General features: G+C 51.2%; 5 non-coding genes across 5 annotated transcripts; 2 read left to right on the forward strand and 3 right to left on the reverse strand.

The window, feature by feature from the left end:
* Positions 1 to 10,514: 10,514 nt before the first annotated feature.
* On the reverse strand, positions 10,515 to 10,587 carry TRNAF-GAA (transfer RNA phenylalanine (anticodon GAA)). The gene has a single exon. It is a non-coding gene; the product is annotated as a tRNA-Phe (tRNA).
* A 10,443-nt stretch (positions 10,588 to 21,030) lies between these two features.
* TRNAI-UAU (transfer RNA isoleucine (anticodon UAU)) lies at positions 21,031 to 21,124 on the forward strand. Its single transcript has 2 exons — positions 21,031 to 21,068; positions 21,089 to 21,124. It is a non-coding gene; the product is annotated as a tRNA-Ile (tRNA).
* Positions 21,125 to 23,765: 2,641 nt separating this feature from the next.
* Positions 23,766 to 23,847, reverse strand: TRNAS-AGA (transfer RNA serine (anticodon AGA)). The gene has a single exon. It is a non-coding gene; the product is annotated as a tRNA-Ser (tRNA).
* Positions 23,848 to 32,557: 8,710 nt separating this feature from the next.
* On the forward strand, positions 32,558 to 32,630 carry TRNAF-GAA (transfer RNA phenylalanine (anticodon GAA)). Its single transcript has one exon. It is a non-coding gene; the product is annotated as a tRNA-Phe (tRNA).
* A 6,867-nt stretch (positions 32,631 to 39,497) lies between these two features.
* On the reverse strand, positions 39,498 to 39,571 carry TRNAN-GUU (transfer RNA asparagine (anticodon GUU)). The gene has a single exon. It is a non-coding gene; the product is annotated as a tRNA-Asn (tRNA).
* Between the last annotated feature and the right edge of the window lie 31,469 nt (positions 39,572 to 71,040).

Here is a 71,040-nt window from a genome sequence, read left to right on the forward strand (position 1 = left end):
AGTTTAACAAAAAGCATATGTCCCTCACTTCTCACATTTATCTCCAGACTTGTTTTCCTTGTCCAGATCTATTCTGCCCCCAACAATCTTCTATTCATTGAACTTTTTGAAACTTTTCATTTTTCAAGAGAGGTAAGGGGTTGACCCTGTGTCCACATATTTGCAGAGGGACAATAGAGTTGAGGTCTGTTATTTCTCACCTCTCTATATTATTTATGTATTTGAAACATTTTTGCTGTTAACAAGCACGTTACCTCTGGAGACACAAATCCACAGTTTGAGAATGGCAAAACTAGGCATCTCTGATGTACCTTAATTAAAACAATCTTTAGATATTTTTTCCTCAAAAATCCAATTTAAATTAAAAAAAATCAGATTATTAGATTTTTTTTAAAAAGTCATTGATTTTTATCCACCCTCAAAGTTGGGCATGGGGGGCAGGGGGAAGGATTGGTCCCCATCTGGAGTGAGGCAGGCGACAGGGGCAAGATGAGCACAGCGGGGGATGGGGGAGGATTAGTCCCTGTTGACTGGAGCAAGGCAGGGGCTGAGGGCAAAAACACAGTGGGGCAGGAGCTAGGGTTAGTCCTTGGAGCAAGAGAGGGGCTGGGGGTAAACTGCAAGCACAGCAGGTCTGGGGAGGGGGTAATTAGGATCCCCCCCACTCCTGCCCACATAGAGTGGGAACCTACCTTCTCCCTGGTTCTAGCCCATTCTCTTCGTCTCGCTCTGCACTGAGCTGAGGGTGGGGGTGCACTGAGCACAGGGCTGGGTGTGAAGGAGAAGGCTGGGAGTTGGGGTGCAGGGTCTGAACAGAAGGTAGAATGAGGGAGGGGGCTCAGGGTTGGGGCAGGAGATTGGGGGTGTGGAGTGCTTACTTGGGGCAGCTCCCATTCAGTGCGAGGGGTGAAGGTTGGTATGTGGGGGGGAGGGTGCAGGAGCTCCCATTTGGTGCTCAGGGTAGGGGTGAGGATGTGGGGAGGGGTGCAGGAGTCAGGACTAGAGACTGGGTGTGTGTGAGGGGGTGCAGGAGTCAGGGCTGGGGTTGTGGGGGGTACAGGAGTCAGGGCAGAGGGCTGAGGGTGTTCGTGGGGGGTGCGGGAGTCAAGGCAGGGGGCTGGGTGTGTGTGTGGAGTGCAGGAGTCAGGGCAGGGGGATTGGGGTTGTGGGGGTGCAGGAGTCAGGGCAGAGGGCTGGGGGGGTGCGCTGGGGTCGTGGAGGTGCCCTCAGCTCTCCTGAGCGGCTCATGGCAGGGGACACAGTCCACAGTCCACACCCCTCTTCAAATGAGAGTTTTGGGGAGGTTGCAGAGAGGTTCCCTGTGCCTCTCTGGTGACTTGGCTTCTGGATTCTCCTGGTCTTTACCTTCTCCTGCTCCTGCAGTGTTGATTTTCTCTCCTTCACCATCCTGCAGCCTCCTCCTTCTCTTCCTGTTGAAATAGCAGCAGCAGTTGCTCTGGTATCTTAGCCCTTGTCTACTTCCTGGAACAGTGGGGGGCCTATCCCCATTGGCCTATATACAGCCCCCCTGTGTAACCCAGATGTGGCTGCATCTTCGTACCAAGACACCAGGGGTCACGGTGCCAGTGGAGATGTACACACAGGCCACTGCCCTACGTGGCCACCAGACTGTGCCCTGTTTTAGCTGGCTACCACACTTCACTGCCCCAAGACGTGCGGTACACGCAGGCTACACATGAGGTTCACAAAACCTGTTCTCAAACTGGGCACCAGGGGTCACTGCAGCACTGGCCGGGGGGACACATGCAGGGCACTGCCTCACGTGGCCACCAGGCGTCACCGCTGCAATGGTGGGGGGGGGGATGATAAACAGGCCACGGCCTGAAGTGGCCGCTACCACAACGGTGTGTGTCTGTCTGTTGTGGGAGGGAGATACCAGTAGGGCACTGCCACACCAGGCCACCACGGGGAGGTCACGGCTCCAATTAGTAGATACACGCATCCGGCAGTGCCTCAACTGGCCAACAGGGGGCACTACCTCAGATGTGGGAGTGCGGGGAGAGAAGAGGAAATCAAAGGCCACTGCCTCACTTAGCCACCAGCAGTCACTACCCAAATAGGGGATGTCATAAAAATACAGGGAAGGGTAAAACCCCTTTAAAATCCCTCCTGGCCAGAGGAAAAATCCTCTTACCTGTAAAGGGTTAAGAAGCTGAAGGTAACCTCGCTGGCACCTGACCAAAATGACCAATGAGGAGACAAGAGACTTTCAAAAGCTGAGAGGACGGGGAAAAAACAAAGGGTCTGGGTCTGTCTGTATGCTGCTTTTGCCAGGGACAGAACAGGAATGGAGTCTTAGAACTTTTAGTAAGTAATCTAGCTAGATATGTGTTAGATTATGATTTCTTTAAATGGCTGAGAAAAGAACTGTGCTGAATAGAATGACTATTCCTGTCTGTGTGGGTTTTTTTGTAACTTAAGGTTTTGCCGAGAGGGATTCTCTATGTTTTGAATCTAATTACCCTGTAAGGTATCTACCATCCTGATTTTACAGAGGGGATTCCTTTACTTCTATTAAAAGTCTTCTTTTAAGAAAACGGAATGCTTTTTCATTGTTCTAAGATCCAAGAGTTTGGGTCTGTAGTCACCTATGCAAATTGGTGAGGATTTTTACCAAACCTTCCCCAGGAAGTGCGGTGCAAGGGTTGGGATGACTTTGCGGGGAAAGAAGTGTCCAAACTACGTTTCCCAGTAAACCCAGATAAAGTTTGGTGGTGGCAGTGGAAATTGCAAGGGCAAAGGGTAAAATTAATTTGTACCTTGGGGAAGTTTTAACCTAAGCTAGTAAAAGTAAGCTAAGGAGGTTTTCATGCAGGTCCCCATATCTGTACCCTAGAGTTCAGAGTGGGGAAGGAACCTTGACAGGGGAGACGAACACAGAAGCACAGAGCACTGCCCCAATTGGGGGATATATAGAGGGTATTGTCCCATGTGGATGCCAGGGATTAGTGCCTGCCATAGCTGGCCATAGAGGGGGTGGGGGGCTACACAGAGGGAGCTGCCCCATTTGGCCACCAGTGCACATCCCTAGTGGGGGAGTGATGTGCACCCGGAACAGGGCTCACTGCCACAAGGGGGTTGGAAGATACCTAACACGACCACCCAGGCACCCTGCCACCTTGGGGGAGGTGAAGAACACACCTAGAGCACTGACTCATCTGGCTACCAGTGGTGCCTGGCCAGCAGGGGTCACTATCACAGTGCTGGGGGGGAGATACACATAGGGCACTATCCCACCTGGGCAGCAGTTGTCATTGCCCCAACAAGAGAGATATTCACCATGCACTGCCTCACCTGGGCACCAGGGGGCCCTGCATCCTGACACCGACCCACACATACCCCGGTGAGCAGGCGTGTGCCTGTGTGTTACTCTGAACCTTAAGGAATGAGGCAAAGGCTAATTTTATTTAAATTTCTGATGAAGAAAGCTCTGAGTTACAACCCTCACCTTGCTGAGCACCTGCCCATAGCCAGAGCAGTGTCCTTGATGACAGCAGAGACCCCAGAACACAGAGACCCAAAGGGGAAGCAGCTTTTAGGTGAAGCAATGACAGACTCTGGGGAGGGGTTCTGGGGATGCAGAGAAAGACCAACTAACCAGTGGCACTGTCGGAAACCTAGTACTGGGCGTTTACCCCGAGCGAGGCTTTTGGGTGATGCAGTAATGGAGCCAGGGATGATAAGGGGGGTTCTAGACATCTCTAATCCCAGCCCCACTTCTCCTGTGCCCAAAGCCATGACCACAAATCCACCCCTCTCCATCTCAGACCCCACAGCCCCAAAGACATGACTGGCCACTCACGCTGTGACCCAGTTACACCAATGAAGTCTCCCCAAACTCTCTAGGAAGATATAGGTTGGGAGGGGCAAGGCACTTAGCCCAGTAGGGCAGAGACCATGGCCATAGGCAGATAGAACCAGCCTAGCCCAGAGGAGACTGGGGAAGGGGGAGCAGAGGAAGAGGATGCAGGCAACTGAACATAACAAGTGTCCATGAAAGGAGAGAGAGAGTTTGAGTGTGAGTTGGCCAACACAGTAGAGAAGACAGAGAGAGAGAGAAACCTGGGAAGAAGGAAAGAAACTCAGAACCGGGAGTCACCCTCATGGATTCAACCTTCTGCTAGGGAGCACACCCCACTCCTGGCCAGAGAGATGACCAGCCCCCACAAATGGCAACATCATCTCCCTTGAAGCCACAGCTAGTCAGGAAACCCACACACAGCTAATGGGAAGTCCCTGCTTGGAGCCAGGGGGGGCAGTGACCAGAGCCCTCCCCAAACCAGACACTTACCTCACTGACAGCGACAGCTGCTTCGCTCCCAGCTGGACAGCTCTTGCCTGGCAACAACAGGATTCACGCTGTCACTGCTCTCCCTCACTTTCCATCTCACCTCGGGGCTGGACTCCGTCCTCACAACTTCTTTCCTCTTGGTATTAAACACAACACAAGAGGGAAAGAAAAAACAATGGTGGCGAGGCTCCTCTTCTCGCTCCTACCGCACCCCAGGGCTCTGGCTTCAACCCTCCTCCCGTTATGCCATGACAGAAACAATTAAAAATCCCCCCTCTGCACCTGCACCCAAAGGAGTCACTCTGTACAGGAGACGATTGTCTCTTCCCCTGCCCTTAATACCATGTGCAGCTCATGGCCTCTGAAGGAATCTAACCTGGGAAGAGCTGAGGAAGAGAGTGCCGTCACCGCTGACTCACACCCAGTGTGGGAAAGGCAGAAAGCTCAGGACTGTTCATCTCTGCTTCCCGGGATGTCCAGCCTGCTCAGCTCCACTTCTTCCAGCTTCTCCTCTGCCTGGGGCTCCTGGGCGACTCATCTGCAAGTTCAGGAAATAACCGATGAGGGAGACAGCCCTGCCCACAGCTCTACTGGTGCGCGACAGCTCGGCTTCCCTCCGTCTCCCACATGATCTAGAGCAGCCCCACGTGAAGGAAAGAGACAGAGCCAACGGGCTGCGTGGCCAGTCACCCCACCTCCCCCATTGTCGCCTCCAGGACCTGCTATGATTCTCTTCCCTCCTGCCAGATGGTGCAGGCTCTCGAGACCAAGCCTGTGGGGATCAATGCGCACTTCTCCTGCCCATGGCCTGCGGTAGGAGGCACGACAAAGAGAGAGAGAAGGGGCGTTGTCCAGCACAGAAGACAAGACAGAGAGAGAGGGGGAATAGGAGAAATTAAAGTAACTCAGCACCTGGAGTCACCCTCCTGGATCCAACCTCCTGCTGGGCTTGGACACACCACTCCCACCAAGAGAGATGAGCAGTCCCCAAACCAAGCACTCCTCTCACAGACAGAGACAGCTGCTCCACTCCCAGCTGAACAGGTCTTGCCTGGCATTAACAGTGTTTGCGCTCTCGCTTGCTTTCCATCTCTCCACCAGGACGGACTCTGTCCCCGCCCCCCTCACCCTCCAACATACACACACACACTTACACACTTCTTTTCCCTTGGTGCCAAACACAACGCAAGAAGGAAAAACAAAAGTTATTGTCACACTCTGCCGTGATGGCGAGGCTCTGCTTCTTGCATCTCCCACACCCCAGGGCTCTACCCTGAACCCCCTTCCCATGATGTTCTGGGAGCTACAATTAGAAGCACCCCAGTGCACCTGCACCCAAAATCGTCACTGTGCACAGGAGACTCTTGTCACTTCCACTGCTCTTAACCCCGCAGAGCCCTGGGCCCAGCTAGGATGCACCTTATTATTCTTGAGTACTGGGGTGCTCGTCCTCTCCTTCCTATCCCTCTTGGACTCCATCTGTGAGAGAGGACAGGGAAGTGTTACAGACACAGACACTTTCCCCCAGCTCTCTTTGCGCCCTGGGCTCACACCTGGTTGTCTCCGCAATCCTTGGCATTGTCCAGCATGTCTCCCTCCACAGAGTCACCTGGCCTCATCTTAGATGCCATCTTCATATTGCTCTTCTCCTTCCCAGAACTCCTGCTCTGCTTCTCAGACCCATCTGTCCTCAGCTCTGCAAGCAGAGGGGAAGGGGCACGGTGGGATCACACACACCCCATTCCAGACACCCCATTGCATCCACAGGGCTCCCAAACGGTGTCACCTTCGGCCAAAAACCACACCCCACCCTGAGGGATCAAAGAGTCTTTGTGAGCCCAGCACACACCAGACAGGAAAAGATTCACACCCACACCTAGCCCAGCCACATTGGGAGCTTGCTCCCCCGCCCGGCCACAGAGCCACAGGGCTCATGGATGGAGAAGTTTGGTGGGCTGTGGGGGCCCCTGAAGGAGTAGCTCAGCATGTGAATGAGTGTGGGGGAGGACTGTGGGGTTGAGGCATTCAGGAGGACCGAAGGGAAGGGAATAGGGGGATTCGAGGTAGAGGAGGGAAGGGTTACCAAGGTGTACTGTGGGAATAGGGGATTTAGAGACCCCAGAGGGGACAGGTTGGGGGCGTGTTTGAGGGCCCCACGGTGGCTGAAAAGGGGAACCCGGCAGGTTGGGGAGTAGCAGAGATTGGAGATGAGGAACCTGGCACACTGTGGATGGACTGGGGGAGGGGTGACGAGAAAGTGGGGGCCAGCAATGGGGAAAGGGGTGGGAGTCCTTTGGGGGTGGGGTGCTGAGGACGGGGGGAGGAGGTTGGGGGCGGCAGCACATTTCGGGGGACGCTCGGGGCCGAGAGATGAGGAAAAGGGTTGGGGTGAACTAGGGATCTTAAACATAAAAAAGAAGCTTACAAGAAGTGGAAGGTTGGACATATGACCAGGGAAGAGTATAAAAATATTGCTCGGGCATGTAGGAATGAAATCAGGAGGGCTAAATCGCACCTGGAGCTGCAGCTAGCGAGAGATGTCAAGAGTAACAAGAAGGGGAGGGATAGCTCAGTGGTTTGAGCATTGGCCTGCTAAACCCAAGGTTGTGAGTTCAATCCTTGAGGGGGCTATTTAGGGGGTTCTGAAGCAAAATTGGGGATTGGTCCTGCTTTGAGCAGGGGGTTGGACTAGATGACCTCCTGAGGTCCCTTCCAGCTCTGATATTCTATGAATCTAAGAGTTTCTTCAGGTATGTTGGCAACAAGAAGAAAGCCAAGGAAAGTGTGGGCCCCTTATGAATGAGGGAGGCAACCTAGTGACAGAGGATGTGGAAAAAGCTAATGTACTCAATGCTTTTTTTGCCTCTGTCTTCACTAACAAGGTCAACCTCCCAGACTACTGCTCTGGGCATCACAACATGGGGAAGAGATGGCCAGCCCTCTGTGGAGAAAGAGGTGGTTAGGGACTATTTAGAAAAGCTGGACGTGCACAAGTCCATGGGACTGGACGAGTTGCATCCGAGAGTGCTAAAGGAATTGGTGGCTGTGATTGCAGAGCCATTGGCCATTATCTTTGAAAACTCGCGGTGAACAGGGGAAGTCCCAGATGACTGGAAAAAGGCTAATGTAGTGCCAATCTTTAAAAAAGGGAAGAAGGAGGATCCTGGGAACTACAGGCCAGTCAGCCTCACCTCAGTCCCCGGAAAAATCATGGAGCAGGTCCTCAAAGAATCAATCCTGAAGCACTTACATGAGAGGAAAGTGATCAGGAACAGTCAGCATGGATTCACCAAGGGAAGGTCATGCCTGACTAATCTAATCGCCTTCTATGATGAGATTACTGGTTCTGTGGATGAAGGGAAAGCAGTGGATGTATTGTTTCTTGACTTTAGCAAAGCTTTTGACACGGTCTCCCACAGTATACTTGTCAGCAAGTTAAAGAAGTATGGGCTGGACGAATGCACTATAAGGTGGGTAGAAAGTTGGCTAGATTGTCGGGCTCAACGGGTAGTGATCAATGGCTCCATGTCTAGTTGGCAGTTGGTGTCAGGTGGAGTGCCCCAAGAGTCGGTCCTGGGGCCAGTTTTGTTCAATATCTTCATAAATGATCTGGAGGATGGTGTGGATTGCACTCTCAGCAAATTTGCGGATGATATTAAACTGGGAGGAGTTGTAGATATGCTGGAGGGCAGGGATAGGATACAGAGGGACCTAGACAAATTGGAGGATTGGGCCAAAAGAAATCGGATGAGGTTCAATAAGGACAAGTGCAGAGTCCTGCACTTAGGACGGAAGAATCCCATGCACTGCTACAGACTAGGGACCGAATGGCTCGGCAGCAGTTCTGCAGAAAAGGACCGAGGGGTTACAGTGGACAAGAACTGGATATGAGTCAGTAGTGTGCCCTTGTTGCCAAGAAGGCCAATGGCATTTTGGGATGTATAAGTAGGGGCATAGCGAGCAGATCGAGGGACGTGATTGTTCCCCTCTATTCGACATTGGTGAGGCCTCATCTGTAATACTGTGTCCAGTTTTGGGCCCCACACTACAAGAAGGATGTGGATAAATTGGAAAGAGTCCAGTGAAGGGCAACAAAAATGATTAGGGGTCTGGAACACATGACTTATGAGGAGAGGCTGAGGGAACTGGGATTGTTTAGTCTGCAGAAGAGAAGAATGAGGGGGGATTTGATAGCTGCTTTCAACTACCTGAGAGGTGGTTCCAGAGAGGATGGTTCTAGACTATTCTCAGTGGTGGAAGAGGACAGGACAAGGAGTAATGGTCTCAAGTTGCAGTGGGGAGGTTTAGATTGGATATTAGGAAAAACTTTTTCACTAGGAGGGTGATGAAACACTGGAATGCGTTACCTAGGGAGGTGGTAGAATCTCCTTCCTTAGAAGTTTTTAAGGTCAGGCTTGACAAAGCCCTGGCTGGGATGATTTAATTGGGGATTGGTCCTGCTTTGAGCAGGGGGTTTGACTAGATGACCTCCTGAGGTCCCTTCCAACCCTGATATTCTATGATTCTATGATTCTAGGGGGGAGTTTGGGGAGTGGGGTCTGAGGGATCCCCTGGATGGAGGGCGGGGGTGGGGTGGATGGGGGGATGGAGGCACCCATGTGGGGGCTGGAGGAGTGTCAGGGGCCAATGCTGCGGAGGGTGTGGGAGGGACTATAGGAGGTGTTGGGGAGGGTGGGCTGAGGGAGCACATGGGTGGGGGAGGGATCAGGGGGCGCAGAGTCGGACCGGGGCTGGGTGGGGTCGGGGCTGGGCTGCTTGTGGCTCGCGCGCGACACGTGGCTGAGGACTGGAGAGAGGCACGCTCCTCCCACGTCACCCTCCGCCCCCCCCTTGGGCACCTCTGACCTTCTCCTAATGGCATCCTGAGAGCAGCACTCACTTCCTGTGTCCGCAACTTCCGGACATGTCACATGTCCTGTGAGCCCCCTTGTCTCCATTCCTCCAGGGCTAGTCCGCACCAAGTGAACAGAGCCATTTACAACCAATTGTCCCAGTCAGTGGGAGCCATCAAGCTTCCAAACCATCATCAACAGCCCACACTTTCCATAATTACAACAGGACTTCAGATTCATACTTCATATTTCTAGCTTCAGACACAGGAATGACACGTGTACAAGAATGATACAGATAGGATGACCACACTCAGGAGATGATAAGCCTTGTAATGAGACCTTACCAGAGGCTTTTTTGCATAAAGCATAATCCAGTTACACCATATTCACACTTATAAGCATATTTCCATAAAACATATAGATTGCAGAGGTGTGGGGGGAGCCCAGGGCTGAGATAGCAGGTCATGCGGGTCGGGAATGAGGGGCACCAGCAGAGCAGCGAGTGGGGAGCTCAGGGCTGGGAGAGCAGGGGCTGCAGGTAGAGGTGGATTTACAATGAAACTCACAGTTCCCTGTCTCATTATTAAGGATCCTTGACCATCAGGGAGGTTGTGGAAGTGACGGATTCTGTGACTTCCTGTGACCTCCATGACTTCTGCAGCGGCCAGTGTGGCTGACTCCAGGGCCACCCAAGCAGCTGGCCCCAGGGACCACCAGAGCAGCGGCCAATGCAGCTGGCCCTGGGGATCATTTGAGCAGTGGTCCTGGGGGCAGTGAGAACAGCCGCAGCTCAGTGGCTCCCGGCAGCTGTCCTGGGAGCAGTGGGAGCAGCTGCTCAGTCCCTGGGGCTCCCCCCCTGCGGTGGCAGCCTACCCCAGGGCTTCTCCCCTGGTAGCTGGTGCTATGGGCGACCCAGACTCCCTCCCCCCACAGCTGGTGCTGCAGACTCCCAGGGATCCCCTCCCTGCAAGATTCAATGAGAGGTATCTATGGTTTAAATCATGGACAGGTCACGGGCAATGATTTTTTGTTTCTTGCCTGTGACCTGCTCATGACTTTTATGAAAAATACCTGTGATTAAATCATTGCCTTACTCATTGTCAATGAAATAAATTGAAACACTTCCACCTGCAAGTGGATTTAGCCCAGGACCCTCAGTGTCAGCAGCTGTTACACCCCCCACTGAGCTCCCTGTCAGGCGTCCCAGTGCTGGAAGCCTCCTGTTTACACCCTAACATAGCGTTTTTGCACCGGGGGGCTGATATTTTGGACTGGACACTGTAGCAGGGAAAGGTGCTGCTGTGCTCCAGAAAACAAGCCACCCCTCCACAAAGAGGGATGAAAGGACCTGCCAAAGCCCGGGATTGAACCAGGGACCTTTAGATCTTCAGTCTAACGCTCTCCCAACTGAGCTACTTCGGCAGCTGCGTAGCACTCCTTTCACCTGCTGCTGCTCTGTCCGGGATGTTTTTGTCAGCCTTGGCACACAAAAAGGACGCTGTTGTGAAAGGCCCATGAAGGCAAGACTTGCTTTTGCCTGCCTTGCTCAGCTTGACTTGCTTCCTCACCCCATTCCTCCCTTAGTTCTTAGGTTGACCTGGTGGCCGAAGCAGACTGGGGGCCAGTCGCCCATGGAGGAAGTTGAGCTTGACCCTGAGCAAGACTAGACCCTGGTGGTGAGAGTCTGGCCACCACTTGCCACCCCACCCTGTTGTCCTGGCTTCCCCTACTGCACGTCATTTAGGGAGGGAAGTGGGGCTTTCCCCCCCCCCCCGATTCTCATACCACAGAGGAGTGTGAAAAGGCAAACGAACGGCTGCTCCACACTCCCACTGGAGGAACCCGACGCCCTTAGCTGCTGGCTGACAGGCCTGTCCCCGAGGAGTGGGAACAGCAGCTGCTGCCTCCCCCTCGGCTCCAGGCTGCCTTTCCCGTCTCCAAAGGGCCAGGCTCTCTGCCATGGAAACAGCTGCCACTGCTCTCCATGGGTCTGTGTTCCACACAGCAACATACAAACCTGCTCCCAACTGAAGCGGGGTCAGAGGGTGACAGGGCTGGTGACACAAACACTTCAGACTATGAACCCTAGGGCCCTTTCTTTCTTTAACCCAGGACGTGCCAGTCAACTGCTAACCAGGGTGTTGTCTTCATCTTGAAATACCTCTCAGGACATTTGACAGGGGAAGGGAAACCCCCTCCCACCAATGGCTCCCTGTGAAGGAGTTCTACCATACCTGCCCCTGGAGACTGGCTGTTTTTATACTCTTGGAGCTTTTTCTTTTCAGACCCATTCTTATCCCAGTCTAGGGGCCAACCTCCGCAGTTCAGAGTTGAGAATTTACTGCCATCACCCTCGTATGACACTTTCTAGGTGAATGAGAGAAAGTCAGTGGGGGAAGTGACATGGCTCATGGACACTGATGCTGTGGGTGAGGACTGGACTCACAACCCCAGCAGTGCTTCCCCCCTGCCCTTGCCAGTTGCACCCCTGTAGGTGCTGCTGAAACAAACCTGGGAAGTGGGCAGTTACCTGAGTCTGTGGTTATCAACTTTGGCTGGTAGCTGAAAGGCTGATGATCCAACCCACCTGAAGATGGCATAGGCGCTGACTTCTGCTGGCGCCAGTGGGTGCTCGACCCCCCTCTGTCCCTGGCCATGCCCCGATTCCCCCCTGTCCCAACCCCTGTCACTGCAGGAGGGGAAGGTCATGCCAGGAATCCTGGTTCTCAGGCTCCCTGATGGGACTGCCCTGGGATGGGGGGTGCCGTGGCCGGATCCATTAGGTAACCAGACTGAGCCAACTCATACCCTTGGCATGCTGCCCACTGGAACGATGGGGCTTTTTAACACACACATCCTGGCCTGGGGTGGGATCCGGCTGCCACAGCTGGTATCTATGCCCCAAGCACTGGTCGTCACGCAGAAGTTGTTGGTTTCCCTGATGAACGCTTGGTAGGGGGAAGGCGGCAGCCCAGCTGGCTGGAGAAGAGGGATCCATTCTGCCCCCCGAAGAGAGAGGGAAAAGGTCCATCTGACTGTCCTGGTAGCAGCACAGCGAGGATCCCTCTGGCCTCCCCCAGCCACGTCCATCCAGCCTCTCCACAGGACGGGGGCACCCAGCTCTCGGCAGCCCCAGCTTTCGCTCCTGAGCTCTCCCGGCAGACATGCAGCAAGCACAGTTAGGGTGACCAGCTCACAAGAGTGAAATATCAGGACACATTGGGCGACCGGATCGGGAGGGACAGAGACAGACATAGGTGCACAGCCCCGACTGGAGCCAGAGCACACCATGGGGCGGCTCCCGTCCTGGGAACCATCTGGCAGGCTGTTCCCTCTGGCACCAAGGGTCACGGGTCAGGTCAGGTGGGGTCGGGTGGGGGGGCGGAGGGCTCTCTGCCCACTCCCGGCCCCTGCATGCCCCGCTCCTGCAGCACGCGGCACTCCTGCTGGCGGGCGGGCACCGAGAGCTGCCCCAGGAAGCAGTGAGCAACGGCGCCATGACTGTGGTCCGGACGGTCCCGATAGTGGGACAAAGGGCGTCGCAACCCATGTAGGGTTACCCTATGTGCACGGGGGGCACGGCGCACACATGGGCCCGAGAGAACTAACCGACGGACTCCTGGGAGAGACGGCCTGGCCAGCCTCCCCAAAGGAGCATTGCAGCTCTGAACAGGGGTTTCCTGGCAAAACCGGCTTTGGCTCCAGGCTGGAAATGGGGACAATGGCTGGTGCTGGTGATGCAAGTGAAGCCGACACACACACTATGTCTCCCTCACACGTCCAAACCCGCCCGCAGCCCACAGGGCAGCCCCTGCTTCCGGCGCTCCAGTCCTTAGAGCAGTCGGAGGTGAGCCGAGAGTGGGAGCCTGCCTAGCAGCCTGGCAGCTGCCTATTTGGGTTCAGCTGGAAGCCCGACAAGCCGGGATCCCCAGAGGCCTCAGCCGGAGATACAGCTATGGCAGAGATGGGGTGGGGCCCCCAATTCCTCCTCCTCCGCATATGAACTCTTCTGGAGGGACAGGCCTGGCAGTGCTCATGCCGCACCATTGATTGGGGCAGTGGAAGTGGATTTAGCCCATGTCAATAGGACCCATCAACATTTTTCTGTAGAAGCTATTTTTGATGGAAAAGTTCGTTTTCCGTTAAATGCTTTCCACACAAACGTTCGGTTTTTACAGAAAAAAATGGAAAACCCCAAATTGAAAACTTTCCACCCAAAACCTTTTGGGTTTGCAATGAAAATGTTCAGTGTGACAACCAAAAGTCACCGTTTGCCCTGGAAACACATCACTGTCGTACCCGCTCCACACGGCAGGGGAAGAGGTGGCCCAGCAAGACCAGTGGCTCCCAAGTGACCTCGTTCCAGGCTCCGCACAAAGGGGACTGGCTGCTTGGGCCCCAGGTGGGAATCCCCTCTTTTTAGACCAATGCAAAGTGGGCAGGGGGCAGCTCTGGGCCTCTTCTCACCCATGGCATAGCGTTGCCTTGGTGGAAAATAAAAAGTGCTGTTGGCCTGGAGCAGGAAGGTAACAAGAGAGGCAGTCTCTAGGAGAGAAAAGTTCTCCAGCCGCGTATTGCCCGGCACGCTTTGGCCAGCCTCCTAGGTAGGGTCTGCTCCTTGAGCTGCACTGGATAGAATTTATTTAGCGTGTGCAACTGGATATATAATGAGCCAACTTCAAAGCACTCTCCCCACCCCCCTTGCAGGCACAGCATGCTGCTGTCAGTTCCTGCGCTGCAGTGCTCCTGTTGGAAGCAAACCATCTTCTCCGTGCCTGGGCACAACAATTCCTCTCTACTGCCAATTCTGCCAGGTCTGGGCAGGTAGCACAGGCCTCCCAGGCTGCTGGAGAGTTCAGGCAGCTCATGGTTGCACATGGTTGTATGTAAGACTGAACAGTCCCCTGGGGTCCCTAGAATGGGCTGCAGCAGCACACGGAGTAACTTTGGGGACTCTCAGCAAAAGGGGCTAAGAACCATGCTGTTGTCCTTGTAGGACTCACAAGAGATTCTTTCCATACATGGTATTTTGCAAGTTCCCCCCGGCGTGACCAAATCTGCATTTGGAGTTTGAAATGAAGGAATCAAAGCAGAACTCCCAAGCCTGGAAGTCTGGCTCTACACCAGGCAGAAACGTTCCTCAGCTGGGTTTTTTTAGTTTCTGACCTCTTTGCCTATGTGCAGCAAGTGGATGGACAAGCAGACCCCCGGGGCTCCCAGCATCATGACTGGAGAAGTGAAGAGGATTGTCCCAGTGGGCTTTGAAGACTTCAAAAAAGCTGGGATCATCTGTTCTACTCAAAAGCCTTTCTATTGGCAGTGCCTAGCTGGGGGGTCACATCACGGACAGAACCTGCTCTCGGGAAAGTAACAGTGACTCCAAAGCGACAGGGGGTCCTCTTGGCGTATCATTTATTCAAAGAGACCAACATCCTACGGGCCTGGCTATGCTATGGGTGCGACAACAACACAGCGACATATCGCAGCATCTGTAGCGCTGGAGTGTAGACACTTCCTGCATTGAGAGATGGGGGTTACCGCGATGGTGGGAATCCACTTCTCCAAGTGGCGGTAGCTAGGTTGATAGAAGAATTCTGCTGTCACCCCTCACCATGTCTACACCAGGGGCTAGGTCGGCTTAGCTATGGCGCTCGGGTGGGTAAATTCCCCCCGCCCCGCCCCCCAAGACATAGCTAGGTCAATCTAAATTTTAAGTGTAGACCAGCCCTAAAACAGACAAATAAATGCACATGGCCATAAAACAATCAGATTAGATAGATAGATAGATAGATAGATAGATAGATAGATAGATAGATAGATAGATAGATAGATAGATAGATAGATAGATGAGTGAGTTTTGGTTTGCTCACATCTAATTTTCAGTTGCTGATCTGTGGGGTCCAGAGGCACCATTTCTTTCATGCTCCATGTGTTTTAAGATACAGCTTCAATGTCTTTCTTTCATTTTTATAACTAGGGGGATGCCATTTGAGGGCTGTGAAACCTTCCCCACTTCAGCTTGGAAATTGTGAATACTTTGCCGGACACTTTAGTTCTGAGGTAACTAAATATTAATACAATAATGTTACATGATTAAACATTTAATTCTTTCCCCCCAATATTTCTACCCATATAGATGCCCGTATAGCTGCTACACTTTGTCCTGCTTTCCCTCCAGCTGCATAACTCCTTCTAATGGAGGAAATTGGGTATCCAGAAAATGAACACAGTGGCCACTTCTGAAAATTTTGGTTTACATGACTTGCCAAATGTAACACAAGAACTCTGGGGCAGAGGCAGGGAGAAAATCCAGTTTACCAGGGCAGCATTCATCTGTCTAAACCATGGGACCAGCCTTTCTCCTTCTGAAATTCTCTGCCTCCTTCACTGCGCACTTTCCAACTTCTGCAGCACATGAGGCTGGGGTCCTACAGCCGACAGCCTCCTTCAGTCCACAGCTTGATTTGTCCCCGCAGCACTAGCCATTCTGTGCACTGGATGAGGCCAGGATCCCGTGGGAAAGTGTGTGACCGTGCAACTAACGCATATGCTTCCTGGCAGGTGCCATCCACAGATGCTCCTTACAACCTGCCTGAGCAGCGTCTACTCAGCCTGAGTTGCGAGCGGGTGTACAAGGCACCAGCCATGTTTTCAATCTGTTTTATGCACGTTTAAAAGAAGACAGGTGCCCACACGGATGGCCACATTTTAGCAGTGTCAGGCGAAGGACTGAATGTCTCTTTCACCCCCACGGGTGACCCTCCAAGTTCAGTTCTGGTGAAGAGCCAGAGGCCCTGGGACTTGGTGCCCCAGCTGATGGCAGGACCCAAAGCTCCCAGCAGAGAGGGGAGCTTTTGGTGACCCGAACCTCCATCTTATTGAGCCTTTTGGCTCTGTAGCTGCTTCTGCACTCGGGGGTGGTTTGCCAAATTCTGCCGTGGAATCAGTTGGCCTCGGTATCATTTGCTGCACTGCCCCCTGCTCAGAACTGCTCTCTTCAGCCCTGGTGAGAGGGACTGCGTCTAGTCGTTTCATTCCACCCCAACACAGGGAAATAAACTCCCCCTTTCCCCCGGGGCCTTAGGCCAACCCCTGTCACTGGCTACATGTGAAACAAGAGCTGATGGAGATTATTCGAAATATTTCATGTTGCCAGGTGTTGTAAAGCATGAGAAAAATCTTTGCCACCACCTGGCATATCTCTCATTACCATGGAATTTGGCTTCTACAGGAGACAGGTATAAAAGCTGGGATTGATCACACGTGGCACAGAATGCCTGCTTTCCTCCTTTCATGTACGCAGGGAACCCCAAACAGTCCAGCATGGCTGACCTGCCACATCCGAGCCAAGGGATAGCAGGGGAATCTCACTGGCCCACTTTGGAGAAGCCCCGGTATTAGAGAGTTGGAATCACAACTGGTTTAGAAATCGAACCATGCACTGATGTCCCATTCTGGTTGTCAGGGGCTCCCAGGAACACATGGGAATGGGCGATGTAAATAGAGGAAAAGTGAATGAGTGCTGGTGTAAGGAAATCTGCAGGAGCCTCCGGGAGTTCACTGTCCACATCCAGAGGGACTTTGGATCCATTTAGCCAAATTGCCTTTGAAAATCTCAGCCTAGATCATCAACACTTTAAGCATAGCAGTCTTAGAATCATAGAATCATAGAATATCAGGGTTGGAAGGGACCTCAGGAGGTCATCTAGTCCAACCCGCTGCTCAAAGCAGGACCAATCCCCAACTAAATCATCCCAGCCAGGGCTTTGTCAAGCCTGACCTTAAAAGCTTCGAAAGAAGGAGATTCCACCACCTCCCTAGGTAACGCATTCCAGTGTTTCACCACCCTCCTAGTGAAAAAGTTTTTCCTAATATCCAACCTAAACCTCCCCCACAGCAACTTGAGACCATTACTCCTTGTTCTGTCATCTGCTACCACTGGGAACAGTATAGATCCATCCTCTTTGGAACCCCCCTTCAGGTAGTTGAAAGCAGCTATCTAATCCCCCCTCATTCTTCTCTTCTGTAGAATAAACAATCCCAGTTCCCTCAGCCTCTCCTCATAACTCAGGTGTTCCAGTCCCCTAATCATTTTTGTTGTCCTCCGCTGGACTCCTTCCAATTTTTCCACATCCTTCTTGTAGTGTGGGGCCCAAAACTGGACACAGTGCTCCAGATGAGGCCTCACCAATGTCAAATAGAGGGGAATGATCACGTCCCTCAATCTGCTGGCAATGCCCCTACTTATACATCCCAAAATGCCATTGGCCTTCTTGGCAACAAGGGCACACTGTTGACTCATATCCAGCTTCTCGTCCACTGTAACCCCTCGGTCCTTTTCTGCAGAACTGCTGCCTAGCCATTCGGTCCCTCGTCTGTAGCGGTGCGTGGGATTCTTCCGTCCTAAGTGCAGGACTCTACTCTTGTCCTTGTTGAACCTCATCAGATTTCTTTTGGCCCAATCCTCCAATTTGTCTAGGGCCCTCTGTATACTATCCCTACCCTAGAGGATATCTACCTCTCCTCCCAGTTTAGTGTCATCTGCAAACTTGCTAAAGGTGCAATCCACACCATCCTCCAGATCATTTATGAAGATATTGAACAAAACTGGCCCCAGGACCGACCCTTGGGGCACTCCACTTGATACCGGCTGCCAACTAGACATGGAGCCATTGATCACTACTCGTTGAGCCTGTCAATCTAGCCAACTTTCTATCCACCTTATCGTCCATTCATCCATCCCATACTTCTTTCACTTGCTGGCAAGAATACTGTGGGAGACCGTGTCAAAAGCTTTGCTCAAGGAACAACACGTCCACTGCTTTCTCCTCATCCTCAGAGCCAGTTATCTCGTCATAGAAGGCAATTAGACGAGTCAGGCATGACTTGCCCTTGGTGAATCCATGCTGACTGTTCCTGATCACTTTCCTCTCATGTAAGTGCTTCAGAATTGATTCCTTGAGGACCTGCTCCATGATTTTTCCGGGGACTGAGGTGAGGCGGACTGGCCTGTAGTTCCCAGGATCCTCCTTCTTCCCTTTTTTAAAGATGGGCACTACATTCACCTTTTTCTAGTTGTCTGGGACTTCCCCCGATCACCACGAGTTTTCAAAAATAATGGCCAATGGCTCTGCAATCATATCCGCCAAATCCTTTAGCACTCTCGGATGCAGCGCATCCGGCCCCATGGACTTGTACTCATCCAGCTTTTCTAAATAGTCCCGAACCACGTCTGTCTTCACAGGGGTCTGGTGACCTCCTCTCCATGCTGTGCTGCCCAGTGCAGTAGTCTGGGAGCTGACCTTGTTCGTGAAGACAGAGGCAAAAAAAGCATTGAGTACATTCGCTTTTTCCACATCCTCTGTCACTAGGTTGCCTCCCTCATTCAGTAAGGAGCCCACACTTTCCTTGACTTTCTTCTTGTTGCTAACATACCTGAAGAAACCCTTCTTGTTACTCTTAACATCTCTTGCTAGCTGCAACTCCAGGTGTGATATGGCCTTCCTGATTTCAGTCCTGCATGCCCGAGCAATATCTTTATACTCTTCCCCTGTCATTTGTCCAATCTTTCACTTCTTATAAGATTCTTTTCTGAGTTTAAGATCAGCAAGGATTTCACTGTTAAGCCAAGCTGGTCGCCTGCCATATTTACTATTCTTTCTGCACATCGGGATGATTTGTCCCTGTAACCTCCATAAGGATTCTTTAAAATACAGCCAACTCTCCTGGACTCCTTTCCCCCTCATGTTATTCTCCCAGGGGATCCTGCCCATCAGTTCCCTGAGGGAGTCAAAGTCTGCTTTTCTGAAGTCCAGGGTCCGTATTCTGCTTCTCTCCTTTCTTCCCTGTGTCAGGATCCTAAACTTGACCATCTCTTGGTCACTGCCTCCCAGGTTCCCATCCACCTTTGCTTTCCCTACTAATTCTTCCTGGTTTGTGAGCAGCAGGTCAAGAAGAGCTCTGCCCCTAGTTGGTTCCTCCAACACTTGCACCAGGAAATTGTCCCCTACACTTTCCAAAAACTTCCTGGATTTTCTGTGCACTGCTGTATTGCTCTCCCAGCAGATATCAGGGTGATTGAAGTCTCCCATGAGAACCAGGGCCTGCGATCTAGTAACTTCCGTGAGTTGCCCAAAGAAAGCCTCATCCACCTCATCCCCCTGGTCTGATGGTCTATAGCAGACTCCCGCCACCACATCACCCTTGGTTGCTCACACATCTAAACTTAATCCAGAGACTCTCAGGTTTTTCTGCAGTTTCATACTTGTGCTCTGAGCAGTCATACTGCTCCCTTACATACAGTGCAACTCCCCCACCTTTTCTGCCCTGCCTGTCCTTCCTCAACAGTTTATATCCATCCATGACAGTACTCCAGTCATGTGAGTTATCCCACCAAGTCTCTGTTATTCCAATCACATCCTAATTCCTTGATGGTGCCAGGTCTTCCAGTTCTCCCTGCTTCTTTCCCAGGCTTCTTGTATTTGTGTATAGGCACTTGAGATAACTCGCTGATCATCCCTCTTTCTCAGTATGAGGCAGGAGCCCTCCCCTCTCGTGCGCTCCTGCTTATGCTTCTTCCCGGTATCCCACTTCCCCACTTACCTCAGGGCTTTGGTCTCCTTCCCCTGGTGAACCTAGTTTAAAGCCCTCCTCACTAGGTTAGCCAGCCTGCTCGTGAAGACGCTCTTCCCCCATCTGGCTCTTAATCTGAAGGCTGAAGTTACAATTCCCTGTTTGGGTGCTTCAACACTACAGCACACAATCCGCTTAAGCCCCCACCCAGTAATCTGGGGAAACTAACCAGGGCCACTGGCTGCCTCTAAGAGGCAATACTTTCCCCACTCACCAGCACTGAGTGGAGAAAAGAAACTTTAATAAAAAGGAGGAAAATCACCTTGTCTTAACTTTGGAAAACACCACAATCAGGATTCATAACATGACACTGTGAGCAAAACACCCGCCCACAGTATGCTGGGCAGTGTCCTTTTGCCTCGGGCTCTGAAATCCAGAGACCAAAAGCTCTTTGGAAGTGCCCCTCCCTTCACTGCACCTCACTCCCAGCTGCTGTCCTGGGTCAATGAAAACCCAGAGATCACCTCTCACCTCCTGGGGGGAAAGCCCCTTTCTCCCTCCCCTGTCTGCCCACATTGCTGGTCACTTGCCGTTCCACCCTGTCACTGCTCTGCTGGCCACCCTCTCTCCTCTGGGATGTCTTGCGGTCCCACTAAGAGCGGTGCAGGCTCCCTAAAAGTAGTGGCCACCAGAGCCCGAAGAGTAGCCCCATCCCTTCCTCTTGAAGCCACGCACCTGCATCACCCCTTCTCCCCGAGGCCCCACTCCTGCGCTGACTCTTCCCCCCAAGACCCCACCTCCCGATCACTGCTCTCCGCCCCCTCCCCACCCTCCCTCACCCTTACGGTCATTACAAAGTGGTAAGGCAGAGCCCTCCCATTTCTAAAAGTCCTGGGGCATTGTGCCCCCCTGTTCACGCGCCCCTGGGTCCCGGCGCTTCACACAGCTCTCACTGATCTCAGCTGTTAGCGAGGGAGCCTCATGGCTCGTGCAGACTCGGCAGTTTCCTGCCTGAGAGACTCTGTCCCAAAGCAGGACTAATGCTTAGACTTGGTTCTCGGGGATTTCAGATCTGTTGATCTGCAGCAAGACTCTCCATTGAGTCTTAATCAGCTCTGGTATCGCACAGAGAAGAACAAGAGGGTCAAATGGTGCCGGGAACCCTTCAGAAGAACCCACCCCACCAAGGACCAGCACTTGTCTCCTCCTGCTCTCAGCTCCACTGAGAAGTTTTGGGGGGTCACGCCTCGCCTTTCTCACCCTAGGGGCCTGGGAGAGCAGCCATAGCCAGGTGCCCCAGTGGCGCAATTGGTTAGCGCGCAGTACTTATAGGGCAGTGCTGAGAGGAGCTATGCTGAGGTTGTGAGTTCAAGCCTCACCTGGAGCACTGGTTTTCATTAACCAAATGGCTTCACCCACTTGTTTGTTTGGCCCTGTGGAGTGTAGAATGCCAGCCCGGGGGACACTGAGGATGGGGGAGGACTCAAAAATGCCCCTTTGAATTATTCCCTCCCCTCCAGAGTGCAGGTCAGAATCTACAATCCTTTCTCAGGGGGATAGCTCAGTGGTTTGAGCATTGGCCTACTAAACCCAGGGTTGTGAGTTCAATCCTTGAGGGGCCAATTAGGGATCTGGGGCAAAAATTGAGGATTGGTCCTGCTTCAAGCAGGGGGTTGGACTAGATGACCTCCTGAGGTCCCTTCCAACCCTAACCTTCTATGATTCTCCCCCACCAGCCGCTGTGCCAGGATCCCTCAAGCAGAGCCTCGAGTCCTGTGGATCCTTGGCGCCTGGGAGGGAGAGAAGCAAGGTAGCCATTTTGTTAGAGGGCTTTCTCTTCCCCTGCCCTCTTCCCCAGTTCTTGTCACGCAAGCAGCAAGCAGCAAAAGACCAGAAGTCCGAAGTGCAGACAATGTGATGTTTCCTGGGGTCAGTTTCCAAGGAAGCATATTCTGAAGCCCTTCACACCACTGGGGCTTATCTCTATACACCGATAGACTCTGTTCCCCAGTGTTCCCTTCCCAGCTCCGACACTGCAAAGCGTTTACCCCGCGTCCCCCTTCCCGGCTCCGACGCTGCAGAGCCTTGCCTGTGTCTCTCTTCCCTGTTCCCATTCCCCCACTTCGCAAACATGATTCCAGTTTCCACTTCCACTTCCTGTTTGACTCCAGATTATATGGTAATATTCTCAGCTATACCTTAACCAATCATTTTACTGAAATGTAATTAACCAATCCTAATATATTGTAACATAATTCTCTAACCAATTATATCCCACTACACTAATGAACTTACACATAGCAAAATTAATTATACAACAGTCAGAAACAATTAGAGAACCAGACAGATTGACAACAGAAAAGTGGAGGCCGTAAAGATAACATATATTGAAATGAGGGTTTCACAACCACAACCACTGAGAAGGGATTTCTTGCCAGACAGGAGGCTCTCTTAAGATCTGTTTCTGTATCTGGTGGTGATGGGCACTATCAGGACAGGATCGTCTTCCTAACCGCCCAATACCACCGTATTTCAATGGGACGGGTTGGGGATGTGAGGATGTGACTGTTCGCTTCCCAGTTTATGGCTGCCCCTGCAGCTTAGACAAAGGCCTTAGCCTAAGAACCCAGCCTCAGACTCTCCTGGGGAGAGAAGGACCGTACACAGGCAGACTGTGATTTTGATTCTTTCTTTTGTACCCCGTAACTAGCTAAGGATAAAAACACACAGTAAAAATACACTGTGATAAAAAAAAGCCTGTACTCTTAAAGTATAGGCTTTACAGGTGGGCCTGAATATCTCTATTCTAACAAGGATCGTTTGGGAAATTAGCCTTTGCAGACAAGGTTTGTCTCTGTTCCTATTTCACCTTCCGGTGTTATGCAGAGGGATCTTTGGCATATTTTTGCGAGCTTAATAACTATCTCCGAAACTTTATTTACTCAAACTTCAAAATTGGTGTCACCTGATTTTTGCATCACTCTGTGAAAAAACAGCGGACACGTGGGGCTTTCTACAGGGTGTCATGATGCTAAAGTTGGGGAATTCAATCGCTGTACTCGTGTGTGGGGGGGTGTTTCTCCACAGCTGACTCAGAGCTTCCAGCCTCGGGCTGCCCCTGCCTCACTGCCAGGCACACCGGGCTGTTAGCTGCACCCACTGTCCTTGCCAGGGGTCCCTGCTGAACCCTGCAGGTGACTCTGCAAGTGGAGAAGGTGCTGTATAGCGATGTAGAGCAGGTGCAGGAAGGAGCCAGGGTCACTATTCAAATTCTGAATTGCACAATTTTCCAAAGTTGGGAGTGTCCAAAACCAATGCTAACGGGAAGGCGAATGCAGAGCAGTTACACTGGAGGGGCCCAGACCTGCAGTGGGGGCACAGTGGAAATTAATAATGCGGAGATCATTTGTTAAATTAGTCTTCACTGGCAAGATTTGTCTCTGTTCTTATCTCACGTTATGGTGTTATTTAGAGGAATCGGTACATATTTTTACCATAGTAATTAAACCCTTAACTTTATTTAATCAAGCCAAAAACTTAGTGTCACTTATGTTTTTCTCTGTCCTAGCAGGAATGAATTAAATTTTATGACTTTCTCAAAAGTGCAGAGAGCTTAAATTTGGGGAATTCAGTCTCCGTGTTTGTGAGCTGATGTTTTCCTCTCACAGTTCAGTGCCTGCATGGAAATCCTAAGGGGGATCTAAGTGCTGGTTTATGCTGGGCACTTAACTGGCAGAGCTCCGTCTCTCAGGGTGTGAAAAATCCACACCCCCAAACCAATAGAGTTAAGCGGACCTGAGCCCTGGTTAGATAGAGCTAAATAGAAGGAAAAATTGTTCTGTCAATGTAGCTGTTACAGGGGTGGGAAAACCCCTCCAGTCGGTGTAGTGACTGTCTACCCAAGGCGCTAGAGAAGTGTCACAGCAACATTTTAAGTGTAGACAGCCAAAGAGACCAGATCTGGCTCCAGTTCACACTGTGGATGCTCAGGCACTAAGACTACAGTAATAATAACAGCCCAGTGCTTCCGTAGTTGGCAGGATTTGAACCTGCGCGGGGCGACCCCAATGGATTTCTAGCCCATCGCCTTAACCACTCGGCCACAACTACTGGACGTGCAGCTGCTCCACTACACTATGATTCAGTTCTCCCAGAATTGTCACTTCAAATTGTTTGCTCAGACCAGCTTCCCCAGCACACTCAAGGCTGTGCATTAGTGTAAGCGTGTCCATGGCTGAACAGCGAGAATTCCTGCCCATTCCCCTTCCGGCTGGAGCACGATGAGAGTGTGTTTGTGTTAACGACATTGCTGTAGATCATTGTTCATTCCCCACGTTGACAAGCAGACAGTCCCTTTCCTATTCAAATCTCCAGCACATCATTCTAATAGCAGGGGTCGGGTTTTCTCTGGGGCATGGAAACTTTTCAGGGGGTTGGTGCGTGAACTCAGCCTTGCATTCCATCCTTGATGTTTCATGGACTAACAAGAGCAGCATAAAGAAAGAGCCGAGCCAATGTCTCCCCGACAGGGACGCAGGTGGCCACGTCCCTCTGTCTGATCATTGCCATTGCAGGAGAGAAGGGTTCACTGGAATTGAGTGCCGTGGCTCAGACAAGAGACACAGGGAGGTTTTGCTGTTCATGGATCTGTGCAAAGGAAATTGTGTCTTTGTGTGAAATTGAGGTGGGAAATGAAACATCCACGTGGTGGCCCAATGCCTTACGGACTGTGGGTGAAGGGCTCAGGCTGACAAATGATTTAACTGGGGTTTGTTTCAATTCATTGCCCTGATTAAAAACTATGGCTAAAAGTGAGCCATTGCTGTTAGTACTGGTACCTGTGTAGGACACCCCAGTGAGTGTCAAGTCCATGGCCTTAACCAGGGGTAGTCGGTTCCTTTTATCAAGATCCAAATTTCTTGGTCAAGGTACAGTCAAGGTTTAGACTCCAGAGAAAACAATACACTGAGGTAATAAGAAGTATGTAAAAAGATTTTGCAGTCACTACGGGCATAGCTATGATGTGTCGTGTTTCACTCTTTATATCTGGGGCCACCGCCTTTCCCTTTAGCCTTGCGTTTGACCAAGGGTAAAACGAAACATCTCTTCAGATACCAGGGAGTGTTTGTGTTCATTCCTGTGAGCTACACAGGGGTTTGATGTTGCTACTTTCAATCCTCCGGCTCTGGCGGGATAAGGAACAATTCAGGCTGTCACTGAACTGAAGGCCGGAGATCATTTTTTGACCGGGAGAGGGACACCTCCTCTTAAAGGTGTTTGTCTGGCTGGCAGCCCTGGTTCCCAGGTCTCTCCTGAGGGAAGAAAGTTTCTATGCAAACTACCAAAACTTTTAAGGGAGAGGAGGGAAAGGTGATGGCCACACGATGGGGCCAGCATGAACCACAACGTGGTGTTTTCACGTGGGATGCCTCCGAACATTGACTGATCTCCACTCCCTTGGATTTGAAGATATGTTTACTTTTGGACTTGGGAAACTACAAGGCTGAAGCCATTATATCAAGGGTCTCAAACTCCCAGCCTCCGGGACATTTGCGGCCCGCAAACCTCCCTAATGTGGCCCTCAGGGCTTTAGCAGTTTTGGCACCAGGTCGCTCCCTTGGCCCCACCTGCTGCCCCCAGACACTCCCCCTGCCCCCCGACTCCAGGGGCCCGGGCAGCACAGCGGAGCTGAGCGGCGTCTTCCTGCTTGCTCCAGTGGCTGCTGGACCCTCCCTGTGGCCCCAGGGCTGGGGGGGGGCTTTGCCTGCAAGAGCTGCCCCTCCCTGAGCGCCCCTGTGGCCAATGGGGCACTGTGGGTGTGGTGCGTATGTTCAACAGGGTGTGGAGGCTCCCCCCGGCCTTGGAGCCCCAGGTAATCACGGCACCTCCAACCCCCTCCCAGAGTCTGCATCCCCACCCCACATACCCCCTTCACATCCCCAACTCTCTCCCAGAGCCTGGATCACATCCCCAAGCCTCCAAACTCCCTCCCAGAGCCTGCACCCCCTTCCCACACACCTCCTCCCGACCCCAAACACCCTCCCAGAGCCTGCACCCCCACCCCCTCCTCCTGCACCCCCACCCCCTGCCCCAGCCCAGAGCCTGCACCCAGGACCTGGACTGCATCCCAGAGCCTGCACCCCAGACCCCCCTCTCCCACCCAAACTCCCTCCCAGAGCCCTACCTCTCACCCCTTCTGCACCCAAAGTCCCTTCCAGAGCACGCATCCCAATCCCCTACCCCAGACCTCTTCTCCCACACAAACTCCCTCCCAGAGCCTTAGGCAGGTGGGGGGGTGGAGTTTTTTGGGGGGTGGAGTTTTGGGGAGCGGGTTCTGGGCAGCATAAATGACATTATTGGCCCACTGGGAGAATTTGAGGATTTTCACTGGCCCTAAGGTAAAGTGAGTTTGAGACCCTGCTTTAAGGGATTGGAGCAATGCTGGGGAGATGGAAGGGCACAGAGCTGGGGAGCTGTGTGTGCTCCAAGGAAAGTTGTTGTTGTGCTCTGGTGACACAGGGCGGGTGTGGGGACCTTGTAAGCCGTGGGGTTTGTGTAGAGATAAAGTTCACTAACCCCCAGGTTCAAAGCCGTTCCTGCTCTGGGCTATACAGGGCAGTCTTTTTTGAGACTGTTGCTCACTGGTTGAATAGTTGCCTGCAGGGCAATGGGTTCCTAGTTCAAATCCAAGCACTTCCCTTTAAAAACTTTTTCAAATGAAAATTGATTTCTGGACCCTCTCCAGTGTGTTCAGGAGTCCGCTGAATGGGGATGTTTGAAATGAATGTAAACACTCAGCAGTTCCCCTTCTGAAAGTAGAAAACCCAGCAGAGCAGTCCAGCAGCTGAAATCTGCTCCAGTCCTCGCGTCTCCAAGAGGGACACTCTGTATTTGGGGCATGTGCGACACCTCTGGGACGATGACAGGTGAAAAAATGCTGGATTCAATGACAGCTGAGACCACAGGAGGGGAAGGTGAATGGCAGCACCGCACAGGGTCATAACATTCAGACCCGGGGCTTCACTGTATCTACCCCTGTGTTTGCCCTCATTTATATCCTAAGAAACACACCCTTCCCCCTCCCCCACACACTGTCATTCCCAACCTTTTCCCCTGGAGCCCACCCGAACCCTACCCTACCCCTCTCCCACACACACACGGCATGGGACACAGCCTCTCCGTGACTCACCCAGGTCAGGACTTGCCTCTGGATCGCCCCAACAGGGGAGCAGAGAGCCTGAAGGGCCACAGGAGACAGATGAAGATCAGCCGGAATAGAAAAGTCTTCCCTTCGCTTCTTCAGAGTCTCGTTAACCTCTCCAAGGAGAAGTTCCAGCACCGGGTGGGCTCAAAGCACCAACCTTCCCCTCAGCAGCGGAAGGTGGGAACCAGCTCGATCACACAGAAGGAGGCTCCCCACCTCTGCTGCTGCTGTCCTGCAGCCTTTCCTATGGATTTGTTTGAGTAATGCAACCCCCGCCAATCCATCCATCTATGAACTAAAGAGACAAGACCCTAAATGTGGGCTCCAGTGGTGCAATGGGTTAGTGCACAGGACTTATAGAATGATGCTGCAGTCATGAGTTCAAACCCCAGCTAGAGTACTGGTTTTCTGTAAGCAGATGGCTTCTGCCAATCATTTTGCCCTGCGGAAAATACAATTCCAGCCCAGCAGACACCGAGGTCCCTTCCTTTACCGAGTGCAGGGCAGATTCACACATCTACAAGGCTCCACTCTCCACCAGCCGCCTGTGTCAGGGGGGGTCAAGCAGAGCCCAGAGCGCTGCCCATCCTGTGATTCTTCACCCCTGACTCCCCTTCAATCTTTGCTCCCCAAATCACCTGTGTGCACACCCTCCTGGCTGTGAGACTCAAACCCTGCCTGACTTCTGTATGTTGGTAAGTTTTGTGTCTGTCGTGTTGATGTGCATGTGGGTCCTGGGTGATTTTTGTGACTGCCTTGCCCAGTTTTGTGTGCGTGTGTGTATGATTTTTGCATGCATATTGGTTTTTGCTTAGTATTCTTTTCGTGTATGGATTTTGTGTTTTCTTGTTGTGTGCTTTTTCTGTGTTTTTTGGTGTGGATTTGTTCTTTGTATGTTTTGAGTGGCTTTCCCTTATGTGTGTATGGCTTTGTGTGTGTGTGTGTGCGGTTTTTGTTTATGTCTGTGTGGGCCTGTGCACTGTGTGATTTTCTCTTTCTCTCTGTGTGTTTGTCTCTCTGTTTGTATCTTCATGTGTAAATTCACTGTAACTTTTCAAAATATCCACAGCTTTGCCAATTTTCACCAGGAATTTTTCTCCAGCAACCAATTCTCACTTGTTCCCTACCACTTGGTGACCATTGCCCCAGGGCCCTGTCACTCTCAGGGTCCTGATTTCCCATTAACCCTTCCCCTTTCTATTGGGACTGGGAACTAACCAACCAAAAAACCCCACAAAGTTTTAGTAAAGGGCCAACAGTCCCCTTACACAAGCCATCCCCATGAGGCTCACTGATGGCCAGAGAAGGCAGCAGAAGCTGGTCCCATGGTGTAATGGTCAGCACTCAGAACTCTGAATCCTGCAATCTGAGTTCAAATCGCCAGGGGACCTTGTGGTAAATCCCTGGATCTCAAAATCCTTGCCTTCCCTGTCTCTGGCTGTGCAAGAGTGAGTTGTTCACCTCCTACTGGGTGACTCCTGCCCTCTGGAGCCAGGACTTTGGGTGGGATGGCTGCTATGGGTTGGGGCTCTAGAACTGGCTGCTGATGCCTGCAGTCCTGTGGTTTGACCTGGTGGTTGGGATTCTCGCCGCTTCACCTGACACCCAGAAGTTTGTACTTGCTGCCACACTTCTCCTCTTTCCCACATGGAGCCTGAAGAAAGGAGTGCCAGGGCCATGCTGTAGGCATATTTTATACAGGCATATTTTTAATATTTGTAATTTGAAATAATTGTAATTCTGCAGTATTGATTTGCAACTCTCCATAGCTGCTGAGAGTGTCCGTGTTAAAGCTTGCAAACTGTCAATTGACTCTAAGTACCTTGTAAGCCATTAATTAACTCTAAGCGATGCTTTGTAATTGACATGGACACCTTACAACACAAACCACTCAATTGACACTACTCTCTCTGAAAAAGGAAAAGGAGTACCTGTGGCACCTTAGAGACTAACAAATTTATTTGAGCATAGGCTTTCGTGAGCTACAGCTCACTTCATCCGATTCAGTGAGCTGTAGCTCATGAAAGCTTATGCTCAAATAAATTGGTTAGTCTCTAGGGTGTCACAAGTCCTCCTGTTCTTTTTGCGGATACAGACTAACACGGCTGCTACACTGGATACTCTCTCTGAGTTGACACTTTTGCTTGCTTGTAATTGAGATTGACCCTGTCAAGGTTCCTTCCCCACTCTGAATGCTAGGGTACAGATGTGGGGACCTGCATGAAAACCTCCTAAGCTTACTTTTACCAGCTTATGTTAAAACTTCCCCAAGGTATAAACTGTTTTACCTTTTGCCCTTGGACTTTCGCTGCCACCACCAAACGCCTAACACCAGTTATTGGGAAAGAGTTCGTTTGGAAACGTCTTTCCCCCAAAATCCTCCCAAATCTTACCCCCTTTTTTCTGGGGAAGGTTTGATAAAAATCCTCACCAATTTGCATAGGTGACTACAGACCCAACCCTTGGATCTTAAGAACAATGAAAAAGCATTCAGTTTCTTAAAAGAAGAATTTTAATAGAAGAAAAAGTAAAAAGAATCACCTCTGTAAAATCAGGATGGTAAATACCTTACAAGGTAATTAAATTCAAAACATAGAGAATCCCTCTAGGCAAAATCTTAAGTTACAAAAAAGACACACTGACAGGAATAGTTATTCTATTCAGCACAGTTCTTTTCTCAGCCATTTAAAGAAATCATAATCTAACGCATATCTAGCTAGATTACTTACTAAAAGTTCTAAGACTCCATTCCTGTTCTGTCCCCGGCAAAAGCAGCATACAGACAGCCCCAGACCCTTTGTTTTTCTCCCTCCTCCCAGCTTTTGAAAGTCTCTTGTCTCCTCATTGGTCATTTTGGTCAGGTGCCAGCGAGGTTATCCTAGCTTCTTAACCCTTTACAGGTGAAAGGGTTTTTCCTCTGGCCAGGAGGGATTTTAAAGGGATTTACCCTACCCTTTATATTTATGACAACGCTTATGAACGCAAACCGCTCAATTGACTTGACTTGCTCAATTGGTTCTGCTCAATTGACTCTACTCTGTAAACTGATTCTTTGTAATGGAGATTGGCACTTTTTGTAACAACAATCGCGGAAAGCCCTTAACTGGCGTGGCTGGCATAGGACTAAATTCCTATAAAAATGGACTCTGCAAACTGAGAACTTTCAGTCTCCGGTTCTGCCACCACCCTCCAGGAGCATCGGAGGCGTATCTGACACAGACTTGGCTCCGTTCTCGTGTCCAGGCCACCTGGCCAGTGCTCTGTCATGGGCAACGTCTAGGCTGGTCACTATAACCTCTATGCAGAACTTGTATGACTCAATGTATGAATGTATCTGCAGATAAGTAAGGAATAAGTAATGACAGAGCTGTGTGTGTTTTCTATATTTTTATTATATTTACAATAAATGTGGCATTTTGCCTCGTCCCTTTTACAAGATCCTGTTGGTCTTATTTTATTAGTATAACACAGACGCCCTCCCCCAGCTCTCCCTGCGCCCTGGGCTCACACTTGGGTGTCTTCCAAATCCTTGGCATTGTCCAGCATGTCTCCCTCCACAGAAGTCACCTGGCCTCATCTTAGACGCCATCTTCATATTGCTCTTCTCCATCCCAGAGCTCCTGCTCTACTCCTCAGACCCATCTGTCCTCAGCTCCGCAGGCAGAGGGGAAGGGGCACGGTGGGAATCACACACGCCCCATTCCAGACACCCCATCGCATCCACAGGGCTCCCAAACCAGGACACCAGGCCCCACCACGAGGGAGCAAAAAGCCTTTGTGAGCCCAGCACACACCAGACAGGAAAAGATTAACACCCACACCCAGCTGTGACGGTGCTGCCTGTGAGAGCCAGCTGAGGTCACTCAATCAGGGTGAACTGCAAACAGACCAGGGCAGACAAACCCCAAACACTGGTGGATATTCCAATAGTTAGATTTACCCAGCCAGCCCAAAACAGCTGCTATAGCACCTCCCTGGTTACTCAGATGTCCAAATAATGCAGTTCCCTTAAGGTGCCCAGCCTCAGGCCTCCATCCAGACACACATGTCAAGCATATGATGATCAATTCTGAAAATCTTCTTTCATCACACAAAAGAAAAGGTTCTCCTGACCCCAAAGGACCAAGCCCCAGACCCAGGTCAAATGAGAACTCAGATCTTTCCCCAAATACACACTTACAGTCAATTCTTATTAACTAATTAAAATTTATTAAAAAAGAAAAGAGAGAATTGGTTAAAAGACAGACAGACTTGAGTTCAATTCTTGAGGTTCAGACACACAGCAGAGATGAGCTTGTAGTCGCCAAAAGTCCTTTTAGAAATAGTCCACAGGTTACAGTCCGATGTCCATATTCAGGATGACTCCAGTCAATGACTGGGGATCTCAATTCTTATGGCTCAGGGTTTCCCGCTCTTGAAACCCAAAGCAGGTCTGAGATGAAGAAGGATCATGTCCCAAGGTTTTTATACGTTTCCTGTCTGAGAAAACAATTGGCTTAACTTTCCTTCTTCCAAAGATCATGGCAATTAGCACAAGATAATTTATCCATTAAACAGTTCAGATACAGGTGATCACAACCTTCAAAGAGACATAGACAATAATACTATGTCACTCAAGAGTCTTCCTAAATGTTAATATTCCTTTTTTGATCTTTGAATTAAAGCTCTGGCCCTAGACAAGACTTCTTTGCTTACATCACAAGACCTGAGCGGACATCTACACTTCTACCTCTAACAATGCAGACTTGCATTTCAAAGCTCTATTCAATTACATCTCTCCCTACCCAGTCTTTAAAGTTCGGGGGAGGAGGAGGTCGGGGGTGGGGTGCTGAGGATGGTGGGGAGAGGAGGAGGAAGTTGGGGGCGGGGTGCTGAGTATGATGGGGAAGAGGGAGGATGTTGGGGGTGGGGCACTGAGGATGGGGAGGGGTCTGGGGGCAGGGGGGTTGTGGGGTGCATGCTCCAGGAGGGGTTTTGGGGTGGGAGGGATTGGGGTGGGAGGGCAAGGCAGTTGGAGGTTCGGGGTCCAGTCGGGTGGCGCTTGGCTCAGGTAGCTCCTGGTTGGCAGCTCCGCTGGACTCAGGCTGGCCCCACACTCAGGGAGTGACTCAAGATTCACCCCAAGGCAGCTGATCCTAATCTGGGCAGAGGCCCCAACTCTGTGGGTGCTCTGGGGCTGGAGCACCAGGGGAAAGAAGAGGGGTGCTCAGCACCAACTGGGGTGACCAGCCATCAGGTGACCAAGGGAGCCCAGCTAGCCTAGGGGTGGTTGGGGCAGGGTGGTTTATGCGGGGAAGCCCCAACAGGAGACAGGGGAAGCTAGGACAACAGGGTGGGGTGGCAAGTGGTGGCCAGACTCTCGCCACCAGGGTCTAGTCTAGCTCAGGGTCAAGCTCAACTTCTTCCCTGTGTCACTGGCCCCCAGTCCACTTCTGCCACCACGTCAACCTGGGAACTAAGGCAGGAATGGGTTGAGGCAGCAAGTCAAGCTGAGCAAGGCAGGCAAAAGTGAATCTTGCCTTCATGGGCCTCTCACAACGACGTCCTTTTTGTGTGCCATGGCTAACAAAACATCCGTGACAGAGAAGCAGCAGGCCAAAGGGGAGCCATGCAGCTGCTGAAGTAGCTCAGTTGGGAGAGCATTAAACTGAAGATCTAAAGGTCCCTGGTTCAATCCTGGTCTTTGGCAGGGCTTTTTCTCCCTCTTTGGTGCAGAGGTGGCTTGTTTTCTGGAGCACAGCACCACTTTTACCTGCTACAGTGTCCAGTCCAAAATATCAGCCCCCCGATGCAAAAATGCTATCTTAGGATGTAAACAGGAGGCTTCCGGCACTGGGACACCTGACAGAGAGCTCAGTGGGAGGTGTAACAGCTGCTGACTCTGAGGGTCCTGGGCTAAATCCACTTGCAGGTGGAAGTGTTTCAATTTATTTCAGACAATGAGTAAGGTGATGATTTAATCACAGGTATTTTTCGTAAAGTCACCAGCAGCTCCCCGCCCCACCCCTGGCCCCAGCTCACCTCCGCCTCTGCCTCCTCCCCTGAACGCGCTGCCCCGCTCTGCTTCTCCGACCCCCCCACCCCGGCTTCCCTCGAATCAGCTGTTCATGTGGGAAGCCGGGACAGGCTGAGAAGCAGGCGGCAGCTTCGCGTTCAGGCCCAGGGAGGTGGAGGTGAGCTGGGGTGGGGGGGCGCAAGGAGGGCCACCCACACCACAGCAGGTAACATGGGGAGGCGCGCAGGGGAACTGCTCCTCGCCCCAGCTCATCTCCGCCTCCCTGGGCCTCAGTGTGAAGCTGTGGCCTGCTTCTCAGCCTTCCCCGGCTTCCTGCCAAACAGCTGATTCATGGGGAGCTGGGGGGGGCAGAGAAGCAGAGCGGGGCGGCGCATTCAGGGGCGGCGGTGGAGTGGAGGTGACCTGGGGGTGGGGCGGGGAGCTGCCGGTGGGTGCTCTGCACCCACCAAATTTTCCCCATGGGTGCTCCAGCCCCGGTGCACCCACCGAGTTGGCACCTAAGGCTCCACTTTTTATGTGATCAGTGGGGGGAGCGGCCGCTCCCCCTGTTTCCCCCCAGCTACGCTCCCCCACCCCTAGGAGCCAGAGAGACCTGGCGGATGCTTCCTGGGAGCTGCCCCAGGTAAGCCCTGCCGGAACTCCCCACCTCGCCCCCTGGCAGGTCCCTCTGGCTCTTAGGGGTGGGGTGGGCTCCCACTACAGTGGCCCACAAGACCCTCCTGCCTGGTTCTGGGGGCAAACAGAGGAGGGAGATGGATGGGGCAAGGTTCCCGGGGGCGCGTCAAGAAACACGGGGGGGTTGGATGGGGCAGGAGTCCTGGGGGGCAGGGGTGGGCAACGACCCCCTCATGGGGTGAGGAGGGAACCCGTTGTTAAGATTTTGGCAGCTTATCACTGGATACACCCCAAGACGGAAAAAGAAAAGGAGGACTTGTGGCACCTTAGAGACTAACCAATTTATTTGAGCATAAGCTTTCATGAGCTACAGCTGAAGTGAGCTGTAGCTCACGAAAGCTTATGCTCAAATAAATTGGTTAGTCTCTAAGGTGCCACAAGTACTCCTTTTCTTTTTGCGAATACAGACTAACACGGCTGTTACTCTGAAACCCCAGGACAGGTGGCTAATCCCCCACAGGATATTTCAAACCAGCAACAAAAGCAAACTTCTGTTTCACCACTCTGGCTAACAAGAAGTTATGAAAGCAGTTTCCTCTGGCATTCCAGTTCTTGTATTACCACCGAAAACACTAGACTTAGAGATGGGTGGGCCTTTAAAACCAATCTCTTCAAATAAAAGGTTCTTCCGATCCCAAAGGACCAGCCACACACCCAGGTCAATATATAACTTACATCTTACCCACAAATCATGCTGTTGCCAATCCTTTAGTATCTACAATCTCAAAGTTTATTCATAAAAATAAAGAAAGAAAGGTGAGAGTTAAAATTGATTAAAGGAATCAAATACATTCAGGAATTGCAAAGTTCTTGGTTCAGGCTTTGTAGCAGTAATTAAATAAACTGCTGGTTTAAGTCAAGTCTCTGGCTGCTTCCAAATCATTGGAAGGACCTCAGTCCCTTCGTTAGAATGCTCCCATTTGGATAGTCCATATTCCAGAGGTTTCAGCAGGAAAGAGGCAAAATGGAGAGGTTTCCAGGGCCTTTTATATCTTCTGCCATGTGGTGGGAAACCCATTGTTTCAAACAAAGCCCTCAGCACAGCTAGTGGAAAATTACAGGTGACAAGATAGTGTTTGGAGTCACGTGGGCAAGTCGTATGTTCACATATGAAGCTAGGATAACATTGCTGGCACCTGACCAAAATGATCAATGAGGAGACAAGATGCTTTCAAAAGTTGGGGGGAGGGAAAAACAAAGGGTCTGTCTGTATGATGCTTTTTCCAGGGACAGAACAGGAATGCAGTCTTAGAACTTAGTCAGTAATCTAGCTAGATATGCGTTAGATTATGATTTCTTTAAATGGCTGAGAAAATAAGATGTGCTGAATAGAAAGGATATTCCTGTCTGTGTGTCTTTTTGTAACTTAAGGTTTTGCCTCAAGGGATTCTCTATGTTTTGAATCTAATTACCCTGTAAGGTATTTACCAGCCTGATTTTACAGAGGTGATTCTTTTTATTGTTAGTTCTTTTTTACTGTTACTTCTATTAAAATTCTTCTTTTCAAGAACTGAATGCTTTTTTTCATTGTTCTTAAGATCCAAGGGTTTGGGTCTATGGTCACCTATGCAAATTGGTGAGGATTTTTACCAAACCTTCCCCAGGAAGTGGGTGCAAGGGTTGGGAGGATTTTGGGGGGAAAGATATTTCCAAACTACGTCTTTTCGGGAACCCAGATAAAGTTTGGTGGTGGCAGTGGAAGCCCAAGGGCAAAGGGTAAAATAGTTTGTACCTTGGGGAAGTTTTAACCTAAGCTGGTAAAAGTAAGCTTAGGAGGTTTTCATCCAGGTCCTCACATGTGTACCCTAGAGTTCAGAGTGGGGAAGGAATCTTGACAGCTCAAATGAAGAATAGGGAGTAACTGGTTTGGCAGGAGCACTGCTGAGAAGGATCTGGGAGTTGTGGTGGATCTGAACCTCAACATGAGTCAGCAATGTGATGCTCTTGCAAAAAAAGCAAATGCAATTTTAGGTTGCATTAACAGAGGCATAGCATGGAAGTCATGGGAGGTGATCACACCACTCTGCTTGGTGCTGGTTAGGCCTCAGCTGGAGTATTGTGTCCAGTTTTGGTCATCAATGTATAGAAAGGATGCAGAGAAACTGGAAGGGATCCAGAGTCAAGCAACAAAGATGATCAAAGGGATGGAATGCAAGCCATGTGAGCAAAGGCTGAAGGAACGGGGTATATTTAGTTTGGAAAAGAGGAGATGAAGGGGGGACATGATAGCAGTTTTCAGATACTTGAAAGGCTGCCATAAAAAACATAGAGATAGAGATAGGACAGTTGTTCTCCCTTGCCACAGAGAGCAGGACAGGAAGCAATGGGGGTCCAAACTACAGCCCAGCAGATTCAGATTAAATCTCAGAGGAAACTCCCTAACTGTCAGACTAGTAGGACAATGGCACAGAAGTGTACAGAGGTTGTGGAAGCTCCTTCGCTGGAGGTTTTCAAAAGGAGGCTGGCGCCATCTGTCTTGGATGATTTAGACACAACAAATCCTGCATTTTGGCAGGGGTTAGACTAGATGATCCTTGTGCCTTCTAACCCTATGATTCTATGATCTCTTCAGCAGGGCTGCATGATGGGGGTCTGGGTCCGTTTGGGGGTACAAGGGGGGCTCTATGGGGTGCATGGCAGGGCATCAAGGATCTGTGGGGTTTGGGACACAGGGTGGGGAATCTGGGGTCCTTTTTGGGCTGCAAGAGGAGCTAGGGTCTATAGGGAATCTGGAGGCTGTGTGGATTCAGGATAGGGGGTCTGGGTTCTGCCTGTGGGGCCTAGGAGCTGGAATGCAAGTAACTAACCTTCGAATCCTAGTGTCACCCCGCATAAAATGGCTTCAGCCTTGTATTTTACCCAGGGTAAAACTAAACATCCCTTCAAATACAATGGAGTGGAGATCAATCCCTTTTCAGAGTTAATGCACATGAAAGAACCATGTTATGTTTCATCCCTTATGTCCTGGTCCCATCGCCTTTCCCTCCTCTCCGTTACAAGTTGTGGTATTTTGCACAGAAACTTTATTTCCTCAGACAGACCTGGGAACAAGGCCTGCCTGCTACATGGTACCAGATAAACACCTTTAATAGGAGACAGCCATCCCTATCAGCAAATTGTCTCCCACCTTCAGTTCAGTGACACCTGAATGGTTCCTTTTCCCGGCAGAGCCCAAGGATTGAAAGCAGCAAAATCAAACTCCTCTGTACGGAGCAGGAATGCTCAGCTCTTTCTTCCTGCTGCTGCTGTTAGTCCGTGAAACAATAAGGCTGGAACGCAAGGCTAAGTTCACGCACCAGCTCCCTGAGACATTTCAGTGCCCCAGAGAAACCTTGACCCCTGCTATTGGAATCCCTGAGTGGCTGGAGATTTGAATGGGAAAGGGGCTGTGTGAATGGTCAAAGTTGGAAATGAACAGTCTGCAGCAATGGCATTAACACAAACACACTCTCATCGTGCTCCAGCCAGACGGGAAATGGGCAGGAATTCTCACGCTTCAGCCTGGACACAGGTGCAGAATGACACAGCAGTGAGTGTTCTGGGGGAGCTGGTCTGGGCAAACAACGGGAAGTGAGAATTCGCAGAGTACGGAACTATAACGTAGTGAGAAAAACTGAAAAGTCAGTTAAGGCGATGGACTAGAAATCCACTCAGGTCCCCTTGCGCAGGTTCGAATCCTGCCGACTACGGAGGCGTTAGCGTGATCTCATTGTTACAGGGTCAGTGTCTGAGCATCCACAGTGCCAATGGGACCCAGAGCTGGTCTCACTCTTAGGGCTTGTCTCTATGTGCCGGTGGATTGATTTAGTGGGTCTAATGAAGTCCTGTTAAATCGACCCCTGATCGCTCTCCCGTCGACTCCCGTACTCCACCGGAATGAGAAGCATAAGGTAAGTCATAAGAGAAACTCTCCCGTCGACCCAGCACAGCGCAGACACTGCAATAAGTTGATCTAAGCTACATAGTCAAGGTTCCTCCCCCACTCTAAACTCTACGGTACAGATGTGGGGACCTGCATGAAAACCTCCTAAGCTTACTTTTACCAGCTTAGGTTAAAACTTCCCCAAGGTACAAATTGATTTTACCCTTTGCCTTTGGATTTCCACTGCCACCACCAAACTTTATCTGGGTTCCTGAAAATACATAGTTTGGAAATGTCTTTCCCCCCAAAATCCTCCCAACCCTTGCACACCACTTTCTGGGGAAGGTTTGGTAAAAATCCTCACCAATTTACATAGGTGACCACAGACCCAAACCCTTGGATCTTAGAACAATGAAAAAGCATTCAGTTTTCTTACAAGAAGACTTTAATAGAAGTAAAAAAGGGATCACCTCTGTAAAATCAGGATTGTAGATACCTTACAGGGTAATTAGATTCAAAACATAGAGAATCCCTCGAGGCAAAACCTTAAGTTACAAAAAAGACACACAGACAGGAATAGTCATTCTATTCAGCACAGCTATTTTCTCAGCCATTTAAAGAAATCATAATCTAACACATAGCTAGCTTGATTACTTACTAAGTTCTAAGACTCCATTCCTGTTCTGTCCTCGGCAAAAGCATCACCCAGACAGACACAGACCCTTTGTTTTTCTCCCTCCTCCCAGCTTTTGAAAGACTCTTGACTCCTCTGTGGCAGGTCAATGATGAGACAGAACACAGCTTTATGCAAACAAGCAGGCTGGTTAGCTGAGATGGGCTGTTCTGCCCCCCGCCTTCCACCTTCTCCTTTTATTATATTTCTCCCCCCTAAGTATTACACACTGCTACTGCAAAAAGATACACAAAGGAATGTATGACGTTGATTAATATACTTATTTACCATCTTTTATCTACTACAATCCTGGTTCTCAGGCCTTGAGCCCAGGCTAAGAAAGCTTCCCACAGTCGCTGTCCCAACAATCAAGTTCTCATGGTTCATATCTAGCCCTTGTCCTTGGATAGAGCAATGTGTGCATTGCTTCTACAAAACAGTCAGGGTGTGCCCTGCCTGCTTCCAGGTGGAATAGCTAAACATGAACCCTTCACTCCTCATTGGTCATTTTGGTCAGGTGCCAGCGAGGTTACCTTTAGCTTCTTAACCCTTTACAAGTGAGAGGATTTTTCCTCTGGCCAGGTGGGATTTTGAAGGGCTTTACCCTTCCCTTTATATTTATGACAGATCCCTTCCAGCCCTAATATTCTATGATTCTATGTTAGTTTGAATGTTCCCAGGAAAGCTCAGATGTGGATTGGCATCTCCGAAAGTCCATTGTCTGTTAAGTCTTTCTTCACTGGGCACTTACTGAGAATAGTCCTTTCTCAAGAAGCTGACCAGATGCATCGCTGAAGTGACTTGGAATCAAATACATTTGAAATACAAGTACATAGCCCATAATCATAACTTCAAATACAAAAATGGTACACATACAGCTAGCATAATTATAACCAGCAAATCATACTCTTCTCATCGACACCTCACATGCCAACCTTTGTACAATATTTGCTGCAAATATATAACGGTGGTGGCAACAATGATCTATTTGGTCTCAGTTCATATTAATAACGTCACAGCAGCCTACAGGGAAGTGGGAGGGAGGCAGTCTTCGAGCTGGCGCGTCTCGTCCGTTTCTCCCTTGCTGCTTGGCAGAAGCGGGAAGGGAGCGAAATGTGCCCGGCTGAAGGTTTTGCACTTGGCCTTGAGGATTAAGCCCGAGCCCCCGGCATGGCTGCTGGGAGATGGGTTTCTGACTCGCATCCAGCGCACTCTGCGGGCCACCAGCTGAACCCCCTGAGGCCAAGAGAGTCGGGTTTGAGGTGAAAAAAGGGGCCTTTGAGGCTCCCAGCACACCTTGAGGAGCGAGGAAATAGCAGGAGGTTACCAGCGTCCCTGGGTGGGCTCGAACCACCATCCTCTCGGTTAACAGCCGAACGCGCTGACCCATTGCGCCACAGAGACACCTGGAGACCTGGCTGCTGTTACCAAGGCTGTGCAGCCTGCAGATCTCCTGCCCACGCTAGAGCTTGCAAGGCGCTAGTCCGGACAGGACCGGATTCACCGTGGCACCAATGGCTCCACCGTGCCAGGCCCAAGCTCAGACGGGCCCATAACGCTCACTTCCTCCCCTCTCGCAGCGCTGCCGAAGTGGAGCCTCGGAGCAGCAGGGATCCAGCCTGGGAGCTGAGAGCCCACGGGGCCCTGGGAGCTGTAGTTCCTTGGCCAGCTCCCTGCCAAGAGAGCCAGCCCTGGAGCAGGGAAGGAACTACATTTCCCAGCATTCCCTTGGCCACTATCCACAGGAAAGGGAGCGGGGGGAGTGGGGAAGCTGAGACCCCATGCGCTGCAGCTTGCTGTGAATGGGGAGCTGGCTGCTCGAAGGGGGTGGTGCTGTGAATGGGGAACAAGTGTGCCCAAGGAGTAGAAGGCTTTGGTCCGAATATCACCCTCACAGACTTCCCCAGGCTGGAGGAGGGATGCTGGTGTGACCTCGCCTGGCAGCCCCCAAAGGAGGAACTGGGTGGACTGAATGGACAGTGCCCCCTCTCTGTCTGAAGCCTAGCAAGGGAGGTCTGCGGATCCCACAAGAAGTTAAAATGAAAAGTAAGGGAGGGGAGGCTCTACTCGAGGACCTGGGCAGTTGTAGATACAGTACCAGGCCCGTAGGAGGATTTCCATTCTGAGCCAGGGAAGCAGAAATTGGCTTTTCCTTTCTTGATTTATCCAATATTCAGAAAGGGAATCGAGCACCTGCCTTCCACATTTGAACATTCTCAAAACTCAGGAGTTCTCAAGCTCAATTTGGGCTGCTTGTTACTTCATTTCTCCCTAATCAAATATGCTGATCCACTGAAACGTGCTGTGGAAAAAGTAGAATAAAATTGAGCAACAAATGCTGGCATCTCCCCAGTGCTAACTCGGACTGGAATTGCCATTTTCAACAGCCATTGTCATTTCTTTTAGTGTTGATTGTTGAAAGGGAAGACAGGAATATTGCCCTGGCAAATTCCCCACAGAAACAAAGAGTGGAACAAAAGAATAACAAAAGCACCTCACCTTTTCCTCGTTTATGTAGGACAGTCTTATCATATGGATCCAGATATCCTCCAATCATACAAGCTGAAAATTGTTCCACTTTACAGCAGTTCTGTAACTGTGCAGGGACCAGTCCCGTCTGTGTTCTCTGCACATTGAAAATTCCTCCTGAATTCAGAAGGGCCTTGCTTTTGTGACCATACTACCAGATATTTTCAGCCCTGGTAAGCGAAGCAGGTTTACATTTTGTAATTGGGCAGGAGGCCTCTCAGAAAAAGTTAGGTGTTGTAGGAGGTGTTGCTTATTCACTGGGGAATGTGAGACCTTCCTGTTACCATAGTAAACCAGTGCAGCACAGAATGCGCTTTGCTCCCAGAGTCGAGAATGGGGTCCTTTGATTCTATACGCAGCCCATTAAAGATAATGAAAAGATTCCCGCTCACTTCAACAAGCTTTGGACAGAACTGGTTATACACAGGGTAACTTCACTGTCTTCCCAGGGTCCTGGGCCCACAGCGGAGGGGGGCCATGTGAGCTTGTTGCAGAGCTGCTGCTTAGGGATGGGAACTTCCTGGTACCCCAGCCTCCAACATCATCCAGGCTGCACTTTCTGCATGACTACGTGCTAGCTGAGGGGTGCATGGGAATTGGTGGCCTCTGCTGCAGGTGATGGGCATCTCAGCTACTTAAAGAAATGGCCTAGAGGAGGGAAGCACTTAACTGCAGAGTCTGCAGCTGCCTAGGGCCAGTGCTGAGGATTTAGAGGCCCTAGTGCTGCCATTGCTAGGTTCAAGCATGCTCAGCCTTGGAATTGCCACCCCTCCCTTGACTAGTAGCTGCGGCTATCTTAGGCTGGCCTCTGACAATTGGCCCCATGGCTATAGTCAGAGAAGCTGCAGGTGTCTCTGTGACTACTGGGGGCCATTAAGCTAGAGCAGATAAAGAAAGTGGAATTAACCTCAAGGAACAGAGATCACCCATAGGAAAGGAATGTCAAGGGGAGCAGGGAATGAGAAAGCAGGTGAGGCTTGCAGTGGGAGAATAGTCCCAGCTGGTTGGGGAGCATGTGCAAAGTAGAAAGGAAACAAGCATGGGGAGAGGTGGTGGTGACCAGGCAGTAGACTAGCATGTAGGTGGGAGCAGAGGGAGAAAGGCTGGTGTCTTCAGATTCCCAAGGGCTAAGTCTTCACTTTGGGGAAATGGTGTTTGCAAGGGGCTTGCTCCAATAGCAGGATGGGCGCTGGGGAAGGGATTTGTCAGAACTGACCAGTCATCTGCTGGCTTTGGATCTTTGAGCTGAGAGTGGGACCACACACAGTGACTGGTGACATGGGGTGGCACTGGAGACGTGGCTATAGAACATCTGAATGAGGAAGGAGACAAATCTGTGGGGAGCTTCCCTGATCACTCTGAAAGTTCTGCTCACTGTGGACACTGGTAAACCCACATGGGTAGAGCTCAATGAGAAGAACTGGGGGCTGAGGGAGCTGTGTATGGCAATGCAGCTAGTCATGTAGAGGTGTGTGATCAAAATGAAAAATGTCTCTGAGATTCAGGACCGGGGACATTAGGTCACCAATGGCCCTGCCACACCAGGCCCATGCTCGGAGCCCACAGTGACGACATAGGGGCCCACAAATATGTTTGGCACCAGGGCCCACAAAAGGTTAATCTGCCCCTAAATCCAGATGCTGGGGGCTGTGGGTGCAGACCCAGCAGAGTGGTGCAACGGCAGCCTGCTGGGCCCGTAACCAAGAGGTCGATGGATCAAAACCATCCTCTGCTAGGGATGCACTTGTTTCTTTTTGCTCTGGGCCTTCATGCATGGCAGATCGCCAAGAGCCTTGGCAATGGGGCCAGAGGTGGCTGAGGCGGGGGCCTGCCAGGGAGCTCCCCGGCACCTCTGGCTGCCTGGGCTGAAGGCAAGAGGCCTGCGTGTGGTGAGGGCTCCTGTCTCAGCTGGAGGCAGCCGTGCTTCCTCGTCCGCTTCTCCCACCCACAGGCGGCTGCTACAGGAGAACACGAGGGAAGCTCTCTGGACACTACACAGCTCTGTGTGGCTGTTGGGGGAAAGAGCCAAGGCTGCTGACTCAATCTGCCATTCAGTCGTGGGGCTCTGCGCTCTGTCAGCCGGGGTGGGCCAGGCTGCGGCCATGACTCAGTCTGGGGCAGCATGGCCACGCTTCCCTGATGAGGCATGAGGCAGGCCAAGAGGTTCGTGCAGCCTAAAGTGAAGTGGAAGGGAGTTGTCTTCAGCCAGCACATCTCGTCCGTTTCTCCCTTGCTGCTTGGTCGGAGGCGGGAAGGGAGTGAAACGTTCCCGGCTCAAGGTTTTGTACTCTGCCATGAGGATTAAGCCCGAGCCCCCGGCGTGGCTGCTGGGAGATGGGATTCTGGGTTGCATCCAGCGCACTCTGAGGGCCACCAGCTGAAACCACTGAGGCCAAGAGGGACAGTTTTCAAGTGGCAAAAGGTGAGCTTTGAGGATCCCAGCAGGTGTTGAGGAGCAAGGAAGTAGCACAGGGTTACCACCGTCCCTGGGTGGGCTCAAACCACCATCCTCTCGGTTAACAGCCGAACGCGGTGAGCCACTGTGCCACAGAGACACATAGATACAAATGTGCTGTTACTAAGGCTGCTGCCTTGCAGCCTGCGCGTGTGGTGCAGAGTGTTGGGGTGCGGGAGGGAGTGAGGGGTGCAGGCTCTGGGAGGGAGTTTCGTGGAGGAGGCGGCTCTGGACTGAGGCTGTGTGTTGGGTTGCTGGAGATGTTACAGGGTCTGAGAGGGAGCTGTGGGCTGGGGTTGGGGTGCAGACTCCGGCTGGGAGGTGCTTACCACAGGTGGCTCCCAGTCAGCAGCTGACTGCTGGCATGTCTGTGCGTGCGGCCCCTGGGAGGGAGGGGGGCAGGAGTTCTCCGTGCAGTGCCCGCAACAGCAAGCGCTGCCCCTACAGCTGCCATTGGCCGGTTCCAAGCCAATGGGAGCTGCGGGCACAGTTCTGGAGGTGGGGGCAGCACGTGGAGCTGCCTCATCCCCCGCCCCTTTTCCCCACAAGCCGCAGAGATGTGCCAGGAGACAGCCGGGTCTGGGAGGGTCCCGGGGCCAGGGCAGACACGCAGCCCCTGAGCCCTGCTGTGCTGCTAGACTTTTAGTGGCTCAGAGATCGGGATCGACTGGCCGAGGCTGCAGGATCGACGGGTGGTGACCACTGTTATAAAGAGTAAACTGAAATGGCCATGCGATGGTGCCAGGGGCTAAGAAATGAAAAGCCCCAAGATCCCTCACTCCTCATTGACTCTGAGCAGGGGTTTATTTCAAATCCCTTTCGTTCTGTGGCTGGTAAAATATAAGGACCAACCGAATTCAAGAGTTGTGACACTGGAGTTGTGGATGCTGTAACCATATCTCAGACTGAAAAATGATTTTAGATCTGATTCCTGGCAGCTTCCCAAAAGCAAACCCAATTGGTTCTTCCCTACAATTGGTGATCCTGGGCAGCAGGGATCCCCTTCATCTGCTGGGGAACCTCTCTGGGTCCCACTGTCAAATCTCCTCTATTTTCCAGCACTTCAGGTGCTTCTGACTCCTTGGGGAGGTTTTCCTTGCAAGGTCTGTGTGTGAACCTTTGTGTGTAGGATGCAAAGAGTGTGGGGCTGTCACTGAGCTGAAGGAGGGAAATGGTTAATTGAGAGAGATGGGGGAAGAATAAAATACTCCCAGAAACAGAGTTTCTGGAATGGGGGGAGGGAGTGGAGCCTGGCCCCCAACTTTTAAAGGTTGGGGGGACTATGCCATCCAACTGTTTACTGGCCATAAGGGCAAAGAACTGCAGGAGAGGGTGGAGAGGAGCAAGCGGGGGGCAGGGTCTCGGGAAGATGGGGCGATGTGGGGTTGGGATCTTGAGGGGAGGGTGGGGGCTCAGCGGAAGGGGTGGCACCACAGTTTGTGTGCCTGTGGCCCCCACACCTTCGGGGGCTTCCGCAGCTCCTGCCCACAAGGATGAGAAAAGATTAGCAGGGTATTGTTTTAACTATTCGACCACTTTGTGAGGTGGGCTTGTTGTGACTTAACTATTTCTAAGGTCTGTGCTGTCTGTAACCTTTTCCCTGTTCATTCGCTGCTTGAGGATGGCGGGGGGATGGTTTGGCTTTTGAAAAAAACCTGTCTCAGTGGTATTATGAAGGAGTGACAGGAAGACCTCCCCCCCTCCGCCCACATCATTCTTGGTGTGGGGAGCAGGGTTTTCTGCTCAAATTCCGTATTTCACCAATGTTCAGGTAATGCCTCTTGTGAAACATTTTCCTGCACAATACTGCTGCTATTCCAGTTATTTACTCCTGTCAAGGTTCCTTCCCCACTCTGAACTCTAGGGTACAGAGGTGGGGACCTGCATGAAAACCTCCTAAGCTTACTTTTACCAGCTTAGGTTAAAACTTCCCCAAGATACAAATTAATTTTACCCTTTGCCCTTGGATTTCCACTGCCACCACCAAACTTTATATGGGTTTACTGGGAAACGTAGTTTGGAAACGTCTTTCCCCCCAGAATCCTGCCAACCCTTGCACCCCACTTCCTGGGGAAGGTTTGGTAAAAATCCTCACCAATTTGCATAGGTGACTACAGACCCAAACCCTTGGATCTTAGAACAATGAAAAAGCATTCAGTTTTCTTACAAGAAGACTTTTAATAGAAGTAAAAAAGGAATCACCTCTGTAAAATCAGGATGGTAGATACCTTACAGGGTAATTAGATTCAAAACATAGAGAATCCCTCGAGGCAAAACCTTAAGTTACAAAAAAGACACACAGACAAGAATAGTCATTCTATTCAGCACAGTTCTTTTCTCAGCCATTGAAAGAAATCATAATCTAACACATACCTAGCTAGATTACTTACTAAAAGTTCTAAGACTCCATTCCTGGTCTATCCCTGGCAAAAGTGTCATACAGACAGACACAGACCCTTTGTTTCTCTCCCTTCTCCCAGCTTTTGAAAGTATCTTGTCTCCTCATTGGTCATTTTGGTCAGGAGCCAGCGAGGTTACCTTTAGCTTCTTAACCCTTTACAGGTGAGAGGATTTTTCCTCTGGCCAGGAGGGATTTTAAAGGGGTTTTACCCTTCCCTGTATTTTTATGACATGCCCCCCCCGCCCCCAAAATCTCAGTGAGGGTGAAACGCTGGCTGGGATTTCTTCCTGGAGCTCTATGAAAAACAGAGTTAAAAGACACATGCACCTCTAAATATACTACCAAGTACATAAAGACTGACAATATTTTCCACATCTCAAAGACAATTTAACCAGTTGATTCTGGGAAACTTTCACGGGAGAGTGCATCAGCCACTTTGTTAGAAGCTCCTGACATGTGTTGGATGTCGAAATCAAAATCTTGGAGAGCTAAACTCCACCGAATAAGTTTTTTGTAATTTCCCATGGCAGTATGAAGCTACTGTAGCGCAGCATGGTCGGTTTGCAGGTGGAAACGCCGTCCCCAAACATATGGGCGTAGCTTTTCCAGTGCGTAGACAATGGCATAACATTCTTTTTCACTGACTGACCAGTTGCTTTCCCTCTCAGACAGTTTTTTGCTGAGAAACACTACAGGGTGGAATTCTTGATCCGGTCCTTTCTGCATTAAAACTGCTCCCACACCACGCTCGGACGCATCCGTGGATACTAGGAATGGTTTTTTCAAAGTCTGGGGCCCTTAGTACAGGGTCAGACATGAGTGTTGCTTTAAGATGATTAAAGGCCTTCTGACACTTTCCGGTCCACTGAACAGCATTTGGCTGTTTCTTTTTGGTTAGGTCTGTCAGTGGGGCGGCGATTTGGCTGTATTGCGGTACAAATCATCGGTAATAACCGGCCAAGCCTAAGAAGGATTGAACCTGTTTCTTTGACTTTGGGACAGGCCACTTTTGAATAACATCCACTTTGGCCTGTAGGGGGCTGATAGTTCCTTGACCCCCCTGGTATCCAAGGTAAGTTACTCTGTTTAGACCTATTTGACACTTCTTAGCCTTAACAGTTAGTCCTGACGTCCTTATGCACTCAAGGAATTGTTGTAGATGTTCCAGGTGTTCTGCCCAGGAATCCAAAAATCTGGCCACATCATCAAGGTAGGTGACTGCATATTCTCCTAATCCCGCTAGGGGACCATCTACAAGTCTTTGGAAGGTGGCGGGTGCATTTTGCAGCCCAAAAGGGAGTACATTAAATTCATACAGCCCGAGATGTGTGGTGAAGGCTGACCTTTCCATGGCGGATTCATCTAGTGGTACTGCCAGTAGCCCTTGGTGAAGTCCAAGGTAGAGATGAACTGGGCCCGTCCCAGTTTCTCTAATAGTTCATCTGTGTGTGGCATTGGATAGTTGTCTGGGCGAGTTACAGCATTTAGCTTATGGTAGTCCATGCAAAAACGTATCTCCCCATCTGGTTTGGGAACTAGAACCAATGTAGATGCCCATGCACTTCCAGAGGGGCAGATTACTTCCATCTGTAACATATGCTGGATCTCCCGGTCTATAGCAGTTTTAGCTTGAGGAGACACCCGGTAAGGCTGGACTTTAATTGGTTGAGCATTACCTGTGTCAATGGAATGGTATACCCATTCAGTCAGTCCTGGGGTGGCTGAGAACATTGGCGCGTAGCTAGTGCACAGCTCCTGGATCTGCTGTCGTTGCATACGCCCAAGGGTCATGGAGTGGCTCACTTCTTCCACACCACCAGCACATTTCCCTTCATAGTAGACACCTTCAGGCCACTCAGCGTCCTCTCCTCCCTGGGCTGTAAACTGACAAACCGTTAAGTCTCTGGAATAAAAGGGCTTTAGAGAATTAATATGGTACACCTTAGGCTTTCGGTTGGAGGTGGGGAATGCTATGAGATAATTAACAGCTCCCAGGCGCTCCTGGACCGTGAATGGCCCTTCCCACGATGCTTCCATTTTATGGGCCTGGAGCGCCTTTAAGACCATGACCTGGTCTCCTACTTTGAAGGAACGCTCTCTGGCATGTTTATCATACCAGGCTTTTTGCTCTTTTTGAGCATCCTGTACGTTTTCTTTAGCAAGGGCTAAAGAGGTTCGGAGGGTGTTTTGTAGGTTGGTTACAAAGTCCAGAATGTTAGTTCCTGGAGAAGGTGTAAATCCCTCCCATTGCTGCTTCACCAACTGTAATGGCCCCTTAACCTCACGGCCATATACAAGTTCAAATGGGGAAAACCCTAAATTGGGGTGTGGTACAGCTCTGTAGGCAAAGAGCAAGTGCTGCAACACTAGGTCCCAATCATTGGAGTGTTCATTTACGAATTTACGTATCATGGCCCCCAAAGTTCCATTAAACTTCTCCACTATGCCATTTGTTTGATGCTGGTAAGGAGTGGCAACCAAATGATTTACCCCATGAGCTTCCCAGAGGTTTTCCATAATTCCTGCCAGGAAATTAGTCCCTGCATCTGTGAGGATGTCGGAGGGCCAATCTACCCTGGCAAAAATGTCTGCTAGTGCCTGGCACGCACTTTTAGCCCTGGTGTTGCTTAGAGCTACTGCTTCCATCCATCAGGTGGCAAAATCCATGAAAGTCAGTATGTCCTGCTTTCCTCTGGGTGTCTTTTTCGGAAAAGGACCCAGAATATCCACAGCTACTCGCTGAAATGGAACTTCAATGATGGGGAGTGGCTGGAGAGGGGCTTTGACCTGGTCTTGGGGTTTTCCCACTCTTTGGCCTACTTCACAAGACCGGACATAGGTGGAAACTTCCTTGCCCATTCCCTCCCAGTGGAATGACCCCCCAAACGGTCTTTGGTCCTGTTCACCCCAGCATGGCCACTAGGATAATCGTGGGCTAAGCTCAAGAGCTTGGCCCGGTATTTAGTTGGAACTACTAACTGTCTCTGAGGATGCCAGTCTTCCTGGTGTCCAACAGAAAGAGTTTCCTTGTATAAAAGTCCTTTTTCTACAACAAACCTGGATCGATTAGAAGAGCTGAGAGGCGGTGGGTTGCTCCGTGACGCCGTCCAAGCTCTCTGGAGGCTTTCATCTGCTTCCTGTTCGATCTGGAACTGTTCCCTTGATGCTGGAGAGATCAGTTCCTCATGGGATTGTGGACCTAGGCTTGGTCCCTCTGGAAGCGATGTAGGGGATGGGGCTGTTTCCGTTGACTGTGAACCGCTCTCCGCTGGGACACTATGTTGGGGTTCAGGCTCCGGCTGAGCCTCTCGTGTAGGGTTATGGGCTGCTGCCGGTTCAGGTTCGGTGGGGCCCTCTGGTGTTGAGGTTGCAAGTACTGGATTCAGTGCTGGCAATGGGTCTGGTGCTGGTTGTTCCGCTGGTTACGGTTCTGGGACTGGTTCCGTCTGGGTCTCTGGGACTGAATCCACTACTGCTATTGCAGACATTGGCCTGGAGTCCGAGTCCATCACCTCTGACCGGGTCCTGATAGAAGTTTCCGGAACAGAGCTAGGCCTCACGGCTTGTTTAGCCTGGCTGCGGGTGACCATTCCCACCCTCTTGGCCCGCTTCACATGATTGGCCAAGTCTACCCCAACAGCATGGGGATGGGATAATCATCATAGACTGCAAAAGTCCACGTTCCTGACCAGCCCTGGTACTGGACAGGCAACTTGGCTGTAGGCAAATCGAAAGAACTGGACTTGAAGGGTTGAATCATCACTTGGATCTCTGGGTTGATTAAATTGGGGTCCACCAAGGAAGCATGGATAGCTGACACTTGTGCTCCGGTGTCCCTCCACGCGGTGACCTTCTTCCCACCCACACTCACAGTTTCCTTCTGCTCCAAGGGTATCTGGGAGGTATCTGGGCCTGCGGATCTCTGGTGTGATTCCGGTGCAATGAACTGTAATCTGTTGGGGTTCTTGGGGCAGTTGGCCTTTACATGCCCCATCTCGTTACATTTAAAACATGGTCCAGCTGACGGGTCACTGGGGCGAGGCGGGTTGCTGGAGAATGGTTGGTGGGACAATAAGGTGTCTGGAGGGGTCTTTGGGAGGTAGGTGGGGCCTTGGGTGGCCCCTGGTAATAGGGTGTGGTCTGGGGTTGTCCCTTCTGGTCTCCGCTCCAACTGTGACCAGTTTTCTTCTTCTCTGCCACCTCCACCCATCTGGCTCCAATCTCTCCTGCCTCGATTACAGTTTTGGGCTTCCCATCTAGGATGTATCTTTCTATTTCCTCAGGAACACCCTCTAAGAATTGTTCCATTTGTATTAGGAAGGGCAAATTTACTGGAGCTTCAACACTTGCTCCTGATATCCAAGCATCCCAATGTTTCACAATGTGGTAGGCATGTCGGGTAAATGACACATCTGGTTTCCACCTTGGGGCTCTGAACCTCCGACGAGAATGCTCAGGTGTTATCCCCATTCTGACTGTCACCTTGGATTTAAACAGTTCATACTTGTTCATGTGTTCTTTAGGCATTTCAGCTACCACCTGAGCTAAGGGTCCACTGAGCTTCAGCCTCAGCTCTGCCATGTATTGGTCGGTAGAGATGTTGTACCCAAGGCAGGCCCTTTCAAAGTTTTCTAAGAAGCCCTCAGTATCATCGACTGCCTTGTAGGTGGGGAACTTTCTGGGTTGGGGAGTGGTACCTGGAGAAGGATTGCTAGGGTTTGTTGGTACATTCTGCCGAGCCTTTACCTTCTCCATCTCCAGTGCATGTTTGCTCTTTTTCCTTCTCCTCCTCCACATGCTTCCTTGCCTCCATTTCCCTCCTGTGGGCAGCCTCCTGTACCTCCTTCTCCAGCCGCATCTGTTCTATCTGAATTTCATGTTCCTTTTGTTTTTTCCTCAGCCTGAAATCTGGCTAATTCCAGCTTTTGATGAGCCGTGGAGTCTGTCATCCTAACCTCTCTGTTTTTAACTAACTTTACACCTGAGGTTTAGAAATAAACAAACAAAACTTGGCTGTAAAATTTTGCTGTGCTGGAATAGGATACCTATTCTCTGATAGTGATTGTCAGCCTACAGAAAAAGACAATTCCCTTTGTCTTTGCTCTGGCCCACAAATCAAAGCAAAAAACCTCCAACTGCTTGGAAACCTGCTTACCAGAAGCCCAAAGGAAAACAAATTCCTTTTCAAATCTGTGCTACTTTAAAAAAAAAAATCAAAATCCTAAAAAAAACCGCCTACCACTTTTGTCTTCAGGCAAATGGGTAGAACACCCCCCCTATTTACTTTTAGGGGGGAAAAAAAACTCTGGTTTGCGAAGACTGTGAATTTCCCTGCAGAAGATTAAATACTCTGCCTCTAGGCAAAGAAAACCTGCAATTCACAAAGATAATCCCCTTTTGTCTCTGCTCTGGCCCCAAAGCAGAGAAAAATCTAGCTGCTTTCAGTTGGACCTCCTTTCCAGCAGCCCCAAAGGAAAAAAATATTTCCTTTTTTAAAATCTGTCTTTCTGGTTCAAAAAATCTCAAATTGATCTCAAAAGGATTTCAGGTTAATCCCACAACTCTGCCACCATGTCAAGATTCTTTCTCCACTCTGAACTCTAGGGTACAGATGTGGGGACCTGCATGAAAACCTCCTAAGCTTACTTTTACTAGCTTAGGTTAAAACTTCCCCAAGGTACAAATTAATTTTACCTTTTGCCCTTGGAATTTCCACTGCCACCACCAAACTTTATATGGGTTTACTGGGAAACGTAGTTTGGACACATCTTTCCCCCCAAAATCCTCCCAACCCTTGCACCCCACTTCCTGGGGAAGGTTAGGTAAAAATCCTCACCAATTTGCATAGTTGACCACAGACCCAAACCCTTGGATCTTAGAACAATGAAAAAGCATTCAGTTTTCTAACAAGAAGACTTTTAATAGAAGTAATGGTATCACCTCTGTAAAACCTGGATGGTAGATACCTTACAGGGTAATTAGATTCAAAACATAGAGAATCCCTCTAGGCAAAACCTTAAGTTACAAAAAAGACACAGACAGGAATAGTCATTCTATTCAGCCCAGTTCTTTTCTCAGCCATTGAAAGAAATCATAATCTAACACATACCTAGCTAGATTACTTACTAAAATTCAAAGCCCTGGTCTACACTAGGACTTTAGGTCGAATTTAACAGGGTTAAATCGATGTAAACCTGCACCTGTCCACACGATGAAGCCCTTTATTTCGACTTAAAGGGCTCTTAAAATTGATTTCCTTACTCCACCCCTGACAAGTGGATTAGCGCTTATATCGGCCTTGCCGGGTCGAATTTGGGGTACTATGGACACAATTCGACGGTATTGGCCTCCAGGAGCTATCCCAGAGTGCTCCATTGTGACCGCTCTGGACAGCACTCTCAACTCAGATGCACTGGCCAGGTAGACAGGAAAAGAACTGCAAACTTTTGAATCTCATTTCCTGTTTGGCCAGCGTGGCAAGCTGCAGGTGACCATGCAGAGCTCATCAGCAGAGGTGACCATGATGGAGTCCCAGAATCGCAAAAGAGCTCCAGCATGTGTTAGGGGCCTTATTCCTTCACCCACTTACTTCCCTGATCCTTCTCGCATGAACAGAGAGCAACAATACCCGAAGTCCAAAGGTGGAAACAATTAGATGTTTTTTGGGGTGAACTTTCAGCAAGCATGATTCCAGTTTCCTTCCTTAGTGTCCTCCTTCCCAGCTCTGACACCACAGAGCCTTACACCTGTGTCCCTGTTCCCATTCCTGCCCTTAGCAAAACATGATTCCAACTTCCTTACTCCCATTCCCTGTTCCCATTTCCCCCTTTAGCAAAACATGATTCCAATTTCCCCACTCCCATTTCCCCCTTTAGCAAAACATGATTCCAATTTTCTTACCCCCATTCCCTGTTCCCATCTCCCCACCCACACACCCATCCCCTCCCACCCACGCCCCCTCACTTCCTCATTGACTGCAGACTATATAGTAAAACCTGAGTTCTGCTTAGCTATACCTTAACCAATCATTTTCCTGAAATTTAACTAACCAATCCTAACATATTGTAACATGATTATGTAACCAATTATATCCCACCACCTTAATTAGTTTACACCCAGCAAAATTAATTATACAGCAGACAGGAACAATCACAGAACCAGACAGAGATTATACAGACGAACAATAGCAAAGTGGGAACTATAATGACAAAACAATACAGAAGTGAGGATTCCACATCCCAGCTATTGATAAGTGGGTTCTTGCCAGACAGGATGCTATCAAACTAAGTTTCCTTTTACATTTTCTAGGCACTTCCCTTTCTCTGGAGGTGATGGGAATACAATCCTGTCCTGATAGTGCCTAACAGCCCAATAGCACCTTCTTTCAATGTGACTACTTTGGAATGTGAGGAGGTGACCGGTCGCTTCCCAGCTTATGGCTGCCTCTGCTGCTTAGCCAAAGGCCTGAACCTAAGAACAGGGCCTCAGACTGTCACAGTAAGAGAAGGCCCTTACACTGGCAGACAGTGGTTTTGATTCTTTCTTTTATACCTCTATCACTAGCCAAGTGATAAGAATACACCTAAATTCTTAAAGTACAGGCCTTTACAGACAGACCTGAATATCTATATCCTAACAGCATGGACTGAACGGGAGGTACGGGATCTGATCACTGTATGGGGAGAGGAATCCATGCTATCAGATCTCCGTTCCAGTTTTCGAAATGCCAAAACCTTTGTCAAAATCTCCCAGGGCATGAAGGACAGAGGCCATAACAGGGACTCGAAGCAGGCCACGTGAAACTTAAGGAGCTGAGGCAAGCCTACCAGAAAACCAGAGAGGCGAATGGCTGCTCCGGGTCAGAGCCCCAAACATGCTGCTTCTATGATGAGCTGCATGCCATTTTAGGGGGTTCAGCCACCACTACCCCAGCTGTGTTGTTTGACTCCTTCAATGGAGATGGAGGCAACACGGAAGCAGGTTTTGGGGACGAAGAAGATGGTGATGATGATGAGGTTGTAGATAGCTCATAGCAAGCAAGCGGAGAAACTGCTTTTCCCGACAGCCAGGAACTGTTTCTCACCCTGGACCTGGAGCCAGTACCCCCCGAACCCACCCAAGGCTGCCTCCTGGACCCGGCAGGTGGAGAAGGGACCTCCGGTGAGTGTACCTTTTAAAAAACTATACATGGTTTAAAAGCAAGCATGTGAAAGGATTACTTTGCCCTGGCATTCGTGGCTCTCCTGAATGTACTCCCAAAGCCTTTGCAAAAGATTTCTGGGGAAGGCAGCCCCATTGCGTCCTCCATGGTAGGACACTTTACCACTCCAGGCCAGTAACACATACTCGGGATGTTTGCCTGTGGCTGAACCGAAATGTTCCCCGCTGTTAGCCACGGGGAGGGGGGAGGGTTGAGGGGGTAGCCACGCGGTGGGGGGAGGCAAAATGCGACCTTGTAACGAAAGCACATGTGCTATGTATGTAATGTTAACAGCAAGGTTTACCCTGAAGGAGTGTAGCCACTGTTTTATAAAATGTGTCTTTTTAAATACCGCTGTCCCTTTTTTTTTTCTCCACCAGATGTATGTGTTTCAATAATCACAGGATCTTCTTCTTTCCAGAGGCTAGTGGAGATTAGAAAGAAAAAAAAACACACTCGTGATGAAATTTTCTGTGAGCTCATGCTGTCCTCCCACACTGACAGAGCACAGATGAATGCGTGGAGGCAAATAATGTCAGAGTGCAGGAAAGTACAAAATGACCAAGAGGAGAGGTGGCGGGCTGAAGAGAGTAAGTGGTGGGCTGAAGAGAGTAAGTGGCGGGCTGAAGACAGGGCTGAAGCTCAAATGTGGCGGCAGCGTGATGAGAGGAGGCAGGATTCAATGCTGAGGCTGCTGGAGGACCAAACCAGTATGCTCCAGTGTATGGTTGAGCTGCAGCAAAGGCAGCTGGAGAACAGACTGCCACTACAGCCCCGGTGTAACCAACCGCCCTCCTCCCCAAGTTCCATAGCCTCCACACCCAGATGCCCAAGAACGCGGTGGGGGGGCCACCGGCCAACCAGCCACTCTGCCCACAGAGGATTGCCCAAAAAAAGAAGGCTGGCATTCAATAAATTTTAAAGTTGTAAACTTTTAAAGTGCTGTGTGGCATTTTCCTTCCCTCCTCCACCACACCTCCTGGGCTACCTTGGTAGTCATCCCCCTATCTGTGTGATGAATGAATGAAGAATGCATGAATGTGAAGCAACAATGACTTTATTGCCTCTGCAAGCAATGATCAAAGGGAGCAGGGGAGGGTGGTTAGCTTACAGGGAAGTAGAGTGAACCAAGGGGTGGGGGGTTTCATCAAGGAGAAACAAAGAGACTTTTCACACCGTAGCCTGGCCAGTCATGAAAGTGGTTTTCAAAGCTTCTCTGATGCGTACCGCGCCCTCCTGTGCTCTTCTAACCGCCCTCATGTCTGGCTGCACGTAACCAGCAGCCAGGCGATTTGCCTCAACCTGCCATCCCGCCATAAACATCTCCCCCTTACTCTCACACATATTGTGGAGCACACAGCAAGCAGTAATAACAGTGGGAATATTGGTTTCGCTGAGGTCTAAGCGAGTCAGTAAACTGCGCCAGCGCACCTTTAAACATCCAAATGCACATTCTACCACCATTCTGCACTTGCTCAGCCTGTATAGAATCTTAGAATATCAGGGTTGGAAGGGACCCCAGAAGGTCATCTAGTCCAACCCCCTGCTCGAAGCAGGACCAATTCCCAGTTAAATCATCCCAGCCAGGGCTTTGTCAAGCCTGACCTTAAAAACCTCTAAGGAAGGAGATTCTACCACCTCCCTAGGTAACGCATTCCAGTGTTTCACCACCCTCTTAGTGAAAAAGTTTTTCCTAGTAGTTGAACAGCTCCTGACTATTGTCCAGGCTGCCTGTGTACGGCTTCATGAGCCATGGCATTAAGGGATAGGCTGGGTCCCCAAGGATACATATAAGCATTTTAACATTCCCAACAGTTATTTTCTGGTCTGGGAATAAAGTCCCTTCCTGCAGCTTTTGAAACAGACCAGAGTTCCTGAAGATGCGAGTGTCATGTACCTTTCCCGGCCATCCCACGTTGGTGTTGGTGAAACGTCCGTTGTGATTCGCCAGTGCTTGCAGCACTATTGAAAAGTACCCCTTGCGGTTTATGTACTCACCGTCTTGGTGCTCCGGTGCCAAGACAGGGATATGGGTTCTGTCTATGGCCCCACCACAGTTAGGGAATCCCATTGCAGCAAAGCCATCCACTATGACCTGCACATTTCCCAGGGTCACTACCCTTGATATCAGTAGATCTTTGATTGCGTGGGCTACTTGCATCACAGCAGCCCCAACAGTAGACTTGCCCTCTCCAAATTGATTCCCAACTGACCGGTAGCTGTCTGGTGTTGCAAGCTTCCACAGGGCTATCGCCACTCGCTTCTCAACTGTGAGGGCTGCTCTCATCTTGGTATTCATGCGCTTCAGGGCAGGGGAAAGCAAGTCACAAAGTTCCATGAAAGTGCCCTTACGCATGTGAAAGTTTCGCAGCCACTGGGAATCGTCCCAGACCTGCAACACTATGCGGTCCCACCAGTCTGTGCTTGTTTCCCGAGCCCAGAATCGGCGTTCCACAGCATGAACCTGCCCCATTAGCACCATGATGCATGCATTGGCAGGGCCCATGCTTTCAGAGAAATCTGTGTCCATGTCCTGATCACTCATGTGACCGCGCTGATGTCGCCTCCTCGCCCGGTATCACTCTGCCAGGTTCTGGTGCTGCATATACTGCTGGACAATGCGTGTGGTGTTTAATGTGCTCCTAATTGCCAAAGTGAGCTGAGCGACCTCCATGCTTGCCTTGGTATGGCGTCCACATAGAAAAAAGGCGCGGAACAATTGTCTGCCATTGCTCTGACGGAGGGAGGGGCGACTGACGACACAGCTTACAGGGTTGGCTTCATGGAGCTAAAATCAACTAAGGGGGTGGCTTTACATCAAGGAGTATTTCAGCCAGGACTTCATGGAGGGTTCCAATAAGAAATGGTGCACCTAAGTTATTGTTCTTATTGGAACAAGGAGGTTAGTCTGGCCTCTGATTGATACATGGCTAGATTTACCTCGCTGCATCTTCTCTGTGAGTGACTGCAGTGTGACCTAGAGGAATGAGTCCCCTAGATGTGGGGAGGGGGGGAAGCTAATGAGTACAAAACAAATCTGGTCTATTTCTTGTTTTGATCCACTCCATCTATCTTTTACATCTTTGGCTGGCAGCAGACGGTGCAGAAGGACTGCATGTCATCCACATCTCATGGCTGCTCGGCAGAAGATGGTACAATACAACTGCTAGCCATCCTCATCTCTTGCCTGCCCGGCAGAAGATGGTACAATACGACTGCTAGCAATCCATGTTGCCTGCCTGCTTACCGTAAGACGGTTCAATAGGACTGACTGCAGGACTAAAGAGAATGACCTGGTCAAGTCACTCCAAATTTAGTCCCTGCACCCATGTCTGCCCAGGCGCTCCTGATCGACCTCACAGAGGCGACCTGGAGCACCTCGGACATGACGATGACGGCTACCAGTCCTATTGCACCGTCTGCTGCCACAAGGCAATGGGTTCCTGCTGCTGTGTAGCAAAGCCGTACCGCATCTGCCAGCACCCAGGAGACATACGGTGACAGTGAGCTGAGCGGGCTCCATGCTTGCCGTGGTATGGCGTCTGCACAGGTAACTCAGGAAAAAAGGTGCGAAACGATTGTCTGCCCTTGCTTTCACGGAGGGAGGGAGGGAAGGGGGGCCTGACGATATGTACCCAGAACCACCCGTGACAATGTTTTAGCCCCATCAGGCATTGGGATCTCAACCCAGAATTCCAGTGGGCAGCGGAGACTGCGGGAACTGTGGGATAGCTACCCACAGTGCAATGCTCCGGCAGTCGACTCTAGCCTCGGCCCTGTGGAAGCGCTCCGCCGAGTTAATGCACTTAATGCACTTAGAGCATTTTCTGTGGGGACACACACACTCGAATATATAAAAACGATTTCTAAAAAACCGACTTCTATAAATTCGACCTAATTCCGTAGTGTAGACATACCCTAAGACTCCACTCCTGTTCTGTCCCTGGCAAAAGCAGCATACAGACAGACCCAGACCCTTTGTTTTTTCCCCGTCCTCCCAGCTTTTGAAAGTCTCTTCTCTCCTCATTGGTCATTTTGGTCAGGTGCCAGCGAGGTTACCTTCAGCTTCTTAACCCTTTACAGGTGAGAGGATTTTCCCTCTGGCCAGGAGGGATTTTAAAGGGGTTTTACCCTTCCCTGTATTTTTATGACATCCCCTATTTGGGTAGTGACTGCTGGTGGCTAAGTGAGGCAGTGGCCTTTGATTTCCTCTTCTCTCCCCGCACTCCCACATCTGAGGTAGTGCCCCCTGTTGGCCAGTTGAGGCACTGCCGGATGTGTGTATCTACTAATTGGAGCCGTGACCTCCCCGTGGTGGCCTGGTGTGGCAGTGCCCTACTGGTATCTCCCTCCCACAACAGACGGACACACACCGTTGTGGTAGCGGCCACTTCAGGCCGTGGCCTGTTTATCATCCCCCCCTCACCATTGCAGCGGTGACGCCTGGTGGCCACGTGAGGCAGTGCCCTGCATGTGTCCCCCCGGCCAGTGCTGCAGTGACCCCTGGTGCCCAGTTTGAGAACAGGTTTTGTGAACCTCATGTGTAGCCTGCGTGTACCGCACGTCTTGGGGCAGTGAAGTGTGGTAGCCAGCTAAAACAGGGCACAGTCTGGTGGCCACGTAGGGCAGTGGCCTGTGTGTACATCTCCACTGGCACCGTGACCCCTGGTGTCTTGGTACGAAGATGCAGCCACATCTGGGTTACACAGGGGGGCTGTATATAGGCCAATGGGGATAGGCCCCCACTGTTCCAGGAAGTAGACAAGGTCTAAGATACCAGAGCAACTGCTGCTGCTATTTCAACAGGAAGAGAAGGAGGAGGCTGCAGGATGGTGAAGGAGAGAAAATCAACACTGCAGGAGCAGGAGAAGGTAAAGACCAGGAGAATCCAGAAGCCAAGTCACCAGAGAGGCACAAGGAACCTCTCTGCAAACTCCCCAAAACTCTCATTTGAAGAGGGGTGTGGACTGTGCAATATGGAGCTTTCTCCCAAAAAACATAAAGAAATAGCTTTGCGCTCTGATGCGCTATGTAAGGTCAGTTCTTTGATGGGGTTAGTGAGGGGTTCGATGCCATTTAACTAATCCACTTTCAACTCACACCTTCTACTAACCAAAATTCATTTTGCTGAGTGTCCCCCTGTTGGCAAGCCCTGAATTCTCCGCGCTGACCTGTCCCTTCAAGGCCCTGGGTTTGTGGTACAGGAAGGGCTTGATCACTTTTTATAGTGGGGGAGCTGAAAGCCGGCGAGCTGGACCCCCGTGTGTTCACAAGCAGTGTGAAAAAGCACAATTGCCGCTCACACTACTCAGGGGCAGCACAGCTCCGGGGCTCTCAAGGATCACACAATCATGCTAGCTTCAGAGGCGTGCGCATGGGGTGGGCCCAGGCACACCTGAATTAGGGTCGTCCCAAGCACAAAAAAAAGCGGGGGGCGGCCGGACTGCTGGAGATGGGGGGCGGGGGAGTCTGGGGTAGGGGGGCCCCAGCCCAGGCACTCTTCTCTGGCCCCGCTCTCTCCTGCGGGAGAGAAGCTTGGTGGGGCTGCGCCCCGGGCTTGGTCCTGCTGCTCCGAGGCCGCTGACAGCAAAGTTCCCGCCTCGCCCCGCAACTCACTGCAGACTCACCCCACCTTCGCCCCCTGCCCCCGGTCCTCGGTGTGCCGGGTAGAGAGAGCGGGACGTGGAGAAGAGGCGGGGACAGGGCCTTGAGGAAGGGGGTGGAATCAGGGTATACCCCCTCCAGCCCCCTCCTGTGAACTGCTCAGGGCAGGGGGCTGGGAGCACCCCCACGGCTCCCGTGCACCTCCCCAGCCCTTGAACCCTGCAGCCCTCTCCCTCACATGCAGCCCTCTGCCCTGACTCCTGCACGCCCCAGCCCTGACTCCTGCACCCCCCTCACACACATCCAGTCCCCAGTTCTGACTCCTGCACCCCCCACACATCTCCACCCCCACCCTGAGCACCAAACTGGAGCTCTTGCACCCTCCCCCCCACATACCAACCTGTACCCCTCTCACCGAATGGGAGCTGCCCCAGGTAAGCGCTCCACACCCCCAACCTCCTGCCCCAATCCTGAGCCCCCTCCCTCATTCTACCTCCTGTTCAGACCCTGCACCCCAACGCCCAGCCTTCTCCTTCACACCCAGCCCTGTGCTCAGTGCACCCCCACCCTCAGCTCAGTGCAGAGTGAGACAAAGAGAATGGGCTAGAACCAGGGAGAAGGTAGGTACCCACTCTATGTGGGCAGGAGTGGGGGGGTATCCTGTTTACCCCCTTCGCAGACCTGCTGTGCTTGCAGTTTACCCCCGGCCCCTTTCTTGCTTCAAGGAACAATCCTAGCTCCTGCCCCACTTTGCTTTTGCCCTCAGCCCCTGCCTTGCTCCAGTCAACAGGGACTAGTCCTCCTCCCATGTCCCGCTGTGCTCATCTTGCCCCTGTCCCCGGCCTCACTCCAGCTGGGGACCAATCCTTCCCCCTGCCCCCCATGCCCAACTTTGAGGGTGGATAAAAATCAATGACTTTTTTAAAAAAATCAAATAATCTGATTTTTTTAATTTAAATTGGATTTTTGAGGAAAAAATATCTAAAGATTGTTTTAATTAAGGTACATCAGAGATGCTTAGTTTTGCTGTTCTCAAACTGTGGATTTGTGTCTCCAGAGGTAATGTGCTTGTTAACAGCAAAAATGTTTTAAATAAATAAATAATATAGAAAGGTGAGAAATAACAGACCTCAACTGTATTGTCCCTCTGCAAATTTGTGGACACAGGGTCAACCCCTTACCTCTCTTGAAAAGTGAAAAGTTTCAAAAAGTTCAATGAATAGAAGATGGTTGGGGGCGGAAGAGATCTGGATAAGGAAAAGAAGTCTGGAGATAAATGTGAGAATGAGGGACATATGCTTTTTGTTAAACTATTATGTTTGTTGTTGAAGAAAAATATCCAGAATACTTCACGTTGTTGTGTTAGGTAAATAAAACAATTTAAATATCTGTATGGGGATGTTCTCCTCCTAATACAGCCTGGCAAGAAAATACTCCAGATATGATTAATGATTATCCTGTTGAATTGGAGAGAGTTCACCTCCCAATAACTTCCTAAATCTCTGCTTCAGTTACCTTTGGTAAATGAAATAACCAAACACTCATTCATGTTGTGACATAGCTGTAAAACTCATCTGAAAAGTTTTCAAAATAAATCACGGTTTAAAAATGTATAGTGTTTCCCTTCTAAAAACCTTTATCAATCTCTGTGTTGTGAAGAATATGTATTAAGGTTATAACAACCAACAAGAATGCACTTTTATGTAAAACACCATGATTAAATGGAGTCTTCCTGATGAGTGATTTAAATCAAATCCACCCTGCCTGCTGTACTCTTGCCCCGGCCTCTTCATTCCCCAGGGGCAAGAGTAATATGTTTGCTGCCAGGACCACAAAAAGTCAATCTGTCCCTGTTCCTAGAATAAACCCTCACTGCGTGGGGCGATCCCCAGGGAGTGGCTGAAACCTCCAACGTGTCTGGTCAAAGATGGTGGGGAGGTGGTGACCTCACAGACAGAAGTTGACATCAGCCAGCCAGGACAGGGAGGGGCCAGGGAAACCTCGGCGACCCCTGTGGCTTCACTTCAGCGAGTCTCCTTCTCGAGGTCTCTCCGTGAGGACTGAGAGGGGATCAGGGGTCACGTACGTGAGCACCAGGGGGAACCTCTGTAGAGTTGTCTCCTTTCCTTTCATTGATTTATTGATAGAAAACAGACGTCCCTGTTGAGAAGGTAAGAGCCTCCTCAGGTCTGAAAGCTCTTGAGTCAAATCCATCTGGTGACAGTTGAATTCTAGGCATGGAAAACACAAGCTTAAGGAGGCAGAATTTTATTCCGCAGCTAAATTCTGTCCCTTAGAATTACTGGGGACATGAGGGTTTGTCCTTTTATTTCACCTTTTCCTCCATTCCTCCCTCCTTTCTCTTCTTTTCTTGCATCTTTTGTCCTTTCTCCTCTTCCCTTCCCAACACCAGGAGGTGTGTGTGTGTGTTTGTGAATCCACTGATCTTCCTTCCTGTGGGAACAGATGATACCAATAGATTCTTGTTGGAACGTATCAAGGAAGACTATGCCAGGCTGGGGAAGAAGCTTTAGGAAATTGAGGCTCAGGTGATCTTCAGTGGATTTCTGCCTGTTCCTAGAGGTGGGCAACAAAGGTGTGAAGAGATTATGACTAAAGGAATGAAATGAATTTTGACCTTTCATAAAAGTATATTTGGCAAAATGATGTTATAAGAAGCAAACCTAATTTAAAAAAAAAAAAAACCAAAAAACCTGTCGTAGCAAGTATTACTGTTAAAGGATGTAGCCAGAAAATATGAGAGTGTTTTTAACTGAAAAGAAAAATAATACTTACTGAGATTATAAAATAACAAATGGCACAGTTTTGTCCAAAAGACTTCATAAAATTACACTGTGAAATGTTTTTTCTATACCAACAGATAGCTCAGGCAGTGGTGCAAAAATCATGGAGCAGGTCCTCAAAGAATCAATCCTGAAGCACTTACATGAGAGGAAAGTGATCAGGAACAGTCAGCATGGATTCACCAAGGGAAGGTCATGCCTGACTAATCTAATTGCCTTCTATGATGAGATTACTGGTTCTGTGGATGAAGGGAAAGCAGTGGATGTATTGTTTCTTGACTTTAGCAAAGTTTTTGACACGGTCTCCGACAGTATTCTTGTCAGCATGTGAAAGAAGTATGGGCTGGATGAATGCACTATAAGGTGGGTAGAAAGTTGGCTAGATTGTCGGGCTCAACAGGTAGTGATCAATGGCTCCATGTCTAGTTGGCAGCCAGTGTCAAGTGGAGTGCCCCAGGGGTCGGTCCTGGGGCCGCTTTTGTTCAATATCTTCATAAATGATCTGGAGGATGGTGTGGATTGCACTCTCAGCAAATTTGCGGATGATACTAAACTGGGAGGAGTGGTAGATACACTGGAGGGGAGGGATAGGATACAGAGGGACCTAGACAAATTGGAGGAATGGGCCAAAAGAAATCTGATGAGGTTCAATAAGGATAAGTGCAGGGTCCTGCACTTAGGACGGCAGATCCCAATGCACAGCTACAGACTAGGGACCGAATGGCTAGGCAGCAGTTCTGCAGAAAAGGACCTAGGGGTGACAGTGGACGAGAAGCTGGATATGAGTCAGCAGTGTGCCCTTGTTGCCAAGAAGGCCAATGGCATTTTGGGATGTATAAGTAGGGGCATAGCCAGCAGATCGAGGGACGTGATCGTCCCCCTCTATTCGACATTGGTGAGGCCTCATCTGGAGTACTGTGTCCAGTTTTGGGCCCCACACTACAAGAAGGATGTGGATAAATTGGAGATAGTCCAGCAAAACACTGAGATAGTCCACCTGAGAGGTGGTTCCAGAGAGGATGGTTCTAGACTATTCTCAGTGGTAGTGGATGACAGAACAAGGAGTAATGGTCTCAAGTTGCAGTGGGGGAGGTTTAGGTTGGATATTAGGAAAAACTTTTTCACTAGGAGGGTGGTGAAACACTGGAATGCGTTGCCTAGGGAGGTGGTGGAATCTCCTTCTTTAGAAGTTTTTAAGGTCAGGCTTGACAAAGCCCTGGCTGGGATGATTTAATTGGGGATTGGTCCTGCTTTTGAGCAGGGGGTTGGACTAGATGACCTCCTGAGGTCCCTTCCAACCCTCATATTCTATGATTCTATGATTCTATGATAAATGGGGCTTGGGGTGAAGAGAACTGGGCTGTGTGAGAAGAGACAAAAGGCAGGAAAGCTACCGAGCATGTTATGAGATCCTGTCTAGACCAGAAAGTTGATTCACCTCACCCCACTGAGCCTTCTATAGAAATAGTCTTGTGTTTTAATGCTGGGCTGAGGGTCTGCTCTTCCCCAGGGTTCCCCTTCATGTAAGGGGCACTCTTTCCTGTTTGATTCCTGAGTCTTTCGGGTGGAACGAGGTCACATTTTCAATTCTTTGCATCCACTAGGGCTAGAAACTTAACTTTATTTTTCTGAAATGAAAGCCAAAGTTCTCATCTAGGCATTGGACACCAGGAGCTGGGCTCTTGGAAACCCCAAACACCGTGAGACCCATGATAAAATCACGTGGTGGCAATACGGAGGCTGAGACTTTCAGAGCAGTCATGGGGATTTAGATCCATAATTACCTGAATTGAAGAAGTGCCTAGATGAGCAGTTCTCCAATGGATTTTTGCTCTGTCTGCCCATGCAGTCATAGCAATTTCACAGTGGCCACAGCTTGAGCAGTTACAATATTGCACTGACAGCATTGTGGCAGATTGATGAGGGCAGAGGCAGCACAGACCAGATGTCACTCATTGCATGACATTGCTACCCTGCTAGCAAGAAAAGCTTCCTGGAGAGGAAATACGCAGGAGGAGCAAGCCTCCAATGCAGTTAATGGGCTGTCCTGGCCAGCTGTTGTCCCTGGGAGGGGAGCTAGGGTTGCAGATACCTTGTAGAACTCCACTTCTTCTTCAGGCAAGCCCAGTTGGCTCCGTATTGCCCATGAGCTCATCCTACAGACTAATCCAATGGAGACAGCAAGAAAGGAGTAAAATGGGACCAAGGGCTACAGAATGGGGCAGCAGCAACAGGGACCAGAGCTATAGAATTCTGCAGTTTACAATATTTTATTTGGTTGCTTAAGTCTATAAAGGGAAAAATTGTAAATGACTGTCTAACAGTCCCCCCCCCCAATAAAATCAATTAATGCGTCTAACAGTGTTCAGTGAAGGTCCCATAATCCTGAGGAAATGCCAAATCCTGGGGCAGGTTGCTGGGCCTCTCCTCTGCCCCTGCCCTTCCAGCAGTAGAACTGCTGCATGTTTTCAAGTGTCACAGAAGCCTCTTACCCTGTGAGCAGCTTCTTTTGAGAGGGGTCAAAGGCATTAAACCAGCCAGGGATTTTAATGCCACTAGGCCGTTATCATCCAGTCCCATGATTCCCAAACACATTTTTGCTTTAGTTGAACTTATGGCCACAGCAAACTCAACGCGGCTGGTGCTGTGACAGTTAAATTGTCCTGCAAGGGCTGGGGTGGGGGGTCAATGAGCAGAGGTGCGTTGGGGCTCCTGCTTTGATCCGGGGGCAAGCTCCAGTCTAGAGTTTCTGTTGAAGTATTTTTTAGAACAGCTTGTGAAGGGCTGCCCAGAGCTTCAGCTGGGTGCGCTTTGGTTGTCGACTGTAAGAGCATTTCTTGAGATTTGATCCTGGGAACCACTCGGATACATTTCAGGTCTTACGCTCACCATCCCCCTGCTAACCTTTGTCGTTTCAATCTCACTTTCCTACTTGTAAATCCTTTTCTTGCCACTGAGGCCCCTAGGGTTGGCTGCAGGACAAAGTGGCACTTGTGTAATTTAAATCAGTGTTTAAACATGCATTCTCTTCCTCCCAACATACTAGTTTGCACCAGAGCCAACCTCACCTCCAGGCTGCTCCTCCACCCCACCCAAATTCTCTGCTACCTCCCCTGGGGCAGCTGCTTCTGCCTCCCTACCTCTCCTATATGTCCCCTCCTGTCAGCTTCTCAGTGGGGATGGCACAAGTCTCACACGCACCACCAGTCCCCGCTACTGACCAAAGGAACCCCTGGCCCACACTTGCTACAACCTCCGCACCCCTTTACCCCCCTCCCTACGGACCCAGCTCCCTCCAGGTCCCTCCTCCCCCAATGGCTTCAGTGCCCTCCCCACCACACTGCCCCCACCTGCCTTGCTCCAATCCCTACAGCCCCAGCCCCTTCTGGCTCCAATCACCTCAGCACAAACCTGCTCCCTGTGGTCTCCCCACAAGCTCCCCAGCAATGGCTGTGGAAGGTGGGGGGTCCCTCTTGCCAACCGCACACCCACAGCACCTCCCTAAGCAACAACCCCCTCAGACTCTCCAATGTCCGTCCCCCCCCAGCCTCCCTTGCAATGGCCATGGTGCTGTCCGGGCTCCCCTCCCCCATCAAAGCCTTCAGTGTCCTCATTCCCAGCCCTCCTCAAGGACCGTGGTGCTGCTGTCCAGCCCCCTGCCAGTCACTATAGCCCTGGGGCACCTCACAGGAGCCACTGGATCCCAGACCTAGACCCCCCAGAACCTAGAAACTGGCTGTGGCACTCTGGGCCCCGCTAGCTATGGAGTCCTCCCCCAAAGCCCACCAGACAATTCTGTGACCCCCCCCACACCACAGCCTCCTCACTGCCAGTCTCCCCTCCCCCAGTTCCTCTCTCATCACACACCCCTGGGGTGTCCCTTCAGCCCCACCCCCCAGAATTACACATGGAGCACACCCCTTCCCCCGCCCCCAAAGGCCAGGCCCGGCCTTCTGTCCACAGCCACCCCCCACTCCGCTCCGGCTCCCCCGTGTCGGAACCGGACCGTCGCCCCAGGTCCAGGGGGGAGGGCAGCCGGGAGAGGGCTGCCGCAGCCCCTTCCGGTGCCTCAGACCCCGTCTCCCGTCCCTTTGATTTCTTCATGACAACATGTTATTAACGTTTCTTGGGAGTGTTTTCTGAGTCCAAAGATGTGAGTTTCTTTGTCTTGCAGGAGGATTGTTTTAAAAGCTGATCGTCTTTCTACTGTGAGTCTTTTCATCAGTGTGAGGGATGAATGCTTTCCCGATGGAGAGTCTGCTGGGGAGATGGTTGGTTGGGTTTGGGGAGTTTTTTGGTGAGGGGGGGCAGATTGGTAATATTTGAGGTCACACAAATATCGATAACTGCATGAGTTACAGACTTCTCTCCCCGCAGCCCACGTTCCATGGATCTTGCCTGAGCCCCCCCGCCCCCCATCCCAGAGCAGAAGCCTGAAGCCCAAGCCCCACCGCACCTGGGAAGGTTGGAACTCCCACCGGTTGCCTGCTCCTACAGGGCTGATGACTCCGGAAGTGGGTAGGGACCAACCTCTGCAGGCAGCCCCTGGGGAAGAGCCATTGCTTTGCTGCCCCCCTCTCCCCCTCAATTCCAGCCCCGCAGGGCCGGCTCCAGGCACCAGCGTTCCAAGCAGGTGCTGCGGCGGCACTGGGAAAGGGGGCATTCCATGTGCCGTCAGGGTGGCCCTCGTCTTTCCGTGGCAGCAGTAATTCGGCCGCACCTTTACGCTGCAGGCTGGTCACAATGGTAGTGGTGGGGTCACATAGGCAGTTGCCCTCAGTGACCACCAGAGGTCGCTGCAGCAATGAGAGGGGGGATACATGCCAGGCATTGCCGCACCTGGCCACCAGGAGTCACTGCTCCAACAAGAAGGCACCTACAGGGCACTCCTGTGCCTGGCCAGCAGGGGACACTATCACAGTGCTGGGGGGGAGATACACATAGGGCACTATCCCACCTGGCCAGCAGGGGTCAATGCCCCAACAGGAGCGATATTCACCATGCACTGCCTCACCTGGGCACCAGGGGGCCCTGCATCCTGACACCGACCCACACATATCCCTGGTGAGCAGGCATGTGCCTGTGTGTTACTCTGCACTTTAAGGAATGAGGCAAAGGCTAATTTTATTTAAATTTCTGATGGTGAAAGCTCTGACTTACAACGCTCACCTTGCTGAGCACCTGCCCATAGCCAGAGCAGTGTCCCCGATGACAGCAGAGACCTCAGAACACAGAGACCCAAAGGGGAAGCAGCTTTTAGGTGAAGCAATGACAGACTCTGGGGAGGGGTTCTGGGGAAGCAGAGAAAGACCAACTAACTGCAGAGGGGAAAATCATAATCTATCAGGGAGAAAGAACTGACTCTGCGAGGACATCACACCAAACTCCAGCCAGGCTGGGATACCAGCAATTCGGGGCTGGAGCAGCTCCAGCAAGAGGCTGGGCGGAGGCAGGTGACCTCAGTCTCTCTGCCGAGCAGGCTGCTTTGGGTGCGAGGAGGGACAAGGAGCCCCTCCAGCCAGGGTCTTGCTGCCCAAGGAGGGGGAGATCTGGGGCAGTCTTTGGAGGAGCTGGTTCAGCAGCCGTGAGCCCGCTGGCTTGTCCAGGCCTGAGCTCTCCAGCAGCACCCTGTGCACAGGTGTACGCACGGGACGGAGGCACCAGTGTGACGCTACAGGGCCTGACTCTGCTGAGTGCTGCCTGCAAGAGACGGGGCAGAGTTCAGGGCAGATGGGGGCAGGAGATGACAGGGACAGCACCCATGAGCTGAACCCATCACACCTCTGGCCCGTGACATCACCATCCGCCCCTGCAGCTCTCCACCTGTCCCGCTGTCCATCCAACCCTAAAGCCCCCCATCCGCCCCCACTGTATGCCACATACAGCCCTTCATCCATCTGCCTCACACACTCATCTATCTCCACATGCGTCCTGCCGGCCCTCTGGGTGTCCGTGCAGTGCCCAGCACAAGGAGGTGTGGACAGGGCCCGATTAACCTTCTGTGAGCCCGGCACCAAACATATATGTGGGTCCCCATGGGGGAATGGGGTATGGCACAAGGGGGGGGGGGGGTTGATCATCAGAGCGAGGGGCTGGCCAGGGGTAAGGCACGGGGAGGTTGGGGGAGGGAGACACAGCTCCGGTCTGCACAGCCCCACACAGGGGCTCTGCAAATCCACAGCCACCAGACATGTACTGGCCCACCCAGCCCTGCGCTGCCAGTGTGCTCTGCCATACCACCCCCCTGCCCATTGCTCCCCACCCTCTTAGGCCCAGCAACTCCCATGCCCAGTGCCCCCTCACCCAGAGATCTGGCCCGCAGATCCCTATGCCCAGAACCCCCCACTGCCCAGCGCCCCTCTCACAGCCCACCTACAACTGCCCAGCACCCCATATTCCTGAGGGAATTCCCCCAGGCAGTTCTGTGGGAACTCCCCAGACACAGCTCCTACAGCCAATCAACCAGCACTGAACAAATATCCTCCCAGGTCAGATTTTAGCAGAGAGCCTCTAAGCCTCACTGCGGGGAGCTTCCCCCACCAGTCCTGAATATAATATCGCTGCCAGCCTCCAACCCAGGGTTGAGCCTTCACTTCCTCCCATGCAGCTCTCAGAGAAAAAGCTCCTTCGGTTCCCCGAAGGGGAAAATCCACAAACATACCTTCACTTTGCTCTCACACCTCTAGGGGCCCAGGACAGCCAGGTATCCATCCCAGCCCATGCAGGGGTAGGAGTTCCTGCTGCTCCCTGTTGACAAACACTGACCTTGAGCTGCCCTCAGGGGGCTGGGGGAGCTGCCCCATTTTCCAGCACGTACGTCCTGTTTCTGGGAAGGAAGAATTACGGCCCTAGTGTTAACTCCCTGCTGCACCATGCTCTGCACAACGCCAGAGCCTCACCGGGCCAGAGCCTCCTTTGTCAGCCACCTGCGAGAGGAACAGGCTCATTTCCACAAGACTTGGGGAGTTCGGAGAGACGGGCAGAGGACGAAGTCTAGCGACACCAGTGGGAGCCCCATGCCCTGAGCTAAGAGAGCTAGTGCTCGATAAAAGAGCCTTCGCCGTAGAGCTTCCACCACCCACGGCGGAGAGGAGCCAGCAGTGGCGGGGGGGAGGAGGTAGGGGGAGGAGAGGAGCCCCGGGCCTGGCCAGCTGAAAGGAGCGAGCAGTGGACGGGGGGAGGGGAGACGAGCCAGCGGGCAGGGGGACCTGAGGGCACATGGCAAGTGGAAGGGGCAGGGCCATGGCCCCTTCGAAGCATGGGCAGTGCCAGGTTAACTATACCACCAGTGGCTCCGTGGAGCCGGGCCCATGCTCAGAAGGGGCCCTGGCCTGCTCCACTTGCACTGCACCCCGAGACCCCACTGGTCCCCACCCCCGCCCATCATTTACTCCTCTCAGCCTGCTCCGTGGCCGGCCAAGGGCTCCTCTCCACCCCGTGGCCCCCCTGCAGCTTCTTTCTGTCCCCTGGCAGGACCCCAGTGCACCGCCAGCTGCAAGCCTGTCGGGTCCCACCTGTCTCCCCGGAGCTGAGCTGCCTAGGACTGATGCAGAAGCCTGGCCAGTCTCGGCTGGTTGGGGGAGGGCAGTGCGGGGGGAGGGGCTTGGCTGGGCCCCTCCAGGCAAATGGGTCCTGAGGGAGCCCGGCAGGGGCAGGCCCTGTGCTGGCTGATTGCCCCACTTCTGAGGGGCCAGAGCGATTCCCCGCCCCAGGTCCAGCTCTGGCGGTTCAGCCCGGCTTACACAGTCACCTCCCAGCAGGGCCAGTGAGTGGGGCCAGGAGGCAGGGCTTGGGGGAGTGGGTCACTAGAGGGTCTGGAGCCGGGGGATGCTGGGCTGTGAGGGGGCAGGAATATGTCTGTGTTGGGGCACTAGGGAGTGGGGGTTCTGTTGGGGGTGCTGGACAGTTGTGGTGTTATGCTGGGCACTGTGCATATTTGGCAGGTCTGGGGGGGGCACTGGGCATAGCGGGTCTGGGGGGGCTTTGGCCATAGGGAATTGGAGGGGGGATGTTCAAGTGTTGGGCAGGGGGGCTGTGTGGCACAGCATGGGCCCACCGCCGAGGGGAAAGGGCATGCTGGCAGCACAGGGCTGGGTGGGCCATTGTGCATCTGGCAACTGCTGGTTCGTAAATACTGCCCTCGTGCTGGGTGGAGCGGGGCTGCCCCTGCCATGCCATATTGCCCCTGACTGACCCCTCGCTGTGAGGACAGACCCCCCCTGCGCCATGCTCCATTGCCCCCATGGGGCGCCCACAAATATGTTGGCACCGGGCCCACCAAAGGTTAATCAGAAACCCAGTACTGGGCGTGGACCCTGAGCGAGGCTTTTGGATGATGTAGTAATGGAGCTAGAGGGTGATTAGGGGCGTTCTTGGCATCTCTAATCCCAGCCCCACTTCTCCTGTGCCCAAAGTCGCCCAAAGAGAGTGAGCCACCCCTCTCCGTCTCAGACCCCAGAGCCCAAAAGGCATGACTGGCCACTCACGCTGTGACCCAGTTACACCAATGAAGTCTCCCCAAATTCTCTAAGAAGATAGGAAGTGGGAGGAGCAACCCCCGTAGCCTGTCAGACAGTACGCATCCTTCCTAGTAGGGCAGAGACCATGCCCATTGGCAGATAGACCCAGCCTAGCCCAGAGGAGACTGGGAGAGGGGGAGCAGAGGAAGAGGATGCAGGCAACAGAACATGATAGGTGTTCATGAAAGGAGAGAGAGAGTGTGAGTTGGCCAACACAGTAGAGAGGACAGAGAGAGAGAGAGAGAGAAACCTAGGAGGAAGGAAAGAAACTCAGAACAGGGAGTCACCCTCAGGGATCCAACCTTCTCCTGGGGAGCACACCCCACTCCTGGCCAGAGAGAATCATCCCCTGCAAAAGGCA

The sequence above is a fragment of the Eretmochelys imbricata genome, chromosome 22, assembly GCF_965152235.1.
Source record: "Eretmochelys imbricata isolate rEreImb1 chromosome 22, rEreImb1.hap1, whole genome shotgun sequence".
Classification (NCBI taxonomy): domain Eukaryota; kingdom Metazoa; phylum Chordata; order Testudines; family Cheloniidae; genus Eretmochelys; species Eretmochelys imbricata.